Source organism: Rhinopithecus roxellana, chromosome 18, assembly GCF_007565055.1.
Source record: "Rhinopithecus roxellana isolate Shanxi Qingling chromosome 18, ASM756505v1, whole genome shotgun sequence".
In the NCBI taxonomy this organism is placed as follows: domain Eukaryota; kingdom Metazoa; phylum Chordata; class Mammalia; order Primates; family Cercopithecidae; genus Rhinopithecus; species Rhinopithecus roxellana.
This window is the reverse complement of record NC_044566.1, coordinates 59,559,978-59,632,066: the sequence shown is the minus strand read 5'-3', so window position 1 is coordinate 59,632,066 and position 72,089 is coordinate 59,559,978.

Here is a 72,089-nt window from a genome sequence, read left to right as displayed (position 1 = left end):
AGGTAGCACTGGTCCCTGTCACCTCAGTGCCTAGCAGTGGTGGTAGAAGGTGGTACTTAATATGAGGACGTACTTGGCACATAATGAATGAATGAGCAGATGAATGAATGAATAAATGAATGGCCATTCTTGTATTAAGTACCATTCTTGTAGCTTCTCATTTCTTGTTCTTCCAGGAGTCTTCACTCAGCTCCTGGGTACACACCTCTCAGTTTGAACATAGATTTCATTGTCTGTTTTCTCGCTTTTCCTCTGCCTTTGTTCTTAGCACGTGGCTCCTGACAAATGGCATTACTGTGACTCTTGTCATTGCAGCTTCTGTTTGTCTTCCAGGGTTTCTCCACCTCTCACACTCTCTCGCCCCCTCTGAATTGAGGCCTGATTCACACTGCAGTGTTCATTCTAAGGAGCAAGAAGCAGCTGGAAAATCCACACTGTTTTCTATGTTTGCTGTGGGTACTAAGTGGAATAGCACTCCCCCAAAATTCATGCCTAGCCAGGATCTCAGAATGTGACCTGATTTGGGGATTTGAAATCAAAATGTCAAAGAGGACATCTGTGCTCCCATGCTTTTTGCAGCCCTCTTCACAATAGCCAAGACGTGAAATCAATCTAAGTGTCCATCAGTGGATGAATGGATAAAGAAAATATGGTGTGTAGACATAGTAGAATGATAGTCTTAAAGAAGAGGGAAATTCTATCACTTGTCACAACGTAGATAGACTTGGAGGACCTTATGCTAAATGAAATAAGCCAGGTAGAGAACAACAAATGCTGCATGTTCTTACTTATTTATGGAATCTAAAACGGTTGAGCTTATAGAAACAGAGGGTAGAATGGTGGTTCCCAGAGACTGCAGGTTGTTCAGGAGAGTGTGGAGATGCTGGTCAAAGGCTACAAAGTTTCAGCTAGAGAGGAGGAATAAGTTTAAGAGGTCTATTGGCTGGGCGCGGTGGCTCACGCCTGTAATCCCAGTACTTTGGGAGGCCGAGGCGGGTGGATCACGAGGTCAGGAGATTGAGACCATCCTGGCTCACATGGTGAAACCCCGTCTCTACTAAAAATGCAAAAAAAGTAGCCAGGTGTGGCGGCGGGCGCCTGTAGTTGCAGCTACTCGGGAGGCTGAGGCAGGAGAATGGCGTGAACCTGGGAGGTGGAGCTTGCAGTGAGCTGAGATCATGCCACTGCACTCCAGTCTGGGCGACAGGGTGAGACTGAATCTTAAAAAAAAAAAAAAAAAAAAAAAAAAAAAAGAGGTCTATTGCACAGCACAGCATTGTGGCTGTAGTTAATAATAATGTATATTTCAAACTTGATAAAAGTAAATTTCAAATGTTCTCACCACAAAAAATGAATATCTGAGGTGATGAATATGTGAACTGCTTGACTTAATCATTCCACATTGTATACCAGTATTATAACATCATATTGTATTCCATTAGTATATTATAAAATTATAATTTGTCAATTTACAAGGACTAAAAAAGAAATGTGACCTTATTTGGAAATGGGGTCTTTGTAGGTCAGATGTAATTAGTTAAGTTAAGACAAAGTCATACTACAGGAGGATAGACTGTAATTCAATGACTGGTGTCCTTATAGGAAGATAAAACAGGGACACAGACACACAGACACACACACACACCCCCCATCCCATCACCACTAGCAACCATCAGAAGTGGGAAGGGGAATGGAAGCTGTCCTTAGAGCCATTAAGGAGAGCCTGGCCTCTAGAACGTGAGAGGGTACATTTCTATGGTTTTAAGCCACTCAGTTTGTGGTGATTTGTTAAAGCAGGCCCAGGAGGCGAAGCCATGTTGCTCTTGTCTGATTTTGCACTGGTAAATGAAGAAGCAGCTTCTTTTCTCCACCAGTCTTCCCAGTCCCGGTACCTGGGCAGGTGCTCCAGCCTCTGAGCTTTTGCAAACTGAGAGGGCGAGGCAAGTGGCTTTTTGGTAGTCTTCCCAAAGGTTTTCAATCCAAACACCCATTCCCTCCGGGCTCTGCTTCCTCATAATGGCCAAGTTGTCTTCGTGGTGCTCAGGTATGATCAGATGAGAGCTAAAGGAGAGGCAAGGAAGAAATCTCCCTAGGTCTTTTTAGAAGTGGGGGCCAAGAAGGAAGGGTCAAATGGGAACTCTGTCTTCCAGCCTTGCTCTCTGGGACTCTGAGAAGGTGGTTAGTGAAATGGTCAAGGAAGTCATAATAAATGTCCTTGTCCTACAGGTTCTGTCATTCTCACGGCTCAGCTCTCCTTTCCTGTTCTCTACCACCCCCACCCTTCTCCCAGCTACCACAACTCCCCAAATGTAGAATTAGTTCACTCCTATAAACTAATGCCAATGGCTAATAGGTGGATGAGTAGCAGGAGTAATGCCAATAGCTAATACTTATTATGAAGTACTTATTATGTATCATGCAGCCTATTTAGTGATTTACAAAAAGCAACCGCTTTTATCCTCACAACACCTCTATGAGGTAGCTGATATTATTATCTGCACTTTATAGACGAGGAAACCAAGACCCAGAGAAGTCACACAACTTGCCCAAGATCACGCAGCTAGCAAGTGGCAGAGGAAGGAGTTGAACCTGGCTAGTCAGACTACAAAGCCCCTGTAACCTGATGACTACTATTCATTCCAATTCAATAGACCTTCGACTGTGGCCATAAACATTTCTAAGATATGACTATTTTCAATCTACAAAATGGCAATTTCATATAGTTCAAACCACACATACCAAGAATCCTGAGCTAAGTTCTGTACGTAACAAGCACAACAAGATGGCTGGGATAATGTAATTCAGTTTCTTCTTTTTCTTAGCATAGCACCTTCACACGTTAGGTATCATATGATGAGAATTGATTGTGGAGTAGGACAAACTTTGATTCAGATCTGGGCTCTGTTACTTACTGACCATGTGCTTTTATGTACAAGTTATTTCTCTTCTTTAAACTTCAGTTGAACTTCCTCTCTCTTATCTATAAAATATGGGATATTACTTCTTATATCACAAGGTGGCTGTAAGGATAAAATGAAATAATGTGTTCAAAAGTATCTAGAGCACAATACATATTATGGATAGGAAAGGGAGACACACCGCACCCAACATCCAGTAACTTACAGTCAAGAGGAAGGAACAAAGTTATTTGTAAATAATTCTTACACGATGCACAGCTGGCCAACCAGAAGATGGCCCACCAGAAATTAAATTTAGGTTCTTCTCTCACTTGACAGAAGTTACCAGCTGCTTCTGGTGTGTGTGTCAGTGGACAAATGCACGGAAACAGACCTCCCGGGAAGAATTGGTGGAGGTGCTAGTGGAGGGTGAGTGGTCCCCTCATCCCAGGAGAAGTGTGTAAAATAAGCCTTTGTTTCCTGAGTGACTGAGGCAAAACCACCTCAGCTCTAGGTATAACCGGTAGCCTAAGGAGTCCAGGGTTTCCTGGGAGAGAAAAGAAGTGATATTTCAATCAGAGACATTGGTAAACCGAGGGTAGCACTGCAATTCAATTGACATATATCAAGAAAGGCAGAGTCTGCAGGCTAGAGAGGAAAAAGGATGGCAGTCTGGTGGGTCCAAAACATTTCTCCTTCAATTATGCTATAATACTATATAAACAAAAATTGCTACAAGTAAGATTTGCCCTCAAAATTATCCTCAGAAAAGAGTCACTTATAAGAAAAGTTTCTTGTATTTCAGGGCATATACTCAATTACGTAATTGTGAACAACAACCTTTTCTCCTCTGTTGAAAAGAGCATTAACCTGATATAACCTCCATTAATTCTAGTTTTAGGCACATATGAGTCATCTGATGGAATGAGAGCTGGAGAGAGATTAAATAAAATTTACCAATTGATCCTAGGAGGAATGGCTTCATAATAGCATGTCTTTGGTATTGTTTCAAGTAAGCCCTTGAAAGATCACTTAGAGGCCCAGCACAGTGGCTCACGCCTGTAATTTCAGCACTTTGGGAGGCCGAGGCAGGTGGATCACTTGAGGTCACGAGTTCGAGACTAGCCTGGCCAACATGGCGAAACCCCGCCTCTATCAAAAATACAAAAATTAGTTGGGCTTGGTGGTGCACACTTGTAGTCCCAGTTACTTGGGAGGCTGAGGCAGGAGAATTGCTTAAACCTGAGAGGTGGAGGCTGCAGTGAGCCCAGATCACACCACTGCCCTCCAGCCTGGGTGACAGAGCAGGACTTTATCTAAAAAAAAAAAAAAAATTACTTAGTAGAGTGATACAGAATGTGGTTCCACCATGAAAATCAAGAACATCAAGATTATGCAATGTGTTACTCTATGATCAAGATTATGCATTGTGTTACTCTATTTTTATGGTTGCTGTAACAAATTACTTCAAATGCAATGGCTTAAAACAACTCTGACTTATTAGCCCCCCAGTTCTGGAGCTTAGAAGTCCAAAAAGCGTCTCACTGGACTAAAATCAAGGTGTCCAGAGGGCTGTGTTCCCTCTGAAGTTTCTGTGGAAGAATCCATTATCTTGCCTTTTCCAGCTCCTACAGGCTGCACGCTTGACTTACTGCCGTCTCTTCCATCTTGAGAGTAGGTTGGGTCATTCTTGTATTACATTACTGTGACCTACCCTTCTGCAGTCTCTTCCACATTTAAGAACCGCTGTGATTATATTAGATGTTCCTGGATGATCCAGGATAATCTCCATATTTTAGGGTCAGCTGATTAGCAATCTTAATTCCATCTGCCACCTTAATTCCCCTATGCTATGTAACCTAACATATTCACAGGTTCTGGGGATTAGCACGTGGACATCTTTGGGGGGCCATTATTTTTCCTACCACATGCACCTATAAGATTAAAAAAATAAAAATGAAAGGACCTCTCCTAACATAATGAGAATGGCTACTTGAGGCCTGGGATAAATACCCTCTGACAATGCAATGTGTCAAGCAACACATATTACCAGGAAGTTAATCTACTTGGAAAATTCTTAGATGACTCAAAAGTCATTTGTTAGAAATTGACCCTGATGATCAAGAAATATAAAAATTTGGATAAAATTGTTGCATAAATGAGAGACGAGAAAAAGCAATATTTAAAAAACAGTATGAGTAGTTCATTAAATATGTTAAGCAGATATTTGACTATTTTTGCTATACCCCTAAGGGTTATATATTTGAGTAGTCAAAACACTTATTTTTAAGGTATTTTTATTTAAAAGTAGGATCCTCTGGTATTGGGATCACCTTATATTTGAGCATATGATAAACATTTCTTTATTATAAAATTAATATAAGATCTAAATAAAAATTCAAAAGGTCAGGGTGTAGATAGCTCCTTCTTGTCTTTCAGGCATCAGCTCAAAACCTCTTCTTCAGTGAGACTTTTCCTATGCCCATGTACTCTCTATCAAATAATGTCAGCTCAGGCTGCCATAACAAAATACCACAGCCTTATGGTTTACCCAACAGGAACTTATTTTCTAACAGTTCTGGAGGCTGCAAAGTCCAAGATCAAGGTACTGGCTAACTGGGATCCTTGGTGAAAGTTCTCGTCTTGGCTTGCAGATGACTGCCTTTTTGCGGTGTCCTTAAAAGCCAGAGAGAAAGAGAGAAAGAGCAAGCTCTTTTGTGTCTCTTCTTATAAGGGCACTAATCCCATCACAAGGGCCCTCATCTAACTCTGATCACCTCCCAAAGGCCCAGTCTCCAAATATCATCACAGTGGGGGTTAGGGCTTCAACATAGAACCTTGGGGGGCCACAGTTCAGTCTGTTGGGCTTGGTGCACTGTTCCAGTTCTCATAAACTTATTACTTAAACTATTACTAAATATGTAGTATTACATAAACTTATTACTAGTTGAAATTAGCATCTATTTAATTGCTTGTTAATGGCACACATCCCACTGTTAGGACATAAACTCCACCAGAGAAGACCATGTCAGTCTTTCTCAATAGCCCAGTCTTTGAGCCTCTATGAGCTGTCCCAGAATGGCACCAGCCCTTGAAACAAACTAGTGATTGATTTTACTGACCTATTTGCCAAGAAGACTATCTCACAATGTCTTGACTACTTATAGACTTTGCCGTGCTTTCTCCACAACAGAGTAGAAGGAATTATATCAGGATTGATTAGGTATGGAGAGGACCCAATGATGGATACATTCAAGCCCCAGCAGTGCTCTTCAGAGCTCCTTTGCTCAACTTTGCAAAGTGAAGACATTTGTGTGGCTTATGCCTCAAGGCACTGCTCATCTGGCCAGTCAAGTGAAAAATGAATGTTGAGGATGTTTCCCTGGCTGCAAGCCCGTATGTTGATGATGAAACAAAGGCTCCGAGAGGATGAATGACGAGCTTGAGATCTCAGCTCTAGGGACAGAAGGAATTGGGGTTGGAATCCAGGTCCCCTGGCTCCCACTGAAGAGCATCCTCATGACAGCCCCACTGCCTCTTCCCGTTTTAGTTGAAAAGCCATCTAAAGGCAGCCTCTGCTCAGATGCAGGCTCCAGTAGTTTGGTGTCAAAGGCCATCCTTTGCCATTTGACCAGAGGAAAATGGAACAGAAAAAAGTTCCAAATGTGTTCCCTAGTGTGCTGTGTCTACTCATCGCCTGCATGGCTTGGCAGAGGCAGCCTGTGTTTGGGGCTGAGAGGACCTTGTTCCCTTTGGTAGTTGTGAACATGAGGTTATGGCAAGAAAAACCTAACCAAGGAAGGAGAAGAGGAGTGACTAGAACTAGGATCATCCATCCAGCTGGTTCATAGGGTTCATCAGGAATCCACCCTCACTCTGAAAGTCTTCTTCAATCAATTTCCACCATTTCTGTTGAAAACACAGACACACTAATAATATATTCATTAGAGAATACACTTTTTAAAATTGGCAAGTAAGCAAACGGTGAGCAGGGTGCATTCAGTATCAAATTTGTTTTTCAGAGAGTAAAGCAGGCGAAAGACGACTTCCTCATGAGTGATCTTCTCACTTGAAATGCACACTGAGAAAGGAATGAAGCGCGGATTTAATCCAAGGCTTGGGTCATGTGTCGGGGCTTTGGGACGGCAGCACTGCCGAAGTGCCTTCAGATAAACAGAGACTGTGTCTGAAAAGCCTCTGTGGCCATTTGCAGTCAGGCACAGTCATGTAAGATTCCTGAGGCCTCTGGCAGGCTCCATGGTGGAAACACCAGCAGGATTGGCTCAAGCCTGAGTCTGGGAAGAGCCAGGCATTGAGATCACACTCCTCCTACTGTCCCTACACATGTGGGGAGGCAGAGCTCCCCTGCTGGGTGAGAACACTGCTCCTGGCTGCAGGGGCCATGGAGCACCCCACTTAGTGCTGACAGCACCCTACATCCCACATCCACTCACTCTCCACCAAGGACTTCCATGGCCACCCCACTGTGTACAGAGATATAAGAAAAAAATGGTGATACCAGTTGGAATGGTGATCATTAAAAAGTCAGGAAACAGGTTCTGGAGGGGATTTGGAGAAACAGGAACACTTTTACACTGTTGGTGGGACTGTAAACTAGTTCAACCATTGTGGAAGACAGTGTGGCAATTCCTCAAGGATCTAGAACTAGAAATACCATTTGACCCAGCCATCCCATTACTGGGGATATACCCAAAGGATTATAAATCATGCTGCTATAAAGACACATGCACACGTATGTTTATTGGGGCACTATTCACAATAGCAAAGACTTGGAACCAACCCAAATGTCCATCAATGATAGACTGGATTAAGAAAATGTGGCACACATACACCATGGAATACTATGCGGCCATAAAAAAGGATGAGTTCATGTCCTTTGTGGGGACATGGATGAAGCTGGAAACCATCATTCTAAGCAAACTTTCATAAGAACAGAAAACCAAATACCGCATGTTCTTACTCATAGGTGGGAATTGAACAATGAGAACGCTTGGACACAGGGTGAGGAACATCACACACCGTTGCCTGTCATGGGCTGCGGGATTAGGGAAGGGATAGCAGTAGGAGAAATACCTAATGTAAATAATGAGTTAATGGGTGCAGCACACCAACATGGCACATGGATACATATGTAACAAACCTGCACGTTGTACACATGTACTCTAGAACTTAAAGTATAATTTAAAAAAAAAAGAAAAGAAAAAAAGGTGATAGAGGTGGTGGAGGAGAGTAGAGAAGGAAGCAAAAGGAAAGCACAGTGAGTGCGTTTGGGGAGGGAGATTGGGAGTGAATGCAAAAAAGTGGAGCACATGGCATTGGTTGCTTAGTGAGCCAGATTGCATCACTGGCCCCACATCATTACTTTTCTTTTTGTTTTCTCTGAGAGACAGAGACTCACTGTGTCACCCAAGCCAGAGTGTAGAGATGATCATAGCACACTGCAGCCTCCACTTCCTGGGCTCAGGTGATCCTCCCACTTCAGCCTCCTGAGTAGCCTGGACTAGGAGAGCACACCACCACATTCAGATAATTTTCCTATTTTTTGTAGAGACAGGGTTTCACCATGTAGCTCAGGCTAGTCTCAAACTTCTGGGCTCAAGCAATCCTTCTGCCTTGGGCTCCCAAAGTGTTGGGATTACAGGCATGAGCCACTATGCAGGGCCACATTCTCACTTTTCCTTGGACCCACACTCTGTGCCAGGTGACTTTGTAGCTCCTTTCACTAGTAGGTTTCTCCAGCCCTGACTTCAGGTTTGGCCATATGACTAGCTTTGGCTGATAGAATGAGACAGCAGTTGACAGTGTCCTGGTCATCAGTCTAGATGGTAGGAGGCCCTGTGTGATCCTGCTTGCATACCTGTGTCTGGGCCTTTGCTATGAGAAGAGCATTCCTCAGTAGCCTGCTGGTCCAGAAGGAGGAGGGACTCATGGAGCAGAACCTAGCTCCATGTGGGCGTCCTGGTGATCTATAGTTTCTGAACAAACTCAACTGAGAGCAGCAGAACCATCTGATGAGCTCAGTGGGATCAGCTGACCTCCATGTCCCAGAGAAACAATAAATGGGTGCTGTTTTAAACCACTGAATTTTGGAGGAGGTTTGTTGCACGTTGATAGTGTGAGAGTTGCAGATACTAGGATGAAATCACTTTTGTCAGACCCAGGCAAAATAGAGCTGGGAAGGCCAGATGGAGAGGAGGCTCATGCTTATGTGTCTGGGGTAAGAACTACTTCCAGAGACTTTCTAAAAACCTCTGGAGTCCTTCATGCATCTCCTGCTTTGATAAGGTTCATCACCAGACATTCTTTAGAACTGCGCTAATTCACATAACATGTTCTTGAAAGAACAGTTGCCTGGTAATGACATCTCCACCAATGAACTGACAAGAACTCTAAATTCAAACCTCTGGAACCAATGAACTCTGTTTCCAAGCAGCTTGGGTAAATCTGTTTTTTGCTAATAAAAGTCCCCTTACCCTTCCCTCACTGAATGCACTGGTGGCTTGCCATTTCATGCATTCCAGATTATAATCTTATTTCTATTCCTGAGTTAACCCAGCATATTTAGAGATAACTTTTTCTGGTGTCTTTTTTGTGTGGTTAACTGATACACTTGTCTAACAGTCATACACCTTTCGTCCTTGTTACATAATCTTGTTCTTCTAATGATGGCAATGTTACCATTTGCCACATACTTTCTCTTTTAGGCTTTTTTTTTTTTTTTTTTTTTTTTTTTTTAGCTAGGGATGACCACAGGATCTAGTTTTGGCCAAGGAGACATAAAAGGAAATCTTATTTCTGGAAAATATTTTCCTCCCTGATCCAAAAGCAAAGTCCTTTTCTGCCCATCCCTTTATTTTCTGCTTGGGCATTGGTGTGACTACATAATGCCTGGAACTGCAGAAGCCATCCGGTCACCATGAAGTCACAGGTTCAAGGATGAAGGATTTGCACACTGGGTGCCCAGACAGAAGGATGAGAAAAGCCTGGGTTCTTGATCACATCGCTGAGCAGCAGACAAACCCTGGGGCCACCAACATCCAGCCTCTCATGTGGGAAACAGGAATTATCTTTATGGTTTTAACCACTGTCTGTTAGATTTTCTGTTGTGGCAGAAAAATGAATTCTTCAGTGGCAAGGGACATGATGAAGGTGGAGGAGAGAGTATGGGTGGTAAGTTAGGATGTGTGTCATAGGTCAGTGAAATGAATGTTGTACTGAGAATTAAGAGACCTTTTCCTATTTAGTACAGTAACCCTGAGTAATTTGCCCAACTCTCTTGGCTGCAATGTCCTCTTCTGAGAGAAGAAGGCATGTACCTGGATGATCTCTAAGGTTTTTACAGTTCTAACATTGATTCTGAACCTACTACAGCAAGGGCTCTGGGTGCCATAGCTGGGCAAATATTCACAGAGGATTTTGGAGAACTATTAATTATGTTCAAGGAAAAGATTGAGAATTGTGGTTTTATAGCGAATGCTTAGCTCTGGGCTAGCAGATAACGAGTTTCTTTTTCATTTTTGAGTTTGTGCCTCATGTAAGTGTTACCTGCTCTAGGGTACTTCCATGAGAGTGCTCATTAGAGGTTTCATTTACAAAAAACGATTTGCATGCAAGGGGCAAATGCTTCCTCTTCAGCAGCAGGTGTTGTGGGATGGAGAGAAACATGCTGGCTAATGCCTTGTCATCCAAATTCACAGAAATTTCTGGTATCCTGGGCAGGTTGAATACCATTCTAGGGAGAGAACGAAGGGAACACATCTGAATAATTAGTCTATTTAGTTTTTGGTTCTGCAGAATAGAGCCTTGGCAGGATCCCAGAGAAGCATCAGCAGGGGGAAAAATCATGTTATTTTCTGTTCTAGCCAACGGCATTTTCCTGCCCGGACTGTGCAAAATGAACTTGCTTAGCTTTGCAGCCTTCTCCAGCTGCTGTTGTTTCTCTCTGGCCTTCTGGTCACATAAGGCCCTGGCTCAGGTTTATTCCATGCTATCATTTTTCTCCCATACCATTTTTCTTTCATCTCTCTTTGCACTTCACCACAATGATATTCATTAAGCTCTTTTTCTTCCCTTTCCTCCTACCTTCTATTCTCTCTTCTTTATCATCCCTCTCATCTTCTCCATCATCTGCTATGTTGTGAAAGCATTCTTTGACATTTCCACATCAATATTCCTAAAATCTACCAAGAATTCTGGGGAATACAATTGCTCAGAGGGGACCACAATTGTCTAATGTAATCGTACAAAAGTATTTTTTACCAGCTACTATTTGCTGTTCAAAGAGAAGTCCAAAGCTAGGATCCTGGCATGTTGGATAAAAGTGGGATTTGGAAGAAGAGCTAATTCTGCAGTAGAACCAGGGCAGGGCAGTGGAGAACCCTTGAACATGTGAACTGCATTCATTTGTAGACATGTTTTACATTTACCAAAGATGACTGCGAAATTCCCAAACACTGAGCTTAAGACTATAAAGGGAGACAAATCACCAAATGCACACCCTTGTCATAGATGGAGCTTTTTTTTTTTTTTTTTGAGACAAAGTTTCACTCTTGTTGTTCAGGCTGGAGTGCAATGGCATGATCTTGGCTCACTGCAACCTCCGCTTCCTGGGTTCAAGCAATTCTCGTGCCTCAGCCTCCCAAGTAGCTGGGATTACAGGCACGTGCCACCATGCCTGGCTATTTTTGTATTTTCAGTAGAGACAGGGTTTCACCATGTTGGCCAGGCTGGTCTCGAACTCCTGACCTCAAGGGATCCACCTGCCTTGACCTCCCAAAGTGTTGATTACAGGCATGAGCCACTGCACCCGGCCCTAGATGGAGCTTTCATAGAGGAGGACCAGATGGAGTTGTCAAAGCAAAAATGTCCACTTTCAGCCACATTTGCCCTAGGAGATATCAAAATCAACGTTGTGTCTCTGCCTAACAAATTCTAAGCAACTGAAATGGACCCAAACACCAAACCCCTACGGGCCCAACCAAAGACTCTTGCTTGACCAGTGAGTGACTAGATTTGTTTGAGTTAATTGGGTTCAGGCCTATGGATTCACTGGGGCCACCTGCAATGCTGGTGTTCAAACCTTAATCTGTGAGCCCTCACTTTCTAGATTGAAAAATCCCTAACTTTCCCCCTCTCTGCTAACTATTCAGTGTATTTCTTTACTAGTGTGTGCTTCCTTGCCTGCAAAGTTAATAAACTTGGTTTTGTGGTTTTTATTTATTTTATACCTCTGGTGGCCTAAGTTTTATTATTTTTCAGAATGCAGGCTGTCGGGGAGCCAACTATCACTTAATATCTGGCAGTGGCACAGGAAAAATTCTGAGCATTAAGACCAACTGAAAGAAACTCCCAAACCAAACCAAACCAAACCAAGCCAAAGGAAACCAAACCAAACCAAACCAAAAATATAAACCAGTAACAGCAGCAGCAACAACATAATAACAGCAAATCTCACTTATTAGACCACCTTGCTGGGAAATGCTACCCAAAATAATTTCCTGACTCAAGCCATTTAAACTTGGAGTTGATTTCAACTGGACTAAGCCAATTTCAATAGTGGTCTAGATTTGAATACTGCTTCTAGATGTTTGTGTGACCTCCTTGTTTGGTATAGCATTCAAAGTCTAGCAGACTGATAAGGAACCAAGGCCATAGGGCCGGGTGCTGTGGCTCCTGCCTGTAATCCCAGCACTTTGGGAGGCCGAAGCAAGTGGATCACCTGAGGTCAGGAGTTTGTGACCAACCTGCCCAACATGGTGGAACCCCATCTGTACTAAAAATACAAAAAATTAGCCGGGCATGGTGGTGAGTGCCTGTAATCCCAGCTAGTTGGGAGGCTGAGGCAGGAGAACCACTTGAACTTGGGAGGCGGAGGTCGCAATGAGCCGAGATCACGCCACTGTACTCCAGCCTGGGCGACAAGAGCAAAACTATCTCAACAAACAAACCCCCAAGAAAACAAAACAAAAAAAAATAACCAAGGCCATAAGGTTAACAAAAATCACTTGTTTGTTACTTTTGAATTATTCACCATGTGTGCAGCACAATCTGGTGAATTTAGGTGGAAGCTGTGCACGTTTGACTTTTGTTCTATGAAACATGGATTTGCTCAGAAGAATCCTTCCAGAATTTTAGTTTATTTTGTTTTGTGGTATTATTAAAGGAACCCAGGAGATTTTCAGTTCTAACTGGTGCTTCTACAGCACAACTTTCAAATCCTGGGTATTTTCTGAATCCTGTACGTAGTTCCTCACTGAAGGAAGCATCCGGCACTTTCCCCATAAGTGTGCTTTCCTCTTACAACAAGATGCTGTTATGATGTGCTTTCCCCCTCATGGCAAATTACTAATGTACTTCATATTTGAGAAGGGAGTTTGCTGAAAATGTAGCAGAATTTATTTGATGTACATCTTGTGGTAGCCTTAAAATATTACAACCCAATCTTGTTTCTGCCTCTGGCTGTTCCGATCTTTAAAAGATTTTGGTTTTTAAGACCGAGTACATGATGCTTTGCATGTCCTGAATAAGACTGTGATCCAATGTCTTTGATGGTGGCCTTCCCTCTTATTGCTATGTTCAAGTAAAGTTTATTCAGTGCCTACTGTTCGGGGCTTTATCCTGGGAATACACGAAATGATGTTTGAGTATCTTGCCTCTGCCTTCTGGGAGTTCAGCTTAAGCCATCTTCCTTCTTCCCTCCCTCAAACATTTGTTAACAGGCAGAAAAATGAACATAAGAGGAATTCTTCAATAATTTAAGAGACAGGCCAGAACAAAGGCTCCTCCAAAGAATGAATATTTAATGGCATGTTTCCAGAATGTAGGCTGCAGGAGAAAGTGCACCTGGGGTGGGAGTAGATCAAAGGAAGGAGGTTAAATTATGGTTTATTTCTGATCCTTTTGTAGAACTCTTTCTGCAAGACATAGTTTCTTGGAGGATGTATCAGTTATCAATTGCTGTATAACAAGCCACCCTAAAACTGAGTGGCTTAAAAAGCACAATGATTTATTATCTCTAATGATCCTGAGGGCTGGAAATCTGGCTGGTTCTGTTACTTGTCTTGCCTGGACTCACTTACTTGGCTGTCGTCACCTGGGAGTTTGGGGCTGAGGGTCTAAGATGGTATCACTTACTGTCAGCAGATGGTGCTGACTGTGGGATGCGGTGTCTCTGTTCTTTTTTACACGGTCTCTTATCTTCCAACACACCAGAATGGACTTCTTCACAGCATGGTGGTCTCAGGATCCTAGGACCTAGCCTCCAGAACTTGCACGATGCTACTTCTGCTACATTCTATTGGTCCAAGTGAGTTTCAAGGACCTTCCAGATTCAGGAGGTGCAGAAATAGACTCCATCTTTTAATGGAAGAACCAACGGGACATAGACCCAGAAAGCCATGATTCACTGTCATTATTATAACAATCTGTCACAGCGAAACTGGGGTCAGATGAAAGGGGATGAGGAGAGGGCTAGAAGATGAGGGGAGAATAAGAATTGAAGACAAAGACTTCCTTTAGAATCTTTGTTCCTGTCTGCAACTATAGGATTCTCATGTGTCAGCAAAGGGTAGCTTGTCCCCAGTTATTTGTTTCTGGGGAAACAGGCTCAAAGGGATGTATTAGTGAAGGAAAAATAATCAATGCTAGCAATTTTATTAATGTTTGGCACTTAGGGGAAAATATGTAAAATGGAAAAGCAGAACAAATAAGAATACCAAAGAGATATGGGGAGGTTATGTACCCAGATGTAAGTACACTAAAACAGAAGATTTTATTAGGAAATTACATATACATTCTATGCTATACATATGTATTTTAGCACGCACATGAAATTCTTCTGTAAGATAAAGGCAACTTAGGGTTGAAACTTTTAAAGGTGGTTTTCCTTTTTACAGCCCTGCAATTTAGGCAGGCCATCACAGGGCAAAAGACATGCGGGTCCTTTTATTCAAGTCTCTCAGAGTCACAATCATGAATTTCTTATACATAGTCAGGAAACATGTAACTCTTTATTAAAGGAATTTCACCTAAAATCCATTATAAACTCATTTTTTTAAAACGTGAATTTTAGAAAAAATTCTCGTAGCACATTTTATCCCTTTCTCATCAATCTTTAACTTTTCCTTATTCATTTTCTCTGAATCTAAAATCAACAGTTTTTCCAAGTAGTTTCTGTCTTAGCAGTTACCATCATTCGTCTGTCGATGCCACAAGAACACTTCAGATATCCTTCGAGCTTAGTGGACTTAATTAAAGAGACAGCTTTACTTTTCTTTCCAGCATGCCATGTCTCTATTTTCTTTATCATGCAGAAGTGAAAAAATGTCAGATAAAAGTCACAGAGATCATAGTTGTGTCTTTATCCACTGCTAGTTGACCCTTGAATTTATTTTTGCAGAACTTCCTCTTTTCCTCCTTTTAGTTGACTTCTCTAACCAGAGCTAGTCTGAGTCTGAATGAAACACAGGCAGCTTACACTTTCTCCATCCGTCATAATCAATAAACCACTTCCTTATAAGCTGTGGTAACTTCAGGCTTCTATGGCAACTTTCATGGTGGACCTACAAGAATTTTTAACAGTTTGAAAACCAATCTTAAAGGTTTGAAAGGGTGACTCACACCACTTTTATTACATAAATGCCTTCTTTATTCCTTGAGCGAGGACAACTCAAGTAAATAAGGAAATAAACAAGAAAACAAAAATCACTCATTTGGAGATGATTACTCTTAAGTATATGTCTTAACTATGCCCCACGCTGAGACATCTTTTTGAGAAGTGTTCTAGTAAGTTCTAAATGAGCTTACCTAATTCTCTTCCCTCGACAGCCCTCAAATAACACAAACAACGGCCCTCTTCACTCACCAACTCAAGCAGTGGTGCGTCTCCACCTGGTGTTATGGCATGGCGGGTCTATGTGGCAAGGGCTTTGTCTCCGTACTCTCTGTGAAGGTGTTGAAGATGATCCTGAGGTCCCAGTTCTCTGGAAGGAGTCTTGGGGGTAGTTAGCCTCTGCTGAATCTCGGTATAGCAGTGCAAGGTCAAAACCCCAAATGCACTCAATCTTGAGTTATTGAAGTTGGATGAGAAGTGAAGTCATTATTGGGCACGACATCTGGTGTTTCAGTCTCAAGGCCACAAGCAGAATGTCACAACCTCTGACGCTTAATGATTTTGCATTTCATATAGCAGCTTAAGTTTTTCACAGCCTGAACTCAATTAATTTTCACCGCCCACTGTGGAGGTAGAGAGGGAAGTGCCATATATTTTTGTAGTAGATGTGATAGCCTGTCATTGATCACTCATTTGATGAACATCAAAACTTGGCCTGCACTTCAGGAGGACAAAGAAGCCTCCTAAGTGTCTGGTCTGTGGATCAGGTGCCTCAGGTCCTCTGCTCTAGACTATCAATCTTTTCAGCTGGCCATTCGGAAGGCATTACAGGGCAAACCATATGTAGTTGAGACCAATGGCCTGTGCCCATGGGCAGGCCTGTCTGTTGATGGGCAGAAAGGACAGCTCTAGATAACAAGCATGTGAACGACACCCCCTGGTGTTGGTGAGGATGGATCAACCGGCACAGACATAAACTACTGTCAGGGCTGTAACAGGAGCAGGCTTTCCTACCGACAGTGCTCAGGCAACAGAGTATCAGTGTGGTAATATATCATTATTCTAATTGGCTGTTTGGGCTTCATTGTATGGATATGCTATAATTTATTTAATCAACGTTTAAGTTGTTTCCAATTTTTCACCATTACAAAAATGTTTAATGACCATCCTTGTATATCTTTCTTTGTCACCTTGACCCATTATGGCCTTGGGGGAAAAAAAATCCCATGAATGGAATTGTTGATTCAGACTTTAAAATATTAATACATAGGGTCAAGTGACCATCTAAAAAGTTGTGTGCTAAAATTATATATCAATTGCCTATGCTTTATTTTAGTGTTTTAATTAAAATGTACATTTTTATGTCTAGATATTTGCTCCTTCTGAAATTTATTTAGGCATGGAGATTCATCATTTCTATTTTTTCCAAATGACTAGTCAGTTTTTCCAACTCATTTTGTTGATAGTTCACCTTGATCATGTATCAAATTCTCACACACACGAGCCTGTTTCTGAATTCTGGATTCTGTGCTATTGAGCTTTCTATTATTATATAATAATTTCATGTTTATACTTGTATGCTTATAATATTCAATAGGACAAATGCTCTCTCATTATTTTGCCCGGCTATTTATGCATGCTTATTCATTCAGAAGAAATTTGAAATCAATTTTTTTGCCATAACAAAACAAAAGTCTGAAATGATTTTTTACTGGAATTTGCATTAAATTTAGTTTTATTTCAAAAGAATTGTTATTTTTACAATATGTAGTACATGTTAAAAAAGAGGATGCAGTTTTCCCTGTAGTCAACATCTTATGTTTCTCAATAAAATGTTATTGTTTTTTTCACATGTCATGCACATGACTTATTAAACTGTATTCCTAGCAGTTTTATATATATATAATATATATTATATTTATATATGTGTGTTATAAATGTATTCCTAGGGGTTATCTATATATATAAAATAGTTATAGATATAACTCTCTATATAGATAATATATAGATAGATAACATGTATAATAATATACATTATTTATATACATTACATAATACATATACATATGTACATAATTATATACAATATATAATATAATATATAATATATAATAATGTTATTTTTATATATTATAACTGTATTCCCATATATATGTTATAACAACTATAGATATGTTATAACTGCATTGCTGTATATATCTTATAACAACTGTCTATATGTTATCACTGTATTCCTAGGAGTTATATATAATATATAAACTATTATATATAAAGTATATATGTAGCTCTATATATAGTTATATATATAAGTACTATATATAATATTGTTATAACTCCAAGGAATACAGTGATAACATATATATATATATAAATACATGTGTTATACATATATTACCTATAATATGTATTTGGTATAGATGGGGTTGCTCAGGCTGGTCTCAAACTACTGAGCTCAAGCAATTCTCCTACCTTGGCTTCTAAAGTGCTGGGATTACAGGCATAAGGCACCATGCCCGGCCTGGAATTTTATATTTTTTGACTTTATTACTCAAGGGATTTCCCTGCTCCCCGTTATAGTCTCTAGCCTGCTTCACTGGATTGGACTAATCCGCTCGCCCCCTGGTTGTCCAGTCATCCAGGAGCTCCACTCAAGACTTTGAACTGACACCTGCAAGGGTCAGTGAAGAGGCTGGGCCAGACCCCCTGCCTTCTCCTCTTCCTCCTTCAATCCTCATCCACCTCTGGTTCCAGTGTATGGAGCAGGCTCTGTTGTCCTGGTAAATAAAGAAGAATCAACCAGCCTCAGAAAACTCCCCTGAAGGGACCAGCCATAAAAATATGAGCTTATTCCAAGTACCTGGGACCCTGTAATTGGAGTCAACTACCAAAGGCCAGGTCAGATGTCCCATGGCCAAGGGCTTGGGAGATGGGTCTGGTGGCTGGTAGCAGCACTGGCCTCTTACCCTGGCTGTGGCCCTGAGGCCCTGCATGTAGGAAATGTGCCATGTGGGAAGTGTCCATTTTCTTCCTGGGGACACTTTTCTGCCCACGTATGTAAACAGACAGATTTCTAGGGTGAGAAAGGCAGCCCCAGCTTTTAGAGGAGCCAGGAAATCTCCCCAAGGCTCTGACCTGAAGAAATCACAATCTCTAGAGAACAAGGGAGCTCGATCTTTTTTTAGTTCTGATTTCTATCTCAGTCATTAAAAATCAAGCTTTAAAAATAAGACCCTATCCATTATGTCTTAATAATCATCACTGGGACTTAAAGTGACTAATAATAAAAGGTTTTTGTTTAAATATTAAACACTAATGGTTTTGTTCTGCTCTTGAGAACTGGAGGCAGACAGTTGAAAATGGGTTCACAGTGTGGCCCTGGGGTCTGGGCTGATGACTAAGGTGACCCCTGAGAAATGGCACCTGTAATCGGAGGGTGGACTGTCTCCCACTCCACCCTTACCTTGGCCCATGTCACAGTCCCAGGCTGTGTCCTCACTCTGGCAGAAGTGTGGGGCTTCCCAAAAGGCTTTTGCATTTTTGTTTTACCAAATGACCAATGGATCTGTTAGAGAGAAATCTATTGTCAATTGTTTCCTTTTTTTTTTTTTTTTTTTTTTTTTGATGCCACAAGACTACTTTGAGGCTCAGAAAGTCAAATCCTTGATCTTAATAATAGTAGCTATTATCTGGCACTGAGTTGAAGCTTTATATACATTATGCTATTTAAAGTTTACAAGAACCCTGAAGGGTACACAATATTTTTCCTATTTTAAGTATGAGAATTCTGAGGCTTAGAAATTTTAAATAGCTTTCCAAGGACACCAGCTTGTAAGCAGTAGAAGGCAGATTTGGAATCAGTTTTTATCCTATTCCAAATAACATGCTGTTTCCATTGCCCCATCTCACATAACTAGATAATAATTACATAATGGATGTAGCCCTCTTGAGACGTAATTTTACTTTTATTGGACAAACTTTTTTTTGAGTGAATGGTATTTCAAGGATGATTTCAGAGCATGAGCAAGTGGGCATAGTGGCATAAACATAGTAGAAAACACACTAGGCTTCACCATGTGCCAGCCACTGTTCTGAGTACTTTGTAAAGAGTAAATCATTGGATCCTCACAACCATGCCATGATGTAGTATTTCAGCATGTTCACTACTATACCAAAATACCATAGACTGGAGATGGCTTGTAAACAACAGAAACGTATTACTCACAGCTTTGGAGGCTGGGAAGTCCAACATCAAGGTGATGGTGGATTTAGTGTCTGGTGAGGGCCTGCTTTCTGGTTCATAGACGGTGCCTTTACTGCGTCCTCACATGGTAAAAGGGGAAACAAGTTCTCTGGAGTTTCTTTTTTTAAGGACATTAATCCTGGTTATGAGGGCTCTGTCCTCATGACCTAATCATGTTGTAAAGGTCCCATCTCCTAATACCATCCCCTTGGAAGGTGGGATTGCAACAGAGGAAATTTTGGGGGACATAAACATTCAGACCATAGCATACAGGATCCGTTATTATCCCTCCATTCTGCAGTTGAGGCACAGAGATGTTAAGCAAATTGTCTAATGTCTGGCAACCAACAACTGGCTGAACTGGGATTTGAACCCAGACAGGCTAGATCCAGAGCCCTGTGCTCTTACCGGTGTATATAGGGCTTCTCTAACCAAGACAGGGGAAGCTATAGGAGAAGGCTTCATGGTAGGGTGAGGACCAGTGGTTAAGAGTTCTATTTGAGGCCGGGCGCAGTGGCTCAAGCCTGTAATCCCAGCACTTTGGGAGGCTGAGACGGGCGGATCACGAGGTCAGGAGATCGAGACCATCCCGGCTAACACAGTGAAACCCCGTCTCTACTAAAAAATACAAAAAAAAAACTAGCCGGGCGAGGTGGCGGGTGCCTGTAGTCCCAGCTACTTGGGAGGCTGAGGCAGGAGAATGGCGTAAACTCGGGAGTTGGAGCTTGCAGTGAGCTGAGATCCGGCCACTGCACTCCAGCCTGGGTGACAGAGTGAGACTCTGTCTCAAAAAAATAAATAAATAAAAAATATAAAAAGGGTTCTATTTGAGCATATTGTATTTGAGGTGGCCTATTATGTATCCAAATGGAACTATCAAGAAGGCATTCAGATCTCCGTTTGGAACACAGGTAGTACGTAAACCCTGGGATAAGATGGAACCACTTCTAGAGAGTGTGTGAGTGGAGAAGAGGAGAGACCCATGGTCCTTTCCATATCCTAAAGTTGGGCAGAAGAGGGAGGGTTGGCAAAGGACTCAAGTGGTTCCTCCCTTTCTCTCACACCCACATCCCAATCCTCAAGCAAGTCCTGTGGATTCCAACTTGATTCGCCTCACTCCTTATCACTGTCCAGACATCCACATGGCTCTGTCCTACAATCTGCAGAGTCCCCTTGAGTCTGCTCTGATTCCTCTCTGGCTGCCATCATCCTTTCTAAGCTCTTACCACCACTAGCCTTCTTGTTTGGAACATGCAGGCACAGATCTAAGTTATACCAAACTTAGTCAGAGACTCAATCACTTATTTTCCTTAAAAACGCCCCCAGATGCCTAGAGTCTGCAAAATGAACTGTGATGAGAACATGGCATGCAAATCCAGCTCTTCTCTCTTCTACATGCATCATTAGCCCAGTCGCCTTTGACAACTATGAGCAGTGGGACACATTTGGCTTGCTTCCTAGGGATTTCAGGGTAGAGTAAAATTTACTTTTATCGAATAGGTAGAAATCAAGGTCAACCTCTAAAACAGGCTTTTTCTTGGAAAAATGGAAACTAGTAATTTACCCCATGAATCATATTTTTAAAAATTAAATTCTACTTCAATAATAAGAGGTGATAGAAGATGCTATTGTATTTCCTTTTTTGCTTTGTTAAAGAATCAGGATTGAGGCCAGCTGTCTGTGTAGGAGAAAGAGTCAGCAGAATCTCTTTCTATTCCTTCCCTAATCATACCCCTTGAGAAAACTAGTTGCTGTTCCTTTCTTGTTTCTTGATCTTTTCCCAGACCTCTGCAATATTACTTTTTTCTCTCTGGCTTCTTATTGCCTGTCTTCATTCATTCTTACTCCTTGTCTACCACCCATTGCTAGGAGATGGTCCTGTGTCCCAAGAGCCTACCCTGGTTCCCAATGTTTAGTAGCCCTCCCCACACAACATAGCCCAGTGGCCCGAGCTCTCACACACTGCTCTATCTTTGCTTAGGTTGTTCTCATTACCTGGCATGTATTTCCCTCATTTTTCTACGTAAAAAACTCACTGCCCATGACTGACTCAACTGTCCCTTCCATATATATACATATATTCCTATATATGCAATATATATATTCCATATATATATTCCTATATATGCAATATATATATTCCATATATATATTCCTATATATGCAATATTCTATTGACCACTCTCTGCCTCCCCCAGGAAGAACTGAATCTTCCCAAGGCTGTTCCCATAATACTACGAGCAGACTGCAGTGCAGGGGATCAGAATATGCCAGTCTTGAAGATGCCACTTTGGCTTAAGAATTATTTTGAGCTGAAGGCAATTGAGAAGCAGCAAATGGAGGAACAGCTTTCTATCCTCCCTTTTTCTATCTGAAGGCAGAATATAAATTTCCCTTGCTGGTGTTGTTCCCCTTTCCTTTTCCCATATCCAGAGCTGAAAAATAACAATTATCACCAGAGACAAAAAGGGCACCAGGTTGAGTCTGCACAAACAAATGTTAATAAAATAACTCTTATCATTCATTAATTTTCCCCATATATTTATCGTTCCACAATTTACCACCCCTTGAAGTCCCAATCCCTTTTTGCTTGCTTTGTCATTTCTCCACAAATTTATTGCCTTTTGTTAAGATGGTATATAAACTCCACATTCTAACAGTCCATTGAGTTACTCATTGCTGTTCTCCAATGAGTACATCTATTGCATATATAGATAAATTCTGTTTTTTCCTCATGTTAATCTTTTATCAGCTTGATGTGTGAGTCCCAGCCACTCAATCAAAGAGGATAGATCGGGAGCTTCTTTCCTCCCTTATAGCAGGTACTGAGCTTACCTCAAAGTCATTGTGACTTCATGTCTCTTTCTTTTATTAGACTATGCACTTTTGCATTTTTAGTATTTAATGCAGTACTTGGTGCAGAGTAGATGCCCAGCCCATGGTTGCTGAATAAATGAATGAATGATTCACAGTGAGGCAAAATTCATAATTTTGCCAGAAGTTTGTCATCCTGACTATAAAGAGTCACATGCATGTCACCTCCCCACCCATTTACCACTCTGACTATCCTTCCAAGTCTACATAGAAGATGGCTCCAGAATTTTAAAACTGACAAAATTCCTGTTTCTGATTCTGTTTCTGACTCACTCTATCCCTTTAAATTATTCACTTCCTGTCTACAGTGGTGTTTGTTGGCTTCCAAAGCAAGGTGACCCTTGAGGGACGATAACAACTAAGGGCTTACAAATGATTTCAGAATACCATGAACTGTGAAAATGTGAATGCTGATATGAATCAGTAAAGTGGGTGAGGGAATCGAAACTGCTCAGCTCTCTCTTGAATTGCTAACTGCTTTATCTGTCAAATTAAAAAAGTACTAAAACCATCCCAAGGGGAGAGTCTTGGTATTCACTCTTCCTCATGAGTAATTTTTTAGTAAGAATAACAAATAATACAAGAAGCCAGAATTCCAGACAAGCGGGTTGGGTGGGGGTGTGGGGGTGGGAGGTTAGGGGGCTTGGGGCTGTCTCTCTTGCTGTAATTCCCACTTTTGGTGTGTTTATTTAAGCATGTGTTTGCAAAGAGAATGATGCATAAATTATTAGTACCCAAAGGCAGTTCCTGTGAAGGGAAGAGACTTTATAAATGTTGCAGCAACTTTTTTCCATGGGGTGCTGAGGGGTCCTGAAGGGATCAAGAGCTGTTGTGGATGTTTCTCCGTTTATGTCCCCTGCTGTGAGAAGAGGTTTCCTGGATATGCCCTAAGGGTTTGGGAGGCTCTCTCGTTTTCTCCTCTAGTCAAGCCAGGGTGGACATCAGGTGCTGCTTGACCCCTGGCCTACCACAATGGGTAGCTTATGATGGGAAATAATTAGCTGATTCAGTCCATGGCTGGAGGAGGGAGGCCATGCTCAACACGAGCTAGTCTGGTGTGAGAACACGTGGCTTCCCAGCAGTCAGGCCTCAGTTAATACCAGGACTAAACAAGGACAAGCAGTCTCTCAGCGAATGAAGGTCTCCTTTTAGAGGATGATTGGCTTTAGGACTAAAAGTGAAGACCCTGGTGTGCTGGCTTGTCTCACGTGCTTTGTAACCACGGCCTGCATGCCACCCTATATTATCGAATGCAGACGGTGGGCTGTGAACTCCACTTCCCCACTTCCTTTTGAGGTGCCAGGGGTCCTCTTTTGACTTAGGAGTGTCCTGAGGGCCCTGTGGGGATGAGGAAGGGCCCATGGGGGTGGCAGGCACAGTGGTGCTCAGGGGCCTGGCGCTCATTTTGCAGACGTCGCTGGGAGAGGGAAGAACAATTCCACCTGTGTGAAGACTGAGTGGCTGCAGGTTTCAGACTCTGGTCATGCACAGTTTTCAAGGAAGAGGTTTGCATCCCACCCTGGGGAGGGCCAGCCTTACCCTCAGGCTGAGCCCAATGCCCCTTTCCAATGCCAAAAAGAAGACCAAAAAGCTGTGCTCTGACATTTTTAAAAAGCTCAAATATTCATATATAGCCACATGCATATATAAAATATGAAAACATAGTGTATAATTATTTACAATAATCATGGGTGTGTCAGTGTGTATTTTGTATGCATATGTATAATATGTGTGTGTGTACATTCTCATATTCTGAAGATAATACATACAACCCCTTCTCTAATCACATTTTTTCCTGGAAAACTTGGGAATCACTCCCTTTGTTTCTAGTTTAAAAGACTCAAATAGGAGGGAAGAAATTCTTTTCAAGTTTTATAAAGCAACACATATGAAGTTAAAACTGGAAAAGGCCCATTGAGATTTTTATTCAATTTGTGCCTCATTTTAAAAACATGAGAAGTATCTTGGAAAGCACTTAGAATCTACTGAGTCGGGAGACCATGAGTGGGCACTGGCTTGTCTGTTTGGGACGTGTTTACTGATGTATGAAGTGGATTGGGGGTTAGGGACAATCAGATCCTAATGGACTCCAGGAGGCTCCCTGACCCTTTTGTATCCATTCCAGGGTCAAAGGCTGATATATTTGTAGATTTCATTTTTGTGACTAGATCCCGGAACATACTGTTGAGTTAAACCACCCTGCCCTGGAAAGGTATTACACACTTAGAGAAACAGCAACCGCAATAACAAACTGAAGCTTGATGAAGCACTACAGAAAGACTGAAATCAATCCCTTTCAGAACATCGAGGGACCTCTGTGATTGGCAGCCTGGCCACACTGCCAGTTTGTTTACTACTTTGTGTTCTATGGGCATGACCGCGGAAGGTGGACCCAAAATGTAATCTGTTCTCCTATTTTAGAGGGCAACTCTTTGCTATGACAAAATAAGGATGGGCCTCTTAGCTTCTCGGATATTCCATCCAAGATGACAATGGTTTCCTTATTGATAAACCTTAAGCCTGAGCTCCCCAGGTAAGTATTTCACAGGACAAGTATGATGGTTGGCCATGGCTATTTTTTCATAAACACATCACATTTTGAATAACCTTGTGAACAAATATGTTAGGAGTTGCATACAATTATGGTGGTTGTGGACTCTGTCTTAGAGTCAGTGGACAGTGATCAGCTACAGACTGGGCTGAGGATCACAATAGAGGCCCCTGGAAATGGATATTTCTATAGAACTTTTTCGTAAGTACTGATGGGTTAGCTGGATCATCTTCTGATAAGTCAGATTAAAAAAATTATTTTTTAAGAGACAGGATCTTTCTCTGTTGCCCAGGCTGCAGTGCAGTGTTGCTATCACGGCTCACTGCAGCCTCGGCCTCCTGGGCTGAAGCGATTCGCCCTCCTCAGCTTCTTGGGTAGCTAAGACTACAGGTGAATGCCACCACACTTGGCTAATTTTTAATTTGTTTTGTAGAGATGGGATCTTACTATGTTGCTCAGGCTGTTCTTGAACTACTGGCCTCAATCAATCCTCCAGTCTCAGCCTTCCAAAGTGCTGGGATTACAGGTCTGAGCCACTGCGCCCAGCCTCAGGTAACAAGTTTTAGTGAGGTAAGATGGATGTATTCTCATGTCTCTCTTTTAAAGTTCATAGTTTAATGATTTAGAAAGACACATACACTTGCACAAGTGTATCAGGGATGACAAATAGGTGTCTCTTTCATGGAAATGCCAGTTGATTGCTGAATACCACCCTGAGTTCTGTATTGAGAAGAATTATGAACCTGTGGGAAGGCCCTATGGGAAAAAATGGTAACAGTTGATTAGAGACATCCTCTAAGGGAATGGACATTCTTTGGGGTTGAGGGCAATTTTCTCTACAAATATGAGGGCTTTTCTTATAGGGGATGCTGAAGTAGTGTGGAAGAATGAAATGTCACATTGACGTGGGTTTCCAACCTGTCAGGTGCATTCTTATTTGATTCCAGCTTGCTAAAATAACTGCAGGGCTCATTCAATACATAGTAACAGCTTCCTCAAAACATAAAAAGTTCAACTAGAATTTGTGTAGTAAGTACAAAACAAACAACTCAACTGAAGACAGGAAAAGAGAAAGAAAAATAGTGAGTTCATTTTAAGCTAGTTATATAAACAACAATTAACATTAAGTTAAATTCCTGTTATCCCTAAACATCCGCCATGTTTCCTGATTTCCCACTATTAACCCAAACATTGTTTCACAAACTTTGACCTCCATAAACACAGGAAGCATACATTTTAATAGGGTAAAGATGGGCTTTGTAGTAAAATAATTTTGTAAAACGGCCCTTATCTCTTTGCATTTGATAGCAGGGAAGGAACCTGTGACTTATGAAGGAGGAAAGAGAAGAGTCAAGTTTATGTGACTTGAGCCCTTTGCCTCAATCTGATTAGTTAGCAAATCGTTTTTTCAAATTGTTTAGTTCACTAAGCCATTAATTCAGCTTCCTTATCAGCACAGAGCAAGGCATTTTATAGCATAGCACTGGAATAAACAAAAGCACTTTAGCTCCAAGTGATTTGCTTCATCGTTTCACTAAAGCTGACTCTGTTTAAATTGTGTCTGATTTCATATTTTCCTCTCTTAAAGAAGGGCTTATGTTATTTTATTGGCCCATAGGTTAAAAAAGAAAAACAAAAATGATGTTTTCAGACACTGATTGCATCTTTTAGATATTGCATTCAGCTACTAGTCACAGATACCCAACGAGAGTCGCTTAAGCAAATTAGAAGCATATTTTTTCTGCCGTATGAGAAGGATGGATGATAGCATGAGCCCAGTGGCGCTGTGCAGTGCCAAGGACCCAGGCTTCTTGAGACTTCTTGCTCTTCATCTTTGGTCACTGGCTTTCATCCTCAAACTCACCTCATGGTGCAAGATGGAAGGAGCTTCAGCAGCCAGCATGTCTCCATTCCAGGGAGAAAGCAGGAGGAAGAGGGGCTGGTCTTCTTTTAAAAAAACTTGCCATAAGTTACACCCCACCACTGGCCATGTTCCAGACAACTCTCACTGGCCTCTTGTTGAACTCACCCACCTCTGTAGCCCTTGGCCACTCAGTCACTCCTGCATGGACTCTGATCTGGCCCGACAGCACCTTGCCTCCTGCCTGCATCCTGCATATCTTGTTCCAAGGCTTCCCCATTGCTGCTGAGACCTGAGGAGCCACAGAGTCCACGTGATACCCATGCAAGCATGATCCAGAAATGCAGATGAGTTATTGCTTCACAGGCAGAGCTTTGGCCAAGGGGAGTTGAGAGCGGTCAGCGTGAATCAGATAAGCTCTTCTCCCCTCCAGTCCCCACTTCCAGTAGTTCATTTGCCTTTTGGGACAGGGCCCTGTGAAATTAAGTAGTCAGTTGCACTGTCTCTCTTGGTTACATATCCTCATATAGGCTCTCTCTCCTCCCCTGCCTTACTTCCCCTGTCCCTCATCTCTGCTTTCCTGGGATTGCATTCCCTAACAAATTAGTAGCACATACAGTTTTATGTCAGGTTCTATTTTCTTGGGAACCCAGGCTGAGGCAGGGCAGAGCTTGGTGAGATGGCCATATTCCATTGCTAAGGGGGCCGAACAATGTAGTATTTTAGCTGGTAATATTGACATCTCTAATAAGATCAGATTTATGTTGCTAAGGAAGGGTGGTAGAAGCCTCTGCTATGTTGACACACGGTATACAGAAAAGTAAATCCAGTGATGGCAGACAGTAAGCAGGAGCAGGGCTACATCAAGGACTGTGTCTACAACTGGCTCAGTCTCAACTGCAGTCCAAGTCGACATTGAAAAATTCCATCGGCTGCATTTTTGCTAAGCTGGAGATGCTGGTGCCTTTGGGAATGCAACACAGGGACAAAATCAGAGTGAGACAAATTGCACCAGCTGAGATTGTTTTTTCCTCTTGAGTCTAGAAGAGTCCCACTATCTAGATGCAGCCTGCAGCTACAGTCCCCAGTGGCATGGTATAATTCCAGCTAAGCTGCTTCTAGAGAAGATGGTCTTAGGAGATCTTGGCTTCTGTGCCAATAAAGTGACTCAAGAGGCTGCTCAGCTGCCCCCAGAGGTCTATTATTTTTTATCAGGACTGTGGAAAGTGGGAGTTAGTAGGTGCCAGTGGAAGTGAAGTAAGGTGGGGAGACTAGATGAAAATAGAAGTTCAAGATTTAAAAAGATTTAAGAAGCCTTACTCTCATGGGGCAGGGCCATTGGCACCAAGAAAGCAGCTGGTTAAGATGCAAGTGAGTTGGGCATGGTGGCTCACGCCGTAATCCCAGCACTTTGAGGGGCCGAGGCAGGAGGATGACTTGAGTCCAGGAATTCAACACCAGCCAGGCCAGGATAGCAAGACCAAGTCTCCAAAATAATAAAAATTTTTTAAAAATTAGCTGGGCATGATGGTATGTACCTGTAGTCCCACCTATTTGGGAGGCTGAGGCAGGAAGATCGCTTGAACCCAGGAGTTCAAGGCTGTACTGAGCTATCATGGTACCACTGCACTCCAGCTTGGGTGACAGGAGTGAGACCCTATCTCTAAAAGAAAAAAAATTAAAAAGAAGAAACCAAAATAGTTGAAGTTGGAGAAACAAAATGAGGTTACTCAGAGACCTTTAAGGATGGAAGATGAGAACAAGGCCTAAGGAGTTTGATCTGTGTGGACGTTTTTCTTGGTTGCGCATACAGGGGCTGGCACCTTAGGCTTGATTCTTTTCGGTTCAGTTCTTTTTTTCTTTCTAATTTTGGACATTACTTGCAAAATACAAAATATCTGGAAAGCTTCACACCTAAAACATATTATTGATCAGTGAATACCTAAATAGGGATTAGTTGATAAATCCTGACAGCATAGGACCCTTGGTTGTGGGGTGTGGGGATGTGGGGCTGGAATGTGGAAATGTGGAAGAGAGCACCTGGGGCCTGAAGCAGACAAAAGGACAGAGTCACCAGTAAAGAGCTGGCTGAAGTCCATAGCATTTGATTCCCTTCTGTAAGCAGCTCATCAAAGCTCCAGAATGTTAGAAACACCAGGAAGAGTACAAAGAGTGCCAATGATATCACAAAATCGCAGTGCAACCCAGATTGTCTTAATAAATGACCAAAGCTAGGACAAACTTCACATCCTAATTTTATGAGGTGTTTCTCAAAGTGCAGAGAGAAAGGACGAAACCAGATAGGATGCTTTAGGCTGCAAGTAACAGAAAATCCAGACACAGTGCTCTTAAATAATACAGCCAGTTGCAGAGCTGGTTATTCAGAAGTTCAGCAGCATCTTCAGACACCCAGCATTTTCTTTCTCTCCTTCTGTGTGGTTCTGCCATCCTCAGCATGCCAGCTGGGATCGCCTCTTGGTCCCAAGGTGGCTGCCATGGACCCAGACATGGAGCAGGAATGCACAAATATTTGGTTCTCCAAGTATTTCTTCTCAAGTTCTGATTGCATCAGCAAGAAAAACTTCTCCAGAATCCCTTCAGCCAACTTCCTGTCATGTCTCATTGGCCAGAACTGCCCCTGCCCAAGCCTTTCCCTGGAAGGGAAAAGGAGCTACCACAATTGGCTTAAACTTATCTTGATACACTGCTTAGGGCTGGAGCTGGGGCCCATTTTTCCCTAAAGCACTTAGCCATGTGGAGGAGGCTGTACACCTGGTAGAAATCTTAATCTTTCTGAGACTCAGTTCATCTGTAAGACTGAACTAATAGTTGTGTGTACTTCACAGACTGGTTGTGTTGAATAAATAAGATAATGGGTGCGAAGTGTGAACCACACAGCAAATGCTCAGCTAGTGGTTGCTATGATTACAGGAGTTTCAGCTCTAGAATGTGAATCACTCCTGTCACAGAAAAAAGATCACAGCAAGGGGAGAATCACAGTTGCAGTGCCTGTGGCACTTAGAGAAAACGTTCTTTCTGTTTGATGCTGACGCACTAGTCCTCACTCTTGTGTCTTAACGGTAGTCTTTCTATCTCCCCACAAGAATTCAGGGACATTTCATGATGCTGGCATTACAATTGTCTTGTCAGCTTTTGCTGTGACAGACGAGACACAGGCTGCAGAATTTGGACAGTAAGTTAATGGAAGATTAAGCACATACATTCTCTGTGTACTGCTCAAGGGAAAACAAATATTCTTTGAGGTTTCCATCTCTGGGGTCTCAATAAGCTGCCTGGCAGATAAGGACTGCATTCCTTACGTTCTGACTGCATTCAAGGCAGGCCCTCAGGCTATAGGCCTGAGGCTCCCCAAGGCCTGTCCTGTTGCCACTCTGGCTTCCCCAAACCGGGGGACAGACAGTGAAACAGGCATATGCATCAGACACACCAACCTGCATTTGAACACTGGCTCAGCCACCTACCAGCTGTGTGATTGTATGCAAGTCACTGAACATCTCTGCAGCTCAGCTTATTATATTTCATTTTTTCATCTGGAAAGTAGGTTTAATACCTATCTTGTAAAGCTGTGAGGTTACAGATAATGCATGTGAAGTAGCTATCATCTAACATACATTCAATAAGTGATAGCCACTATTATTACTAATTGGGTACATTTTTGTGAATATGCATATATTTTATTTATTTTTAACACCTTATTATATTTGTTATGTTCTATGAGGTATAATTTACATACAGTAAAATTTGTTCATTTTAAGTGTACGGTCTAAGAAGCTTTGGCTAATGTATATCCATGTAACCACCATCATAATCGACATATGGAACATTTCTATTACCCTAAAATTGTAGGCAACCCTGACCTCCCTCTCTGGCCTCAGACAATCACTGATTTGCTTTCTGTCATAGGTTTTTTGCCTGTTATTGAGTTACGTAAAAATAGACTCATATAGTGTACAGCCTTTTGTGTCTGGCTTATTTCCCTTTGCATAATGTTTTTGAGATTTATTTAGTATCATATGTATATTAGTAGTTTGTTCCTTTATATTTCTGAATAGAATTTCATTTGCCAGTTGATAGACATTTGAACTGTTTTCAGCTTGGAGCTATAATTAATAGTGATGTTATAAACATTCACGTACAGTGTGTGCACATATGCTTTTATTTCTCTTGGGTAAATACCTTGAAATAGAATTTCTAGGTCATACGGTATGTTTAATTTTATAGGAAGCTATCAGCTGTCTGCCAAAGTGGCTGTGGCATTTTGCTCTTCCACCAACAGTGCATGAAATTTGCAGTTGCTTTAAATCCTCCCCAGTACTTGATATTGCCATTTATTTTAATTTCAGCTATTCTAATGTGTGACTGGAGGTGTCTCGTGGTTTAAATTTTCACATCTGATAGCTAGTGATGCTGAGTATCTTTTCATGTACTCATTGGACATTAGTCTGACTTGTTTTTGTGAAGTCTCTGTTCAATCTTTAGTTCAATTTTTAATTGAGTTGTTCATCTACTTGTTGTCATGTTGTAGAATTCTTGAGATATTCCGACTTCGGATGCTTTACTGATATGTTTCACAAAAAATGTCCTCCCATTTTGTGACTTGCTTTTTCTTTTTCTTAATGATACCATTTAATAAGCCCAAGTGTTTTATTTTGGTGAAGTCCAGAATATTCCATTTTTCTTCTATGGTTTGTATTTTTGTGTGCATGTTATATCTAAGTAATCATTGCCCACCTTAAGGTAACAAAGCTTGTCTGGGCCGAATGTGGTGGCTCATGCCTATAATTCCAGCACTTTGGGAGGCTGAGGTGGAAGGATCACTTGAGGCCAGGAGTTCAAGATAAACCTGGACAACATAGCATGCCTCTGTCTCTAGAAAAAGTAAAAATATTTGCTGATGTGGTGGCATGCACCTGTAGTCCTACTTTGGAGTATGAGGCAGGAGGATTGCTTGACCCTAGGAGTTTGAGGCTAGAGTGACATATTGCACTATTGCATTTCATCCAGGGCAACAGAGTGAGTCCCTGTCTCTAAAATAAACAAATTAAAAATTAATAACAGCAACAAAACAAAAACAAAGATTATATCCTACTTTAGCTTTTACGTTTAGGTTTACAATCCAGTTCAAATTAATTTTTATGCATGGTGTGAGGTAAGAGTCAAGGTGCATTTTTTCCCCTAATGGATATCCAATTTTTTGGCATCACATGTTAAAAAGACTACCCTTTCCCTATTGAGTTACCCTAGCATCTTTGTAAAGAAATTGATCATGTAAGTGTGGATCTATTTCTGGACTCTATTTTTGTCCCATTGATTCATATGTCTACCTTTATGCCAATATCACATTGTCCTGATTAAAGTAGCTTTATAGAAAGTTTGAGATCAGTACTTTCCTTTGTTCCTTTTCAAAATATTCTGGTTATTCTAGGTCTTTTGCATTCTCAAATACATTTTAGAATCAACTTGTGACTTTCTATAAATAAGTCTGCTGGGATTTTGATTAGGGTTGCATTGAATCTATAGGTCAATTTGAGGAGAAATGGCTTCTTAACAAGACTGAATTTTCTAGACCACAGATATGGTGTATTTATCCATTTATTTATGTCTTCTTTAATTTGTCTCAGTAATATTTCATAGTTATTAATGTAAAGATATTGCATATGTTTGATCCAATTCATTCCTAAGAACTTTTTTTGTTACTATAAATGAATCTTAAAAAATGTTTTTCTAGTTGTTTCTGGTATATAGAAATGTAATTGATTTTTTTTTCTTTGAGACAGAGTCTCACTCTGTTACCCAGGCTGGAGTGCAGTGGCATCATCTTGGCTCACTGTAGCCTTAATCTCTCAGGCTCAAGCTATCCTCTCACCTCAGCCCCTCAGGTTGCTATGACTACAGGTGTGTGCTACCACGCCCGGCTAATTTTTGTATTTTTTGTAGAGACAGAGTTTTACCAGGTTGCTCAGGCTGGTCTTGAACTCCTGAGCTCAAGGGATCCATCCGTCTCCCAAAGTACTGGGATTCCAGGTGTGAGCCTCAGTGTCTGACCAGAAATGTAATTGATTTTTGCATAGTCACCTGATCCCTGTGACCTTACTAAATTCACTTATTAGTTCTGGTAGCATTTTTTATGTTCTTTGGGATCTTATACATACATATTAATAATAGGTTATTTAAGAATATAGACAGATGAATTTCTTCCTTTCCAAACTACATGCTTTTATTTCCCTTTCTTGCCGATTGCATTGACTAGGCCTTTGAGTAAAATGCGGCATAGAAGCAGGGGGAGCAAAAATCCTTGCCTGGTTACTGATCTTAAGTAGAAAACATACAGTGTTTCACCATTAAGTATGATATCAGTTGTAGGATCTTCACAAATTCTGTTTATCAAATTAGAGAACTTTCCCTCTTTTTCTATTTTGATTAGAATTTTTTATCATGAATGACTGTTCAATTTTGTTAAATACAATTTTTTGCATCTATTGAGATGATCGTAGCTTTTCCTACTTTACTGTATTAGTATGATGAATTACATTGATTTTCAGATGTTAAATCAACCATTCCTGACATAAAACTTACTCAAATTTAATGTATTATTCTTTGCATATGTTGCAGAATTTGATTTGCTAATATATTTTAAGAATTTTTGTATCAATATTTATGAATGATATTGTTTTCTTTTGATATTTTTGAATGTTTTTGGTATTGGAACACTGGGTTTATAAAATAAGTTGGCAAGTGTGGTGAGCTAAATAATAGCCCCAAAGATTTGTCAATGCCCCAAGTCCCCCTAGTCTCTAAATATTACTTTTATTGATAAAAAATTGTGCAGATATGATTAAGTTAATGTTCTTGATATAAGATTATCTTGAATTATCAAGGTTGTCTGTAAACACAATCACAAGTGTCTTTGTAAATTGGAGGCAGAGGGAGATTTCACACAGACAGAAGAGGAGAAGGCACACAGAAGAGAAGGCAATGTGATCAAGGAGGCATAGTTTGTATTAATGAGACCAGAAGCAGAGGAATGCCAGCAACCACCAGCAGCTGGAAGAGGCAAGAGAAGGCTTCTTCCCCAGACTTGTTAGAGGGAACGTGGCTCTGCCCACATCTTGATTTTGGCCCAGTGATGTTGATTTTGGACTTCAGAACTCCAGAACTGTGAGGGAATACATTTCCATTTTTTTAAGCCACCCAGTTTGTGGTATTTTATTACAGCAGCCTCAGAAAACTGATGGACAAAGTATTCCTTTCTCTTGTATAGTCTGAAAGGGTTTGTGTAAAATTGGCATTATTTCTTTTTTAAAATATTTCTTAGAATTCATTTGTGAGGCTCTCTGGACATGCATTTTTTAATGCAAAAATTTCAGAATGACAATTTCAAGTTTTAAAAATTAATATAGGGCTAGTCAGGTTTTCTATTTTGTCCTGAGTCAGTTTTGGTTATTTGTGTCTTCCAAAGACTTTGTCCATTTCATTGATATAGTTGTGTTTATTGGCATAAAGTAGTTCATGATAATTTGCCTGTTCTCTTTTTAATGTCCATAGGATCTGTGGTAATGTCCTCTCCTTCATTCCTGATGATGGTTATTTGGTTCATTTGTGTGTTTTCTCTTTTGTTCTTAAACAATATAGCTAGATATGTATCACTTTTTTTGATCTTTTTAAAGAGCTACTTTTAGTTTCATTAATTTTCTCTATCATTTGTCTAATTTTTATTTTACTTATTTTTGATCCTTTTGCTTTTACTTATTTTGAACTTAATTGGTTCCTTTTGTAGCTTCTTGAAGGAAAATCATAATTGATTTCAAGCCTTTTTTCATTTCTAATATAAGCATTTGAAACTATGTATTTTCCTCTCACCATTGCTTTAGCTAATTAACATAAATTTTAATTTCTAGCATTTTCATTGTCATTTAGTTAGAAATACCTTCTGAGTTGTTTTGTCATTTCTTTCTCTGACCCATGGGTTATTTTAAAATGTAATAATTTCCAAATATCTGGGAATTTAAAAATTTTCTGTTATTGCACTCTAGTTTTATTCTGTTGTGGGTCAATAAACATGTGCTGTATGAATTCATTTTTAAAGATTTTATTGTGATTTATTTTTTGGCTTGATATATAGTTTATCCTGATGAAAGCTGCATGTGCACTTGACAATCCTACTGTTGTTAGGTAGAATGTCAATACATGCCAATTTGATCAAGTTGGTTAGTAGTTTTATTCAAGTTTTCTATAGTTTTACTGATTTTCTGTCTACTTGTTCTATCTATTACTGAAAGAGGACCCTGAGACTCTTAAACTGTTGTCTATTTTAGTTTCATTAGCTTTTGCTTTATATATTGTGGAGTTCTGCTATTAGGTGTATATAAAGTTATAATTGTTATATCTTAAAATTTTCCTGTGTCTGGAAAGCTTTCTTGTGTTAAAGTCTATTTTGTCTGATAATAATAGAGCCTCTTCATCTTTCTTATTCTTACTGTTTACATGCTATGTCTTTTTCATTATTTTACTTACTTTCTTATTTTTTCTTTTATACTTTAAGTTCTGTGATACATGTGCAGAATGTGGAGGTTTGTTATATAGGTACACAAGTGCCATGGTGGTTTGCTCCACTCATCAACCCGTCATCTACATTAGGTATTTCTCCTAATGTTATTTCTCCCGTAGCCCCCTACCCCCCAGCAGGCCTCAGTGTGTGATGTTCCCTTCCCTATGACCGTGTGTTCTCATTGTTCAGCTCCCACTTATGAATGAGAACATGTGGTGTTAGGCTTTTTGTTCCTGTGTTAGTTTGCTGAGAATGATAGTTTCCAGCTTAATCCATGTCCTTGCAAAGTATATAAGCTCATCCTTTTTTATGGCTGCATAGTATTTCATGGTGTATATGTGCCACACTTTCCTTATCCAGTCTATCATTGATGGGTTTTTGGGTTGTTTCCAAGTCTTTGCTATAGTGAACAGTGCCACAATCAACATCTGTGTGCATGTGTCTTTATAGTAGAAGTACTTACAATTCTTTGGGTATATACCCAGTAATTGGATTGCTGGGTCAAATGGTATTTCTGGTTCTGGATCCTGGAGGAATCGCCACACTGTCTTCCACAATGGTTGAACTAATTTACCTCTCATCAATGGTGTAAAAGCATTCCTATTTGTCCACATCCTCTCCAGCATCTGTTGTTTTCTGACTTTTTAATGATCACCATTCTAACTGGCATGAGATGGTATCTCACTGTGGTTTTGATTTGCATTCCTCTAATGACCAGTGGTGATGAGCTTTTTGAAATATATTTGTTGACTGCATAAATGTCTTCTTTTGAGAAGTGTCTGTTCATATCCCTTGCCCACTTTTTGATGGGGTTGCTTGTTTTTTTTCTTGTAAATTTGTTTAAGTTCCTTGTAGATTCTGGATATTAGCACTTTGTCAGATGGATAGATTGCAAAATTTTTCTCCCATTCTGTAGGTGGCCTGTCACTCTGATGATAGTTTCTTTTGCTGTGCAGAAGCTCTTTAGTTTAATTAGATCCCATTTGTCAATTTTGGCTTTTGTTGCCATTGTTTTTGGTGTTTTAGTCATGAAGTCTTTGCCCATCCCTATGTCCTGAATGGTATTGCCTGTGTTTTCTTCCAGGGTTTTTATGGTTTTAGGTCTTACATTTAAGTCTTTAATCCATCTTGAGTTAATTTTTGTATAAGGTGTAAGGAAGGGGTCCAGTTTCAGTTTTTTGTGTATGTGTAGCCAGTTTTCCCAACACCATTTATTACATAGGGAATCCTTTCTCCATTGCTTGTTTTTGTCAGGTTTGTCAAATATCAGATGGTTGTAGATGTGTGGCATTATTTCTGAGGCCTCTGTTCTGTTCATTGGTCTACATATCTGTTTTGGTACCAGTACCATGCAGTTTTGGTTACTGTAGCCTTGTGGTATAGTTTGAAGTCAGATAGCATGATGACTCCAGCTTGGTCTTTTTGCTTAGGATTGTCTTGGCTATACAGTCTCTTTTTTGGTTCCATATGAAATTTAAAGTAGTTTTTTTTCTAATTCTGTGAAGAAAGTCAATGATAGCTTGATGGGGATAACATTGGCTCTATAAATTACTTTGGGCAGTATGGCCATTTTCACAATATTGATTCTTCCTATCCATGAGTATGGAATGTTTTTCTAGTTGTTTGTGTCCTCTCTTATTTCCTTATATGTAAACTTACTGTTAAAAGCTGAGGTATTTGCCGAGAGAAAATTTGAGAAAGTAATTAGAACAAGGGGGGGGGCATGTGATAGGACATCATGCATGCAGACTTACAAAAGGCAGAGGAGGTTCAGAGAGGTGGTGGCTATTGGAGAATGAGAGAGAGGAATGTTGTCACTGAAAGTATGACAGATCCAAGGTTCAACTCATGAGTTGTAGCTCATAAAAGACATAATGGCTTTTGAAAGATAAAGAGAATTGGGGGTAGGAGGGTGGGTAAGATTAGGAAACTTAGTTGAGGCACTTTTTAACAAAAAAATCTGCAAAAATTGTGCTAATATGAAAAATGTATATTTTACGGCAACTTTGACTATTTTATACCTAAGGGTAAGCTGAGTTAGAGAAAATCTAACAATGAAAATGTTTAGAGACATTTATAGAAAGAAATAGAATGAAATGAAATAAATATCCAAAAAAGAATGACTGGAACTGGAATGTTGCCATGACTAAGAAACTATTAACCCCACTTTATAGATGAGGAAAGGACTTTACATTTTTGCATAATCTGTAAGTTTAGGGTGAATCAACACATTCTTGTTGTGTAATAAAAGATTTTTTTTTCTCCCTGTAAGACAGTAGCAAGTGAAATGTGCTCTGGGTTTATTATGTTTGTTCATAAGGAAACTCTTAAGTATTGCACTCATTCTGCTACTCAAAAAGCACCTTTAATTACCTGGCAGATGTGTCAGTGGCAAAGGAAAATGTGAAGTCCTGAACAGCTCATTAGATGAACCCTAAGATAGAATTGGTTACATTTAATTTCAAAGTTCTCTCACATTTCTCTGTAAAGGGCTTGTTGCAATACAGAATTATGAACCGGGAGGTTGTCTTATCTTGGGAAAATCTAATATTTCATCCTGTCCTTTAATGTGCTTGCCAAGGTATTTAAAGAGCTGAGTAAAAATTAGGATGACTGGGATTAGAATGATGAAAAATGGTTTAAGCACTGTAAACCACTGGGTGTAAATTCAGGAAGATAAGGTTAAGAAGCCCAGGTGTGCTGCCACATGGTAATGTCAAGGTTGAAATGTACATGGTGACATTCCACAGTGCAATGACTGACAACTGAGTGCAATTAGCTACCTCATGTAGCCAGATCTCGCAAGACTCATCAGTGGCACTGTTGGCGGCCATATCAACACCGATAGATCAGCTCATGCCCTCACCTACTGACAGCACCTCCTGCCTTGGCAAAGTTCTCTTAAGGCTGGTTTCAGTGTTCCTAGGGTTTCATGTGTGTATTCCTGAGTGATAACTCCCCTAATAGCTTTGCCATGTCTCCCTTCTCTTCCATGTTGGAGCCTGAGGAAGAGGTGTGGGGAAGGGTGAAAATATCTCCATCTAGTTCGTCTTACACTCTGTGAGCCATGGGGAACGCAGGCTGCTTGTGCTCTCAATGATAGAGGCTGCAAGGAAGCCTCTCTCTTATGCTCCTTGTAGCCTTGCTGTTCCTGGGATGCAGTTCATGAAGATGGACATGGAATAGTCCATAGAACAAACACTGCCAGACTCAAAATAGCTGTTCTCCTCTGGTTCTGAGATCTGATTACCTGGCCAAGTGGATGATTCTGTTGTCTTGGTTCCTTAAGGGGGATTTTCTACAGTTAAGCTTTCTGTTCTGTGAAGGTAGAGGTCATACTTGTCTTGTTTAGCTCTATATCACTGCAGAGTGTGCAAACAATAAACACTTATTATCTCTCTGCCTGGGACTCTCAAGTATTTTGGAAAATAGGTTCTTCTGAGGCTGGGCCCACAAGTTTGCTGGGATTGGCTATGTTCCATCTTGGGCTCAAGCTGGAACCCTCACTGAATTTAAAATGTCTCACAATGTGTCTTCTGGTAGTTACTTTATGCTTAATTGTTTTATTGCTAGAGAGCTGCGAAATTGTGATAACCTTTATTGCCCAGGCTGTTATCATTTCAAATCATGTTTTTCCTGACCTCCACTGGTTAGTTTTTTGTTTAAATGTAGACTAACATGAGCAGGTCAACATTTTCATCATGATGAAATAATTGCCCCTTGCCTTGCCACTAACAAATCATATGACCTTGGGCTAGGGTTGCTAGAGAAAACACTGACCACCCATTCAGTGTGAATTTCTGGTAAGTAATGAATAATTTTTGGTATAATTATGTCCCATGCATTTTGGTGGTGGAGCGTAGTGCCAGACTTATGCTAAAAATTCTTTTTGGTCTGAAATTCAAATTCAGTGGGTTTTCCTGTTTTTCTTTTTCTTTTTTTTGTTTCTGGACAAATCATTTTTCTTTTCTGTGTTTCTGCTTCTTCATCTACAAAATGAAGTATCAACCTTGTGTACCTTGTTAATCTAAAGCTCAAATGACATCAAGTACATTAATATTTGTTCATAAGAATTTCCAATAAAAATGTGAGACATTGTTAGTCATACAATAATGTTTTTTGGGTATCTGTACTTGCTCTGGCCGATGTTAGCCACATTTGCTCTAGTGAATTAAAAACAAGTAGAAGACAGGTTTTGCTTTTAGGAGCTTTGTAGATAGCTAAGAAGATAAGCTCTATGGACTTTCAGATGCTACAGAAGATAAGCAAACACAATGTAAGGTAGTAAGAACTGTAGTGTAATGCTAGGTGAGACTGGACAGGCAACACTCCAGGAGAATGCTGAGGACTGAGTCCTGAGTTGGACCTGAAGGACTTAATGGATCCTGGACTCCTTGCTGGGAATCCTCAGCAATCCTGTGTGTGCACCTCTGTAGAATGACAGAAACAGGGAACATTATGAAGTCTAGAAGCAAGGCTGCAAAACAATGAGGAAATTTGCCTCTGGAGCATAATTTCACATCCATCTTCCAAGTTCCAAAGTGAGTTAATTTGTTCCCATTTTTATTTTCAGCTTGGAAAACAAGCTAACATAATGTTCTTTACAAATGAGAAAATCCTCCAGTCCCCCGTATGATCCATCTCTTAAGTAAGGACTCAGAATGGAAGATTATGCTGTTTTTTTAATTCATTAATTGATTCTTCGTTTAATAAATGTGTATTGAGCACCCACTATGTACCACACAGGTGCTAGGTCTATAGGGTTTTTAAAATTATTATTTCAATAGGTTTTGGGGGAATGGGTGGTGTTTGGTTAGATGAATAAGTTCTTCAGTGATGATTTCTGAGATTTTTGTGCACCCATCACCAAAGCAGAACCCAATGTGCAGTCTTTTATCCCTCTTCCCCTCCCGTCTTTTCTCCCAAGTCCTCAAAGTCCATTTTATCACTCTTATGCCTTTACATCCTCATAGCTTAGCTCCCACTTATGAGTGAGAACATACGGTGTTTGGTTTTCCATTCCTGAGTTACTTCATTTAGAATAATGGTCTCCAATTCCATCAAGGTTGCTGCAATGCTATTATTTCATTCCTTTTTTATGGCTAAGTAGTATTCCATAATATATATATATATATGTATATGTATGTATATACATATGTATATATGTATATATGTATCTTTTTCATATATATGTATCTTTTTCATATAATGACTTCAAATATAATCAAGTGATAGTTGTACTTTTAGTTCTTTAGGGAATCTCCACACTGTTTTCCACAGAGGTTATACTAGTTTACATTTCCACCAGCAGTGTAAAAGTGTTCTGTATAGGGTATTTAAAGATAAAAATGGGACAACTTCATTGAGGACCTCACTTCATAAGCATCTATAAATGGATCTTGAGGTCTTGTGTAGAGATGATTCTAGTAGGACAGCTAAGCTTTGAGTGTGCCCTTGGCCTGGGACCCCTCTTTCTTTCTCTGGGAGGAATTATCTTTCCCAGTGAACTTGATATTTGGGTAGGATCACATGATCTAACCAGCTGATCAACTCTGGCCTTTAAGAAAGTGCAGTTCACTCCAGCCTGGGCAACAGATGGAGACCCCGTCTCTTAAAAAAAAAAAAAAAAAAAAAAAAAAAGGTGACTGATGTTATAGTCAGATAAGCACCATTTTTGAGAAACAAAACAAAGTCTGATGCAGAAGACAGGCATGTCATGAACATAGCTAATACTGTAGGATAAAGGGATTGTGCAGATGCGACAGAAGCAGAGGAGAGAGTGCTGTGAGGGATTTCGGGTTGGCTTCTCAGAGTAGGTGGCCCTGGGCTTTAAAAGAGCAGGGAGCTCACTAGGGTGTGAACGTGGGAAAACATTCCTGGCAGGATGAACATCTTGTGCCTCTGAATAGCATTTCTCGTATTCTGCCTCATGGCTTCCTGCCTTCTTTCCACAGTTCCACCACCAAACTGTGGGCTCTTCCAGGCCCAACAGTGCTATGTCTTGATTGTTTTTGCATCCTCATCATCTAGCATAGTGTCATCAAGTTGCAATTTTCACTCAATGGACTAAAATTGCATTGATAACCTTTTTGAATAGAATTCATAGTGGCAAGGTGGTATATGCAGAATATGTTCTACTTGTTATTAACAGGCACTGTGAAATCAAAGACTTTGGTTCAGACATTGGCTGGCCACTCACTGGGTTGTACAGCCTTCAGCAAGATACACTCCCTGAAACTTTTCCTTAGAAGAAAAATGAGAAAAATAATACCTACTTTGTATGTTGAAGACTGAATGAAATTGTGTGTAAAATGTGACTGGCATAATTGCTGGCATCTTATTTAATATTAATTCCCCATACCCTCCCATAATATACTCCTTAAGCTGACTTAGAATTTAGTTGTTACATTTATTGATGGAAAAACTTAAGGACCTGAAATATAGCCCACTACAGAATAAAAATTCTGCTCGTGGGAAATGTAACTATGTTTACAGCTTCTTACACATTGTTATGTACCCACATATTGCAAATAAATCATGTTTAGACGATTCCCCTGGCGGGGATGCTTTGGTTGGTGGATGGTTATGCATGCATCCCAGATGTGTTCTGCTGAGGCTGCATCTGGAAATCAGGAGGACATTTGCAAGACATCATGAACATTTGAAATGTCAAATTTAAAAAGTATTGAATATATATTTTGATGCAGAATCATTATAGATAAAGAATAATAACTCATGAGAAGTGTTTAAGAAAATAATTTTGGGGAAAGAAAACTATTCCCTCCACAAACCTCTGTGAATCAGGAAGAGCTGGTCATTATTTGATTTAGGGACATGGGCAGGGATTAGAGCTGTCTCAGGGCACCTACATTCCTCAGCAGCAGGGTTTGAGTCTCTGCTTTGTTAGATGAAGCAGTTCCAGTGGAAACTGGTTTCTAAACATTTTCAGCAGTTCGAAACTGGTGTGCTTCCAAATATAGACCCCGCCTTGAGAAAGGTGGGCTATTTTGGGGAATGGTCAATTTCTGGAAGACTGACTGAAGACTTAGTTTAAGCATTTGGATAATATTAGAGGATGTAAAAGGCCCAATTCCCCTTGCCTATCTACCAAATCCAGTATCACTTTTGAGAAGGGGAATCATTCTATATCCAGGTTCCCAATCTTCTATGTTCTCCAGTTGCCTGTTCTCTACCAAGGATGAAGAGAGGAAGCTGAGATTCAGGAGGGCTGTGTTTGATGGACAGTGTTGTCTACTTTCTATCCTGGTTCAGCAGGATGCAAGAGTAAACCTCAGACTGGGTTGAAAGATAGGGGAATGTCTTTATTGTCTCTCATGAGTGCAATGCCCAGGGTTTAAGTGGCTTGATCTGCGTGAGACAGTTAACATTCCTGGGAAACACCTTCTAAGTAAGGAGGCGGTTAGGGGTGGAGGTCCTATGAAACTGAAGACAGCCTTGCCCCTCTGAAGAATATCACAGCCTAACTCCCAACTTCTCCAGCTTCATGTCCTAGCACATCCTCTGTCTCCCAACACATCCAATATGCCAGCCGCATTGAGCTGATAACGATGGTATCATGACTCCAGGACGATTTCACAGAGCTGCAGAAGGGAAGGATGCTTCAAACACTGTTTGTCCCTGCACATGCTATTCATTTTGCTTGGAATAAACTTCACCCCATTATTGACTGGAAGGCTCCTATTCATCCTTCAAGACCTTCAGCAAATGTCACCTCTTCTGTAAAATTTCCTTCAGCACCCCAAGGCAGTTAGTCAATTCTTTAGGCTCTTATGGCACATCTGCTATCTCAATTATAGCACCTTTTGCACTATTTTGCAAGTCACCTGCTTATGTATCTGCTTCCTGCTGCATACATTGTTAGCTGCCTATTAAAAACCTTTCCCTTTCTCCACCCCCTTTTTCTTTTTCTTTCAGATCGGACAGAGATTTTATTAGATTCTTTGAAACCAGTAAGTTTCTAGCAGCTGTTGAGGGGCTCTCTGTGCATGTTAGGGCAGGCTTTTATTGCTCAGGTAGGCAGTTTATACTTCTGTCTTAGATTTCACTTCCTGGTTATGCAAAACCTCAGAGTCAAACAGAAGTGTGAGAGCTTAGGTCCTTCTTAGGTCTCAGAACACAGCCCTTGGCATATGCACAGCATTACACATGCACATGACCTTCCAGGAATCTATCAGAGGTTTTTAAAGCCTCCTGTGGACATCTAATTCTCCAGTTTTTCCTGTTAAGCTTTTTGCTTAGCCTGCTGGTTGCTCTCCTAAGATCCATTGCCTCAAGAAGCCAAGATATTTAACAGTTTCCTCTAATTGTTTTAAACAACTTCCCAGGGAAAACGCTATTCTGTGCTAGGTGAGCTCTGAGTGAGATCAAAAAAGACAGCCTTAGGCATGGTCTTCCAGGGAACCACCGGACAGATCAAACAATGATAGTTTTCTGGCAATGATGGTTTGAAGTAGTTCCATCCAACCCCGTTTTGTCCCCTCCCTTGGCTGCCAGGCTGCTGCTTTTCAAGACTAATGCACTTTCTTTCTTACCGATAGAATCTTGATGTTGTTCAGGTAACCAGCTTCAAGGAAGGCTGGGCTTTCATTTCAGCTCCTGGAGGATATATCTTGATGAGCCCAAGCCAGTCATGGCAATTCTGGTTTGCCTCCTGGTAACTGATTTCAGGTTGAGAGTGTGAGGCATTTCTGGCTGATGATGAGTCGCCTGGGAATCTGGGACAAGGCAGATTGCGATTGTGTAAGTCTAGGGTGGGCCTGAGTGTCTGGATGTCTCTCCAGGGGAGGCAGAACCAGATGCTGCCCATGTGAAGTCCACACTTTCAGAAAGCTAGATGATTTCTAGGTTAAGTCTCCCCTTCCTTTTTTTAAAAAAAAGATACAAGAGGCCGGGCATGGTGGCTCACACCTGTAATCCCAGCACTTTGGGAGGCTGAGGTGGGCGGATCACAAGGTCAGGAAATTGAGACCATCCTGAGCAACATAGTGAAACCCTGTCTCTACCAAAAATACAAAAAATTAGCCAGGTGTGGTGGTGCACACATGTAATCCCAGCTACTCAGAAGGCTGAGGCAGGAGAATCACTTGAACCCAGGAGACGGAAGTTGCAGTGAGCTGTTGCACTCTAGCCCAGGAGACAGTGCAAGACTCCATCTCAAAAAAAAAAAAAAAAGAAAAGAAAAAAAGGTATCAAGAGAAGAACAGGTCCTTTAAATGTCTCTGATGTTGGCTCTGTGAAGTGTGTTATCTGGATTTGCAGCATCTTGTGGCTGCTTAGGAAGTAGCCAACATCCTGGGATGGCAGAATGGAAGGATGCGGAGAGCCCCGGCCAAGAGCTGATGCTGTTAAATTGTTGAATGCAGCAACCCTGGAACTGCCAATCTTCAGTACATTTTACTGTGTGAGGTGATTAATGTCCTTATGATTTCAATCATTTTGATGTGAGTCTTCTGTTGCTTGCAGCCAGAAGTATCTGAAGCATCCCTTGTGGAATGTGGGCTCCTTAAACTCAGGCATCCTGTATTGCTAATCTTGGAGTTCCCAGCACCAAGTACAGAGAACCTGGCACACAGTAGATGCTCCATACATGTTTACTGAATGAATGAATGATTAGAGGCCTCGTGGGGTCAAGGAGCTTGTCATTAATAGCTTGGTCCACAGGCCCTGAATTAATAGAGTAAGTCCTGAGATTTACATATCTGGATTTGAGGACTGTTGAATGTTGAATCCCACTTCTACAACATATTCCATGTGAGATTTGGATGATATTGATTAGCCTAAGTCCTGTGAAATGTTAAATGTTTGTATTCCATCTCCCAGAAAGCCCGACACCTCCTTCAGGTGGATTTAGGTTAGTGTTTTTCAAACTGTGGATTGTAACCCCGTGGTGCCTTGTGAAACTAATTTAATGGGTTGCAACCAGCGTTTTAAATCAGCAGAATAGACCAGGAAAGAAAGTATCAGAGTACATCCTATGTATTAAGGATAAGGCATTGTTTTATGAAATGTTTCTTTCCGTTAGGTATGTGTATTTATCTACTGAGTCACGATGTCAAGTATATTTCTTACTCTGGGTTATGGTCATAAATGTTGGAAAAACGCCAGCCTAGACTAAAGGGCCAGTGTCCCTCTGAGGAATTATGCAAGTGCCACAATCCCACAGGGGGACTCATAGCCACTCCTCCCATTCCTTCCCTCTGCAGTCTCTAAGCCCCATGCTGAGTTGCTTGGCCGAGGAACTGTCCCTTTTTTGAACTTTGCTGACTCTCTGAGGAAACAGCACTTTGCGGTCTCTTCTTTCACTCTTCATTCAACTGTTTCCTATATTTGGCACTGAGGCTTTTGAGAGGCTCTCTGTATCCCCGTGAGTAGATCAGCCTCTTGCCGGCTGGCTGGCTCCAGGCCAGACCACACAGATCACAACCAGGGACTGCTTGGTCCCTGGGCCCAGCTGTCTGTGCTCTGCCACATCAGAGACCTTGGCCAGAGCCAGCATTTGGCGATCTAGGGGCTTTAACTAGTTAGTGGCCTGCAATTTGGAGGCACATCTTGCTTTGCCTGCTTCTGGTTTGGGGCTAGATCTTGCTTTGCTTGCTTCTAGTTTTAGGCTAGATCTTGCTTTGCCTGCTTCTGGTAGTCCTGAGGAAGAGACACATTTAAGGACATTTAAGGTCCAGAGTTTGAGACATCACTCTGTAGACTGTTGTGGAGACCCAACAGCCATGCTTACCCTTTAGGGAAAGGATGTAGAAACCCACCCCCCATCTCTTTCCTTCCCTATATATCCCAGGTCTTACTTATAATCCTAGTCTCCCCTGGGTCTGCAAATCAGCAGATGTCAGAGGTGCTGGGGAGGGGCATTCATACCTCTCCTTCTTCCTATACAGTTTCCGTCTGCATACAAACCATGTTTCAGCCAAAGCCAATCTTCTGCAATTTCCCACCTCTGGGCACTTTCTCAGGCTGTGTTCTTCATCTGAAATTGCTGCTCCTTATCCAGCTTCTACATGTGGAAATCCCATCCATTTGCCAAGGTAGAGCTCCCATGCCACCATGCTTCGAAAACTCCTCACATCTTCCTTGCTGGGTTTAACTGTGCTTCTCTCTGGCTCCCCAAGGGTTTTGTTTGTGCTCATATCACATTCTGCCTCACACTGTGGTTATTCAGGTTCCTGTCTGGGCTCCTCTGTGTGATTCTGAGCTCCTTGCAACTGTATTTTCTTCATCTTTTCTTAGCAAACTGCTAGGAACATAGCAGGTACTATACACATTGTAGGAGTGATGTACTGCTATTTCAGGGTTAAATATGGTCAGTGACATATACGATCCGTTAATTTTCAAAAAGCGTGCTAAGACCATTCAATGAGGGAAAAGATGATCTTTTCAGCAAATGGTGTTGGGAAAATGAATCTCCACATGCAAAATAATGAAGCTGGATCCTTACATTACAACATGTATAAAATTACCTCAAAATAAATCCAAGGTCTAAACATAAGAGCTGAAACCGTAGAAAATGTAGGAAGGAGAAAGCTTCATGACATTGGATTTGGTGATGGTTTTTGCATATGACACCAAAGACACAGGCAGGAAAAGAGAAAACAGATAAATTGAACTTCACCAAAATCAAAACCTTTGTACATCAAAGAACACTACCAAGAGAGTAAAACGACAACGCACAGAAGAGGTGGAAATATTTCCAAATCATGTATCTGATAAGGAGTCAATATGTGGGATAAGGAACTCCTACAACTCAAACAAAAATACAAACAACCCACTTCAAAAATGGGGAAAGGACTTGAATAGACGTTTCTCCAAAGAAGATAAACAAATGGCCAAGTAATCACATCTGTTCACAATCTGTTCAAAATCACTAATCAGGCCGGACGCGGTCGCTCACGCCTGTAATCTCAGCACTTTGGGAGGCTGAGGCGGGTGGATCACCCGAGGTCAGGAGTTCAAGACCAGCCTGGCCAACGTGGTGAAACCCTGTTTCTACTGAAAACACAAAAATTAGCATGGTGGCAGGTGCCTGTAGTTCCAGCTACTTGGGAGGCTGAGGCTGGAGAATCGCTTGAACCCTGGAGGTGGAGGTTGCAGTGAGCCGAGATCGTACCACTGCACTCCAGCGTGGGCGACAAGAGCAAAACTCCATCTTGGAAAAAAAAAAAGTCACTAATCATCAGGGAAATTCAAATCAAAACCTCAGTGTGATGCCACCTCATACCCATTAGGATGGCTGGTATATTAAAAACCCAGAAATAACAAGTATTGTTGGGAATATGGAGAAATTAGAACCCTTGTGCACTGTTGCTGATAATGTAAAATGGTACAGCTGCTATTTTTAATTTTTCAAAGAAGCTCTATACTGTTTTCCATAGAAAAATTAAAAATAAAATTCTCATATGATCCAGCAATTCCACTTTTGGGTATAAAAAGAATTGAGCACAGGATCTCAAGGAGTTATTTGTACACCTATATTCATAGCAGCATTATTCACAGGAGCCAAAAAAAAAAAAAAAAAAAAAAGCAATTCAAGTGTCCATCAACAGATGAATGGATAAACAAATTATGGTCTATCCATGCAACAGAATATTATTTGGTCTTAAAAAGAATACAATTCTGACACATGATGAACCTTGAAGACATTGTGCTAAGTGACATTAGCTGGACAAAAGGACAAATACTGTCTGATCCCACTGATATGAAATACTTAGAACAGGCAAATCTATAGGGACAGAAAGTAGAACAGAAGTCAGCAGAGGCTAGGGGAGGGGAGAATGGGCAGTTACTTAATGGGTTCAGAGTTTCAGTTCCACATGATGAAAAAGCTCTGGAAATGGATACTAGTGATGGGTACACAACAATGTGAATGTGCTTAATGCCACTGAATTGTATTCTTAAAAAGGATTAAAATGGTAAATTTATGTTATGTATGTTTCACTACCATAAAACAAAGCAAAACAAAAAGCTCAGTGAGTTGCTAGCCTAGATGAGTAGGGAGGATGGTCTCTCTTCTCCCGAATGGAGAGTGATCAAGGCATTCCCAAGAGCTCAGGACCCTGGGCAACCGTGAGATGCCTAAAACCTGCCCCACTTCAATCTCCACCCTCAGAGTCTCCAGCATCTCTACAGAGGTGCAGGAGGTTGCTAAGTCCCCTAGTTGTTCTCTAAGCTTGTGGTTCTAGAGGGTCCTGGGGCTCCCAAACTTCTCAGTTATCACAGTCAAGGGAGAGACCAGTGCTCCGTAATGTCTGCTTTTGGTAGACATTGATAGCCAGTCAAAGGAGGAGTCTGGAACCTCTGTTAGTTTGAACATGAGATTGTGGGCTACTTGGGCCGACGTGAGGAGCTCTGGGGTATACAGTATTGGAGGAGACAGGGCGTCAGGGCAAGAGCTTCCCACAGGGTGTCTGCTGTTCCCTGAGGCCTGTGTCCCAGGAAGAGTAGTCTTATGGGGACACCCTGAGAAATGGTGGAAGGGCCAGCTCTCCTGAGAGCAGCCCGGAGCCCATGGTCTGTGAGCTGCTGGCCCTTCTTGAGCAAAGACCTGGCTCTGGATCCCAGTCCTGGAACCAGTTAGAGGATCTCAAGTATTGAGAAAACAACTACCTTTCCCTTTGAAATAGGAATTTAGTTGAGCCTAAATGCAATGAGTTTCTGGTTGCTGTTCTTGTTTTTAGCCCATGGCTTCTTGTTGAGCAGTGGTTTCCTACATTGCCTTCACCTAGCTCTCTTATTCTTAACTTGGGCTCCCCTCTTCACCCCTGTCCTGGGCACAATGCAACTTCATACAGATTCCTTTATCTTTCAAAAGTCCTTCCAGGATCTCAAGACCCTCTTCCATGGGTTGTGGCCTAATGTGATGGCTGTCACACACCTACAGTGTCAGGCTGACCATTTGGGAGTGTGTTAAAACCAGAGATTTTGGGAGGCCAAGGCAGGTGGATCACCTGAGGTCAAGAGTTTGAGACCAGCCTGGCCAACACAGTGAAACCCAGTCTCTACTAAAAATACAAAAATTAGCTGGGCTTGTGGCAGGCATCTGTAGACCAGCTACTCGAGAGGCTGAGGCAGGAGAATTGCTTGAACCCGGAAGGTAGACATTGCAGTGAGGAGAGATAATGCCATTGCACTCCAGCCTGGGTGACAGAGCATGACTCCATCTCAACAACAACAACAACAACAACAACAAAAATAACAGAGATTTCTAGGCCCCATCACCCCTCATCCTGGGGTAGGATCCAGAGTACTCTCTCTATATATATAAACAGCCCTATTGAAGTAAAAGTCACATGGGAGCTCTCTTTTTAATAGCATCTCTGGCGATTCTGATGAGAAACCAGGTTTGGGGGCCACTGGCTTAAGGGGGAAGTCAACCAGACCAGGCATAGTTTCAGGGGATATGGAGGGAACAAGTTCAACCACAAAACAACCCCACTCTCATTAGGTCTACATTCTATTCAGGGATATGATAGTCTATAAGTAGATAAATAAGCTCATTTCAGGTGCTGAAAGGTGCTATAGATAAAACAGGGCCATGTGAAGTTGACTGACTAGGGAGAATGCTTTAGCTGGAATCCAGGAAGATTCTCTGAGCAAGTAGAGAGCTGAATGATCAGAAGAGACAGCCATGGGAGGGGACAGGAAGAGGGTTCCAGGCAGAGGGAATTTCCGATGCTAAGGCCCTGGAAGAGAGTGAAGCTGGCAGGTTCAATGAATGAAAGCTGGCCAGGTGGCTGGAGCTTAGTGTGTGGGTGGGAGCTGGAGGCAGGTGAATTACAGAGGAGGCAGCAGGCTGGTTATGCAGGCCCTCTAGGTCTAGGTTGGGGTAAGACAGTTTGAATTTTATGATAACTGTAATTATCATGTTAAGCAGAGAAGTGACATGGTCTTATTTATAAAGATCATGTGGCTGCTATGTGAAGATAGAATAGGGGCACGTGGAGCCAGGGGTTGTTGTGGAAATCCAGTTGCAAGATAATGAAAATTGGGTTAGCGTCATGCCCTTGGAGATGGGGAGAAATGGCATCTCTTACCAGTTTTGGGATCTACTTTACAGATAGAGCTGATGAGCCTATTAATGGATCGGATATTGAGCATGAGGAAAAGAGAGGAATCAGGGATGATGCCTAGGTTTTTGGACTGATCAGCTACAGAGTGATGCCATTTCTCAAGACAGATAAGGCTTGGGGTGGGGAGAGATGGCAGATGTAGGGGAGAAAATGAATACCTTTTAGTCGTATTCATTTTGAGATGCTTATTGCACTTCCTAAGACAATATGTTAAGTAGGCAGTTGGGTGTAAAGTCTGGATCTGATGGAGGAGTTCAGGGCTGGAGACACATACTTAGGAGTCAACAGAGTGTATGATCAGCTGAGGGAAGAATATGGATTGAGATGAAGACCAAGACCAGAAAGCTGGGGTCAGTGGGACATTTAGAGGTTTGGCGTAGGAGGTGTAATAACACAGGAGATGGAGAAGGATATGTGGGAGCTGGGAGAGAAGCAGATGAATGTGCGGCCTAGAGAAGGTGGCGTTCAAGAAAGAGACAGTGGTTGACCTTGCTGAATGCCACTGAGAGAGCAAGTAAGAATGGACAGTGAATTGAATGATGGCTTTAGCAAGATGTAGGCCTTAATGGGCCTTAATAAGAGTTGTTTTAGTGGTAAGGACAAAAGCGTAACAGGAATAGAATGAAAGGAGAGTCCTTGTTCTAGTTCTTGGAGGACAGCTCCTCTTCCCCACTCCAAGAGCTTGACTTGCAAAACTGAAACTGTGTACCCGTTAAACAACAATTCTCCATTCCCTCCTCCCCTAGCCCTTGGCAACCACCATCCTACTTTCTGTTTCTATGAATTTGTCTACTCCAGATACCTCATATCAGGGGAATCATATGGTATTTATGTTTTCGTGGTTGGCTTATTTCACTTAGCATAGTATCCTCAAAGTTCATCCATGTTGTAGCATGTGTCAGGATTTGCTTCCTTTATAAGGCTGAATATATTTATTAGACTTTGAATGTATGCTTTATGTTCTGTTTCCCTCTCTACTACCCCACAGTTTTAAACAGATAGTTGTACCTTTCGTTATTTATCCTTATCTCAGGGATTTCTGCAGGACTAAAAAGAAGAACCAGTTGAAAATAATTGCTTCTGCCTTTTTTAAAAAAAATCTAAGCCACTGAAGACATAACTCAAGATTGATGGGGGGAAGGCATAGTGGGGACAGAAAGGATAGATGACACCTCCAGGACAGGAGGGGACACATGAGAGGGTGGAGGAGTGGCATGGTCCTCAGAGGAAATGGCTTGTGGGTGCTCAAGGCTTTATGGGCTCCATGACACAGATTCTCTCCCTCTCCTGTTGCATGAAAAAGCATGAGCTTCAAGGGATCACATGAGCTGAGATCAGAGAATACAGTAGCAGCACTATGGACTGGAGGTAAAGGGCCCTTTCTCCATTTCACAGGCATTTCCTAAGCCTCTTGCATCTAGGATGGTCATGAGTGATACTGAATTTTCTTCCAAACCATTGGGATGAGGCCTCAATTCAGAATTAAGCTGCTCTAAATAGAGTACTATGTCCTTTACACCTGAGTTTGTGGAGTAAAATTCATTCCCACTATGCTCTGCAGTTTCCTTCTAAAGTATTGTAATCAACTTCCATGCATCATAGCATAGAGGTTTATAGAACAGTAGGATAATGGATGTGGAAATACTTCGAAAGGTTATAAACACCAAATAAATGGAAGGGGAGAAATAGCAATGCCGCATTCAGAGTGAAAATCACCATCCCATTAACCCAGAAAGCTCCAATAAACCAGAGACTTGGCTAAACTGGAGAAAGTCACTCCTTTTAATAGTGTATGATCAACAATATTAGCTTGAATATGTTAACATCTTTTGTCCTCAGAAGTTCCAGGAGAGTCAGAACCAGTATGAGATGAGCCCAGCTAAATATTAAATATTATTAGTAGATTGCTACTTTTCTGTTACAGTTTATGTTAAACAGAGAGGAAATGAGGAAAGAAAGGAGAAGAAACATTTTTTTTCTCTACCTCCTTCCTGAAATTCTACCTTGCATCCTAATAACGTAAATACTGCTGGAAAGGGTAGGCTAGGGTAAGAGTAAGCTATTATCAGTCATTCGTATTTACACTTGGCTCTTTCATAGGAGCTGAGCAGATTTGCTGGAAAGTGTGGTAAACCTGTGAGCAGTTAGAGAAAGCTCCCTGCTAGGGAAAAACACTTTCCCTCTCCCTCAAATTATTTAGGGTGATAAGAATAAACTTGAGTGACTTTGACATTTGGTCCAGGGCACTCCAATCAGTACCAGACCAATCCGCCTTTGACGCAGATGGTAATTTGATAATTTCTACAAGAAATGGTTCAGATTCCTGCCCTACACTCCGCAGTTCAGACTTCAATCTCAATGTAGTTTAATCTTTAAAGGATCATTTGTTTTTTGCCGCAAGGCATTCTTTAAGTAGACAGCCAGGCTCACTTGGGCACAGGCAAACCTGCACGTCCCAGCACCCAATCCAAATGGAAAAAAAAAGTCCAGAGGAAACATTAATCAGGTGTGAATCTTACAGATGAGAAAATTGTGAGGGGCAGCAGGATAGCAGAGGAAAAGCATCTGTCTGGTGTTTGTTGGATCACCAAGCCCAGGAGGATGGGTTGCCTAGCAACTTCCAGTCACTTCAGACCAGTGCTAGGCAACAAGATGCAATCTGTCAGCCACATCTGATCGGTGTTTTCTCCTGGTTTTTAGAAGACATGTAGGTATTTCAGAAGCATCTAATTATCTTGATTTCATTCACTTCACTGTCTGCATCGGGTATCTAGTCTCCCCCCATCCCTCCCTCCCTGTAATGTTCAAATGCTCTTTTCACACAGGAAGGAACCTAAACCTTGGAGGGAAATTTCATCCATTTCAGGGAAGAGGAATATGAAAATGTGTCATTTTTGTTACATGAGGCATTTCCCACTTTTCATTAAGTCCGCTCTCTATGATCATTTTCAGGGTTCCTTACAGACAGACAAATTGTTAGAGGCGCAAAGAGAAATCACCTGACAAATGCCTAGGAGACCAGGACCTATATTTCATGCTGATGGTGGTCCTTCTACTGCCTTCTTGCCTCCCCATGGGAGGAGAGATGAGCACATGGTGAAAAGGGCTCGTTTCATTTCTGTGGTCCAGCAATCAATGGTGTTTATTGAGCCCATTGAGCACTTTCTGTGCATTCACTGTTTTTTTTTTTTTTTTAATTCTCACAGTAACCCTATTGCTAGTTCAATTTCACAGTTGAGGAAAACGTCTCAGGAAGCCCAAGCCTCTAAGACACATAGTTCATTAATGGCTCCAGGTGTCCTTTGGTGTCTTTCCAAAGGTATATGTGACATGGTCTGTGCTCATGGTCTGTGCTAGTTGGGAAACTGGTAACGATTTTGAATTGGATTTTTTAGAAATTCAAGACAATATGGAATTGAGGGGGATTCAGAATAGGGGAAGTCTATAGTTGTCATCTTGCAGGGAATGAGCCTGGAACAAGGCTTAAAGAAATTGAGGAGAGGATTCCATGCTCCCTTGAATATTCTTTCAGTAAAACCACTAAGAAGCAGTGGCATCTTTTGGGTCTTCAGGCCAGTCTTTAACATCCAGAGGGCAGTGCAAAAAGTGGAAACAGAAGTGAACCTAGACTGTACTCTGCCCCTGGTTTTGGTTGAACTTCAGACTCACAGTTTTACAAACCCCTATGCGCACGGGACTCCAGGCACCCCACCACTTCATATGGGTCCTGGCTGCCATGTAAACATCCACCTATTCAGAGACTGGGTTGAAAATGAGATAAATATTAATCTTTCTTGGCATGGCAGTGCCTAATTTTCCAAGTAGGAACTAGAAAACAAATGGAAAGTCAAGTTGCCCAGAGAACAGAAAAGGGCGGGGGTGGGGGGAACGAATCAAGAGGATTGGTTCAAGGTCAAAGTGAGGAAGGCAATAACTTACCAGCATGTGAGCTATCTCTTTATTTTTAGAATAGCTCTTTCTAAGGTTTATCGCTTTTGGAAAGAAGTTTTAGGATATTATTGTATTTGAATGTTTTAATGCCTGGGTATCATCCCCCCCCCCCAACACACACACACACCATGGCTTTGTTAAGCTATTGAGTCTCAGATCACCTGTAAAGGGTTTTAAGTAGGGCAATGATTCTTAAACTTTAATGAACATATAAATCATCGTGCCAGAAAGCAGATCCTCAGGTGAGGTGAGGCTCAAGATTCTGTCTTCCTAACAGACTTCTGATTCAGAAATCATATTTTGAGCAGCAAGGCTTTAGAGGCTTACTGATTAGAATCAGAAATTGGGTTAGAGGACCCCAAAGGTCCTTCCACTTTTTAAGATATTATTCATGATTAGAGTGTTGTTTAAACTCATACCATCAAAAGTAGCAAAAATTGGCAGACTCACTGAATCTCAGCATTGGAGATCACTCTGTTCTCTGGAAAACTCCCTGCTGATGGAACCTATTCTTTTTCCCCAGCAGCAGTGAGGTTTGAAGTGATGCTTGACACCATGGTATAGAACCTCTTGGAATCCTTGCCACAATTCTTGGAAGTAACTGTTATTACTTTTATTTTCAAAGTGAGAAAATGGATAGGAATGGCCATGAAGTATGAGCATGAACTGAAGAGAGGTAAACAATGATTAACAGCAATGTCTGCTGGGCTGCTCCAGGGATCTTTGTTGCATTTTATCTAACAGCCTCATTAATGGTCTAGAAGAGGTAGACGCTAACAGAACTTTAATTAAATTCATGGTGGATATTAAATTGGAAGTGATTGTGAGTCTCAGAAAAGGCAGAAAGGCAACTTCAGAGTACATGATGAGTAGAAGATAAAATGAAATCCAGCATTAATAGGTGAAGAGAAATGCCTTCTGCACATGGCTTGCATGGAAATGATAAGCGTTTCAGAGATTGGCTTACTGTGTGCCAGACATTGTCCTGGGTGCTTTGGAGACATTAACTCTTTTGTTCTTTCCAATAACATGATGGGGTGGACGCTATTGTAATTCTAACTTTAGGCACATAAGGAGATTGAAGCTGGGAGAGGTGAAGGGGCTGACAAGGTACCCTGGTGGCAAGTGGTCTAGACATTTAACAAAATAAATCCTCCCGTGTCTTTTGGGCTTACAGTTATTTTCCCATACAGTTACAAAAGAGTCATAAAACTATGCTTTAAAAATGTTTCTGGTTATTTAGCTTAAGTGGAAATGAGTATTCTTTGTGTATTAGCCTCAGGACAACCTATTTCAAGAAATGCTTTTTGAAAAAGATGTTTATAGCATCCATTTCATGACCGCCGTGACTTGGGCACCCAGAAAGGGGCCCTGGCTGTCAGAAAGCAGCACACACTGTGGGGGTAGAGACTTGATCTGTTGGTTTACTCTACATCTCCAGTTTCTAGAAGAGTGCCCCGCACACGATAGACATTCAAGAAAGAATTATTAAATGTGCGTCAATTAGTCCACGTTGGTTTAGCATCAATAGCTTTAACTTGGTAGTGGGTTTAATGGCATTAGGTAGTGGGTTTAAAGGCTGTGGGTGTTGGGTGGTGACACATTCTGCTCCAGGGACTTAGAAGTTTGACCTTGGCCCTACTGCTGTTTCTAATGTGTAGCCTGGGCAAGGAATTCATCAAGGTTTTCTTGCCCCTAAGGAGAGATCATGGTTGTGCCCTTCCTTGCCTTCACAGGTTGGGAGAATCAAGTAAGAAGAAGGTTGAGAAGGCATGCTGTCAACTGAAAGCCACAATAATAATGTTTGTTATTATCATACAGTTAGAACCTTGCACTGTGTTTATCAAATTTGATATCCCTAGGCTAATATTTAGGAAACAATTAAGCTAGTTTAACCAGTTGAATAAATTCACTGTAACACTAACCCAGTCCGAGAGGGTATGGCTCATCACTTCAGAGCAGATGGCAACAGACTACATTTTCTTTGCTGGGTGAACTTCAGAATCTTTGGAGACCAGGCCCATGAATGTTGCTATGAAAAACGCCTCCATATGATTGTGATGCCAGGTTTGAGAATAATGACAAGGTGAAGAGAAAACTTGCTTCCTAAGGAGAAAGGGGAGGGCTGGGAGAACAAATGGCTGGAAGGCAAGTAAGTGGTCAAAGGATGTCAGAAGGTGGGGAGTGCTGGACAACCTTGACTTTGGACAGGAAAGAGGTAATAGGAAACAGTTTCAAAGTCAATATCGCAGGCTGTGCCTCGCGTGGGTAATGCAGGGGCTCCCATCACCCAGCTCAGGGTGGAGTGCTCAGTGTCTGTAGCAGGAGAGGAAGCAGAGTCAGTATTTGCTAGTTCTGGTAATTGACAATCATTTTGCAAACAGATATTTCTAATGTTGGCTTTCATGCCAATGACTGAGCTCCCTTCTTCACGTAGAGTTGCAGTAGTTTCCCCTTTCTTTGTACCTTTTGACCCATGTATTTTGTCATGTCCAGCAGTGGGGTGTAAATTGCAGTCATTCATTGATTCAACAGTTATTGGTTGAATGCTCGCTCTTTTCTGGCCCCTATGAGAGGCCCTGAGAACTCTATTCCCAGGAAACAAAACGGACAAGTCCATGCCCTCTTAGAGACCATGATGAAATGGGGAGACAGACATGAATGAAATAAATAAATGCACACAAAAATTTAAAAAACCCCAAAACTCTGTGCATACCATGAAGGAAATGTGCGGGGCTGATGAGAGCTTACAGTAGAAAGGTGTGCTGCAGTGAAGGTGTCCAGAATGGCGTTCCTGAAGGAGTGGTGGTTATGCTGGTACCCAAGGGTGGTGGAATCTGACTAGGTGAGGGGAGTGGAGGAAGGAGTAATTCACAGTGCTCGGGGGTGACGGATCTGTCATAGGAAGACAGGCGTGGCTGGAGGACAGAGATGGTGGCCTGACAGGTGTCTGGGTTGGGGCCTCTGTCTTAAGGGAAATGGGAGATCTGGAATTTTCTAAGGAAGAGTCATAGTGAGCATAGGAGGTATATAAGGAAGAAAGAGAGAGAGAAAGCGAGATATATATATATATATATATATATATATATATAGAGAGAGAGAGAGAGAGAGAGAGAGAGAGAGAGAGAGAAATAGAGTATAAGAGGAAGAAAGAGACAGAAAGACAGTGAGAGAGAGAGAGAAAGAGAGAGAGAGGAGAGAGGCTGTACTAGTTTGCTCCGGCTGCCATAATAAAATACTATAGACTGAGTGGCTTAAAAGTGAGGAGCCTGGAAGTCCAAGATCCAGGTGTTGGCAGTGTGGACTCTCCCAAGGCCTCTCTCCTTGACTGTTTTCTCTCTGCCTGGCGCTCTCTCGATGTGGTTCCTGTGTGCATGCACCCCCCCACCCGAGCGTCTCTTTCTCTTTTTGTAAGACATCTATCAGACTGGATTAAGGCCCACCCTAATGCCCTTATTTTAACTTAACCACCTCTTACAAGGCCTTATTTTCAAATGCACTCATATTCTGAGGTACTAGACTACAACATACACATTTTTCTTTTTTTGCTGGGGTTGGGGGTGGGGGGGACACGGTTTGGCCCAGATTAGGGTTGTAGGCAGATTTATGTTTTTGTTTTTGTTTTTCTTTTTTAAAAATTTGTTATTTGCATAGGTTATTGGGGAACAGGTGGTGTTTGGTTACATGAATAAGTTCTTTAGTGGAGATTTGTGAGATTTTGGTGCACCCATCACATGAGCAGTATACACTACATCCAGTTTGTAGTCTTTTATCCATCACTCCCTTCCTACCCTTTACCCCTGAGTCCCCAAAGTCTGGCTTCTCTGGCCCCAAGTGGAGAACGAATGGAAGCAAGCAGCTAGCTGAAGCTCCCACAGTGGCCTGGGCTCAGTTCATGCCACGTGCTCTGGAATGTGCTCTATTCAGACAGTGTTTCAACCCTACATCCTGTCTCCTACGATAACTATTCCCTTTACGTGCAGAACATTCTAGTGCTGTGAAAATCTGGACGCTGCCTTACAAGCTATGCTTTATTTATTTATTTATTTATTTTCACTTTCAGTTGGAGGTTTTTTTTTATTATTATACTTTAAGTTCTAGGGTACATGTGCACAACGTGCAGGTTTGTTACATATGTGTACATGTGCCATGTTGGTGTGCTGTACCCATTAACTCATCATTTACATTAGATGTATCTCCTAATGCTATCCCTCCCTCCTCACCCCATCCCAAGACAGGCCTTGGTGTGTAACGTTCCCCTTCCTGTGTCCAAGTGATCTCATTGTTCATTTCTCACCTATGAGTGAGAACACGTGGTGTTTGGTTTTCTGTTCTTGTAATAGTTTGCTCAGAATGATGGTTTCCAGCTGCATCCATGTCCCTACAAAGGACATGAATTCATCCTTTTTTATGGCTGCTTAGTATTCCATGGTGTATATGTGCCACATTTTCTTAATCCAGTCTGTTATTGATGGACATTTGTATTGGTTCCAAGTCTTTGCTATTGTGAATAGTGCCGCAATAAACATATGTGTGCATGTGTCTTTATAGCAGCATAATTTATAATCCTTTGGGTATATACCCAATAAGGGTATATGGGATGGCTGGGTCAAATGTATTTCTAGTTATAGATCCTTGAGGAATCGCCACCCTGTCTTCCATAATGGTTGAACTAGTTTACAGTCCCACCAACAGTGTACAAGTGTTCCTATTTCTCCACATCCTCTCCAGCACCTGTTATTTCCTGATTTTTTAATGATTGCCATTCTAACTGGTGTGAGATGGTATCTCATTGTGGTTTTGATTTGCATTTCTCTGATGGTCAGTGATGATGAGCATTTTTTCATGTGTCTGTTGGCTGCATAAATGTCTTCTTTTGAGAAGTGTCTGTTCATATCCTTTGCCCACTTTTTGATGGGGTTGTTTGCTTTTTTCTTGTAAATTTGAGTTCTTTGTAGGTTCTGGATATTAGCCCTTTGTCAGATGAGTAGATTGCAAAAATTTTCTCCCATTCTGCAGGTTGCCTGTTCACTTGGATGGTAGTTTCTTTTGCTGTGCAGAAACTCTTTAGTTTAATTAGATCCCATTTGTCAATTTTGGCTTTTGTTGCCATTGCTTTTGGTGTTTTAGACATGAAGTCCTTGCCCATGCCTATGTCCTGAATGGTATTGCCTAGGTTTTATTCTAAGGCTTTTATGGTATTACGTCTAACATTTAAGTCTCTAATCCATCTTGAATTAATTTTTGTATCAGGTGTAAGGAAGGGATCCAGTTTCAGCTTTCTACATATGGCTAGCCAGTTTTCCCAGCACCTTTTATTAAATAGGGAATCCTTTCTCCATTTCTTGTTTTTGTCAGGTTTGTCAAAGATCAGATGGTTGTAGATGTGTGATATTATTTCTAAGGGCTCTGTTCTGTTCCATTGGTCTATATCTCTGTTTTGGTACCAATACCACACTGTTTTGGTTACTGTAGCCTTGTAGTGTAGTTTGAAGTCAGGTAGCATGATGCCTCCAGCTTTGTTCTTTTGGCTTAGGACTGTCTTGGCAATGCGGGCTCTTTTTTGGTTCCATATGAACTTTAAAGCAGTTTTTTCCAATTCTGTGAAGAAAGTCATTGGTAGCTTAGTAGGGATGGCATTGAATCTATAAATTACCTTGGGCAGTATGGCCATTTTCATGATATTGATTCTTCCTATCCATGACTATGGAATATTCTTCCATTTGTTTGTGTTCTCTTTTATTTCATTGAGCAGTGGTTTGTAGTTCTCCTTAAAGAAGTCCTTCACATCCCTTGCAAGTTGAATTCCTACGTATTTTATTCTATTTGAAGCAATTGTGAATGGGGGTTCACTCATGGTTTGGCTCTCTGTTTGTCTGTTATTGGTGTATAGGAATGCTTGTGATTTTTGCACATTGATTTTGTATCCTGAGATTTTGCTGAAGTTGCTTATCAGCTTAAGGAGATTTTGGGCTATGATGATGGGGTTTTCTAAATAAACAATCATGTCATCTGCAAACAGGGACAATTTGACTTCCTCTTTTCCTAATTGAATACCCTTTATTTCTTTCTCCTGCCTGATTGCCCTGGCCAGAACTTCCAACACTATGTTGAATAGGAGTGGTGAGAGAAGGCATCCCTGTCTTGTGCCAGTTTTCAAAGGGATTGTTTCCAGTTTTTGCCCATTCAGTATGATATTGGCTGTGGATTTGTCATAAATAGCTCTTATTATTTTGAGATATGTTCCATCAATACTGAATTTATTGAGAGTTTTTAGCATGAAGGGCTGTTGAATTTTGTCAAATGCCTTTTCTGCATCTATTGAGATAATCATGTGGTTTTTGTCTTTGGTTCTGTTTATATGCTGGATTATGTTTATTGATTTGCGTATGTTGAACCAGCCTTGCATCCCAGGGATGAAGCCCACTTGATCATGGTGGATAAGCTTTTTGATGTGCTGCTGGATTCGGTTTGCCAGTATTTTATTGGGGATTTTTGCATCAATGTTCATCAGGGTTATTGGTCTAAAATTCTCTTTTTTTTTGTTGTGTCTCTGCCAGGCTTTGGTATCAGGATGATGCTGGCTTCATAAAATGAGTTAGTTCCTTCTTTTTCTATTGATTGGAATAATTTTAGAAGGAATGGGCAGCTACTCCTTGTACCTCTGGTAGAAGTCGGCTGTGAATCCGTCTGGTCCTGGATGTTTTTGGCTGGTAGGCTATTAATTATTGCCTCAATTTCAGAGCCTGTTATTGGTCTATTCAGGGATTCTTCCTGGTTTAGTCTTGGGAGAGTGTATGTGTCCAGGAATTTATCCATTTCTTCTAGGTTTTCTAGTTTATTTGCGTGGAGGTGTTTATGGTATTCTCTGATGGTAGTTTGTATTTCTGTGGGCTTGGTGGTGATATCTCCTTTATCATTTTTTACTGCTTCTATTTGATTCTTCTCTCTTTTCTTCTTTGTTAGTCTTGCTAGCAGTCTGTCAATTTTGTTGATCTTTTCAAAAAACCAACTCCTGGATTCACTGATTTTTTGAAGGGTTTTCTGTGTCTCTATCTCCTTCAGTTCTGCTCTGATCTTAGTTATTTCTTGCCTTCTGCTAGCTTTTGATTGTGTTTGCTCTTGCTTCTCTAGTTCTTTTAATTGTGATGTTAGAGTGTCAATTTTAGATCTTTCCAGCTTTCTCTTGTGGGCATTTAGTGCTATAAATTTCCCTCTACACACTGCTTTAAATGTGAACCAAAGATTCTGGTATGTTGTATCTTTGCTTTCACTGGTTCCAAAGAACATCTTTATTTCTGCCTTAACTTCGTTATGTACCCAGTGGTCATTCAGGAGCAGGTTGTTCAATTTCCACGTAGTTGAGTGGTTTTGAGTGAGTTTCTTAATACTGAGTTCTAATTTGATTGCACTGTGGTCTGAGAGACAGTTTGTTATAATTTTTGTTCTTTTACATTTGCTGAGAAGTGCTTTACTTCCAACTATGTGGTCAATTTTGGAATAAGTGCAGTGTGGTGCTGAGAAGAATGTATATTCTGCTGATTTGGGATGGAGAGTTCTGTAGATGTCTATTAGGTCCGCTTGGTGCAGAGCTGAGTTCAATTCCTGGATTTCCTTGTTAACTTTCTGTCTCGTTGATCTGTCTAATGTTGACAGTGGGGTGTTAAAGTCTCCCATTATTATTGCATGGGAATCTAAGTCTCTTTGTAAGTCTATAAGGACTTGCTTTATGAATCTGGGTGCTCCTGTATTGGGTACATATATATTTAGGATAGTTAGTTCTTATTGAATTGATCCCTTTACCATTATGTAATGGCCTTCTTTGTCTCTTTTGATCTTTGTTGGTTTAAAGTCTGTTTTATCAGAGATTAGGATCGCAACCCCTGCCTTTTTTGTTTTCCATTTACTTCATAGATCTTCTTGCATCCCTTTATTTTGAGGCTATGTGTGTCTCTGCACATGAGATGGGTTTCCTGAATATAGCACACTGATGGGTCTTGACTCTTTATCCAATTTGCCAGTCTTTGTCTTTTAATTGGAGCTTTTAGCCCATTTACATTTAAGGTTAATATTGTTATGTGTGAATTTGATCCTGTCATTATGATGTTAGCTGATTATTTTGCTCATTAGTTGATGCAGTTTCTTCGTAGCATCCATGGTCTTTACATTTTGGCATGGCTTTCCAGTGGCTGATACCATTTGTTCCTTTCCATGTTTGGTGCTTCCTTCAGGAGCTCTTATAGGGCAGGCCTGGTGGTGGCAAAATCTCTCAGCATTTGCTTGTCTGTAAAGGATTTTATTTCTGCTTCACTTATGAAACTTAATTTGGCTGGATATGAAATTCTGGGTTAAAAATTATTTTCTTTAAGAATGTTGAATATTGGTCCCCACTCTCTTCTGGCTTGTAGAGTTTCTGCTGAGAGATCCACTGTTAGTCTGATGGGCTTCCCTTTGTGGGTAACCCAACCTTTGTCTCTGGCTGCCCTTAACATTTTTTCCTTCATTTCAACTTTGGTGAATCTGACAATTATGTGTCTTGGAGTTGCTCTTCTTGAGGAGTACTTTCTGGTGTTCTCTGTACTTCCTGCATTTGAATGTTGGCCTGCGTTGCTAGGTTGGGAAAGTTCTCCTGGATAATATCCTGCAGAGTGTTTTCCAACTTAGTTCCATTCTCCCTGTCACTTTCAGGTACACCAGTCAGATGTAGATTTGGTCTTTTCACATAGTCTCATGTTTCTTGGAGGCTTTGTTCGTTTCTTTTTACTCCTTTTTCTCTAAACTTCTCTTCTTGCTTTATTTCACTCATTTGATCTTCAATCACTGATACCCTTTCTTCCAGTTGATCGAATCAGTTACTGAAGCTTGTGCATTTGTCATGTAGTTCTCGTGCCATGGTTTTCAGCTCTATGAGGTCATTTAAGGACTTCTCTGCATTGGTTATTCTAGTTAGCCATTCATCTAATCTTTTTCCAAGGTTTTTAGCTTCTTTGAGATGGGTTTGAACTTCCTCCTTTAGCTGGGAGAAGTTTGATCATCTGAAGCCTTCTTCTGTCAACTCGTCAAAGTCATTCTCCATCCAGCTTTGTTCTGTTGCTGGCGAGGAGCTGCATTCCTTTGGAGGGGGAGAGGCACTCAGATTTTTAGAATTTTCAGCTTTTCTGCTCTGTTTTTCTCCCCATCTTTGTGGTTTTATCTACCTTTGGTCTTTGATGATGGTGATGTACAGATGGGATTTTGGCGTGGATGTCCTTTCTGTTTGTTAGTTTTCCTTCTAACAGTCAGGACCCTCTGCTGCAGGTCTGTTGGAGTTTGCTGGAGGTTCACTCCAGACCCTGTTTGCCTGGGTATCAGCAGTGGAGGCTGCAGAACAGTGAATATTGCTGAACAGCAAATGTTCCTGCCTGATCGTTCCTCTGGAAGCTTCGTCTCAGAGGGGTACCCAGCTGTGTGAGGTGTCAGTCTGCCCCTACTGGGGGGTGCCTCCCAGTTAGGCTACTCGGGGGTCAGGGACCCACTTGAGGAGGCCGTCTGTTCGTTCTCAGATCTCAAACTCCATGCTGGGAGAACCACTACTCTCTTCAAAGCTGTCAGACAGGGACATTTAAATCTGCAGAGGCTTCTGCTGCCTTTTGTTTGTCTATGTCCTGTCCCCAGAGGTGCAGTCTAGAGAGGCAGGCAGGCCCCTTGAGCTGCAGTGGGCTCCCCCCAGTTCAAGCTTCCAGGCCGCTTTGTTTACCTACTCAAGCTCAGCAATAGTGGGCACCCCTCCCCTAGCCTCGCTGCCACCTTGCAATTAGATCTCAGACTGCCATGCTAACAGTGAGGGAGACTCTGTGGGCATGGGACCCTCTTGAGCCAGGCACGGGATATAATCTCCTGGTGTGCCATTTGCTGAGACCCTTGGTAAAGCACAGTATTAGGGTGAGGGTGACCCGATTTTCCAGATGCTGTGTGTCACAGTTTCCCTTGGCTAGGAAAGGGAATTCCCTTATCCCTTGCAGCTTCCCAGGTGAGGCGATGCCTCGCCCTGCTTTGGCTGTCGTTCAGTGGGCTGCCCCCACTATCCTGCACCCACTGTCCTACACGCCCCAGTGAGATGAACCTGGTAGCTCAGTTGGAAATGCAGAAATCACCCGTCTTCTGTGTCGCTAACGCTGGGAGCTGAAGCCTGGAGCTGTTCCTGTTTGGCCACCTTGGAACCACCCTCTGGAGGTCATTTTTGATATTTAAGTACAAAAAGTGAGCACTGGCTTTATTATTATCATTATTATTATTTACACACACAGGTCTAATACACAAAATGTGCAGAGGAAATGAGCTCCTGTTCCTATCCTTCACAGTCCTCACACTGCGGCTAAAGCTGCAGCCAGCCTCCCTCCTGTCCAACATACATAAGGACTCACAGTGGTTGCTTTAAGCTACTATTATAATGCATTTTGTGTGTTTCATAGTGTATACATGCTCTCTTCTCTCTCTCTCTCTTTAAAGCAGTTGTTAATGGTCAGGGGTACCACCATTCCAAGAGCATCAGTTGCTACCTCACCATCAGAGAGTGAGGAAGTCTTCCAGTTAGGCGCAATTGATTGAAAGGAGTTGGGGGGTGGGGAGGTGGTGGCAAGGGCTGGAAGAACCACTGCATGGCTGCACTCTGGCATCAGAATAAGGACAGAAGTAAGTCAGGAGAACGTGGAGGGCACAGCTGCGAGTTAAGGTCTCTTTGTGAGACAATGTGAGGAGAATTCTCTCCACCAGGTTTAGATAAATCCATGCACCAAAGTTAAAATAAATCAAAATCATCAGGAATTGAAACACTATTGAATTTAAAATTCTCCCACCAAGACAGCTCAAATATAGCAGTCACCATCTAGATCTTTCCAGGAAGTGAACAAGGGCCCCTGGCATTCCTCTGGGTGGCTGTGTAGACCCGGAGACATATCCGCTGCCGCTGCTGCTGCTGCTGCGGTTGCCCCATTTGCAACTTCTGTGTCTCAAAGATGACAGCAAGAACCAGAATCATGAAGAAAGCGGTTCCAATCCACAAGACTGCCCTGGAAAACGAGTACATTTTTTGAGCCATGAAGAGGGGAGAAATGGAAAGTGGCTCTGCCCTCGGACTGGACTGGCCCCTCTCCAGAACATCTCCCTCAGGCCCCATAGCCTCTCCAACAGGGTCTCATCTGGCTCCTTGTGGTCACCCTCATCCAACTCCTCCTCAGTCTTTTGGGAGCAATTTATCCACAGACAGGGGTTCCCCAGCGCTGGTGTGGGCTGTGACAAGCTAGACTTTAAAATATAAGCAAATTGGCTGGGCGCTGTGGCTCACGCCTGTAATCCCAACACTTTGGGAGGCTGAGGTGGGCGGATCACCTGAGGTCAGGAGTTTGAGACCAGCCTCTCCAACACCACAAAACCCCGTCTCTACTAAAAATACAAAAATAAGCTACTTGGGAGGCTGAGGCAGGAGAATCTCTTGAACTCGGGAGGCAGAGGTTGCAGTGAGCCAAGATCATGCCACTGCACTCCAGCCTGGGTGACAAGAGCAAAATTCCATCTCAAAAATAAATAAATAAATAAATAAATAAATAAATAAATAAGCAAATTTGGTGCTAGGAAATTTTGCATTGGAACAGTACTTCCAAATTTGAGTTTTCAAACAAACAACAAAAGAACCCAAAACAAACAAAAAGCCAGTCACCTAAAGGCAACAGGGAACCATTTTCATAACTTAATTTTGAAAACACCTGATAAATAAAATAATTTTATTTTATTACATTTTTCTTTTGCCGAAGCACTACTTAAAATAAAATAAGCGAACACCTATTAGCTGTCCTTTAAAATGTGCTTCTCTGACTTGTCAGTATGTTTTAGAGAATGAAAAATGAGAGAAAGTTATATTACTTAGCCATTGAAAGTTCATTTTATATTTCTAGTTCTTGACAGTATAAGAAAAATGAGAAGAGCAAATCAGAGTAAATAAAAATCATCTACCCATTCAAATATTCAGCACGATCAACAATTCATTGTAAGGAAATTCTTTTTGTTGTTGTTTTTTGAGATGGAGTTTTGCTCTGTCTCCCAGGCTGGAGTGCAGTGGCGCAATCTCAGCTCACTGCAAGCTCCGCCTCCCGAGTTCGCGCCATTCTCCTCCCTCGACCTCCTGAGCAGCCAGGACTACAGGCGCCTGCCACCACGCCCGCTGATTTTTGTAGTTTTAGTAGAGACGGGGTTTCATCGTGTTAGCCAGGATAGTCTCGATCTCCTGACCTCGTGATCCGCCTGCCTCGGCCTCCCAAAGTGCTGGGATTACAGGCGTGAGTCACCGCACCCGGCCAGGAAATGCTTTCTAAAGCTTTAACAGATGGCACTGTTGAAGATCCTCATTCAGACAATAAGCCGTGGCCTACAATGGGAGGAATGAGGGGTATCGGAATCATTGGCAGTCAGTCATTCAGTGTGTATTTTGTACCCACTGTGCACAATAGCATTTCTCAAATATGGTTGGTGGACCATCTTGCATTCGAATCACTTGGGAAATGTGTTACACATGCACATTCTAGGGCCCGATTCTAGACCAAATCCAAATGCCTGGGCAAGTGATCCAGAAATCAGCAGCTATAACCCATCTCAGATCACGGCAGGTGATTTTTAAATCCAGCTATGTTTGAGGACCACTGTCATTGACAAATGTGTTCTGTTACGTGAGGGGAAAAGGAAAATCACTTCCATGTGTCTGCCCTGAAGGATTTATGATTGGCTTAGGAAGCTTACATGGAAATATGAAACCATAAGGAAACACATCACAGCCTAGAATTGCTGACTTCAAGAGACCACCGTGGTGATTTAGCTTAATCCTTTCATTTTAAAAGTGAGCAACGTACACCAAGAAGGCTGACTCAGGTAACACACTTAGGGTGAGCACTGGGGTTTGAATCCAGCCTCTAGTTCAGCATTTGGTCTCCTCTATGGTGACACATAAGGCACTACCCTTGCATTACTTCAAATCCATCGAGATGCAGTTCATAGTTCTTACAGTGAGGACCAGTCCAGCTTTCTACTGAAGAAGCTTGATTTTTGTTTTTAAGAGATCACATAGGCCCGGTGCAGTGGCTCAAGCCTGTAATCCCAGCACTTTGGGAGGCCGAGACGGGCGGATCACGGGGTCAGGAGATGGAGACCATCCTGGCTAACATGGTGAAATCCCATCTCTACTAAAAAATACAAAAAACTAGCCGGGCGAGGTGGGGGGCGCCTGTAGTCCCAGCTACTCCAGAGGCTGAGGCAGGAGAATGGCGTAAACCCGGGAGGCGGAGCTTGCAGTGAGCTGAGATCCGGCCACTGCACTCCAGCCCAGGCAACAGAGCGAGACTCTGTCTAAAAAAAAAAAAAAAAGAGAGATCACATAATCTTCTCTCTTTTTCAAGTTTGAAATAAAACCGTGCAAGCATTCTGCAAACCATGGACCTGGGAAAAGCTCATCATCTGTGGTGTTTGTTGACTGGAACATCAACTAGGAAAAAAAAAAAAAAAACAACTAAGGTCATCCAGTTTAGGCATGTGACCTGTTGAGCTTCACTGGTTCCTGGAATTCTAAAGTAGTCTCCTGTAATTAATTTTTAACTTATCTAGGTCTGTTTGTTAAAATAAAATTTTCTTCTTGAGGAGGAAAAAAAATGAAGGGATAGGAGATTATTTTATCCTGAAAGGTTGAGGGAGTTTAATGTCATTAGGAATGCAAAGTATTTTATGTAACTTAGAGCCAGAGAAGAAACAAGTTCACATGAGGGATTTGGGCTCTAAAGAATGAAACTTCCAGAAGCTGAGGGTTGTGACACATCAGAAACTGCTGCCAAGAGAAGAGCATTGCCATCTCCTCATCCAGGGGATTTTGGAAGACAAATGGGCTATCGACTGTCTTGCAATTCTCTTGGGTTTTCTCTTCCAGGACTATGGTTTCCACCATCCCCTATGTTAGAAAGTCCTTCAGATCCTAATCCTCAGTCTTTACCACGCTGATGATCCTACTCTTGCCTCCTGGTCTCTTGGCATAAGGAGTCCCAAGTGCCTGGGTGGCAGCTGTCAGAGGAAGTTCAGTGGGAGTCTTCCTGTGAGTAGCAGTAGAAGTATCCCCCTTTGAGAGTCAGAACCTGTGACCCTACAGAGCTCAGAAGTACAGGGCCTGGAGGCAAACTACCACGCAATGTTTTTAAATTTCCAGTTGCCTTGTAGATATCTTCACTTGGATATCCCCCATCATTTCATCCTCAGCTGGTCCAAAATCCAAAATCAAGCCCATCTTTTCTCCCAATCCACTTTTCTCCTTTTAATTGGACCATCATGGTTAAAAGCATTGCTCACCCATGACACCACCAACACTGGAAGTTCCTGAATCATCTTCCACAATGTCCTCTCTGCTCACAGAGAGGACATTGTTATTTGTTAACAATCCTTTTAAACTTATCAATATGAATATCTTTCAAAGAGAGTGTCCAGTGGATGTTAGTGTTAGTTAAAGTCTTCTGGAGTTAGTATCACAGGCGCCTGAATGCTGCCTTTACTTGTCTGGGCTAGGCTGAAGTGTGCAGAGTAGTGCAGGTTGGCTCAATTTGCAGCTGGCCCACCTGGGGCTGGGGGTACCATTGCAGGTTGGGTTCCCCCTGGGAAGCAGATCCTGAAATGGAGATTTGTGTGCAGGAAAAGGATTAGGGAGCATTCTTAGGATGGATGTCTGTGGGGAAAGGCAAGGAAGCAGGATCGGGAAGAGGGAGAATTGGGGCAGCAATGAAGTCACAACAAGATCTCAGCCCACCTCACAGGGAGCATTAAAGTTGGGATGGCCTTTCTGAGTTGTGACCCAGGTGGATGTGTCGTTGGACGCAGGCTTCCCTGGGTGTGATCTTGGGTGAGGCAGCTCTCTTTAGCCAAAGTCATTCTTGAAGATGGTGACAGCTAGGAGCTATTATCAGACAATCTTCCTAACAGCTGGGTGAATGAATCCTTCATCCTCAGGCAGGGGCCCTTGGTAGGCAGCACAGTCTCCACGACAGCTCACACTTTGCCCCTCTTGGAGCCTTTTCCTCCATCTGGGTTCTGGGAAGAGGTCCTTCAGCTCTCTGGTGCATCTCTTCTCCTGGGGAAAACTTAGAAGGAATGTTGGTGGAGGGAGCCACAGTCGCCACTGCTGTAGTTTGACTTGAGGCTGCAACTGCCTCATCATCTCCCTCCTCTATTTCTCATTCTGGATTCCCCTCTACTTGTGCTTACTTGGTGGAGAGACCCAGACACTCATCCCTGAGCTATGCAAGCACTTGTTTGCATTCACTTCTAAGGCCATGGGTGTTGCACTTGTCCATGTACTGTACAATTGACCAGGATTGGGGAGGCCCAGTAGATTCACCTGGGTACCAAACATATTTCTTCTTGCTCCTATTTGTAACAGCAACTTGACTTCCTCCTGATGATCAAAGTCTATGGTCTCTGTCAGAATGGAGATCTTCTTGTCTCCTGGTCCCTTGGCATAAGGAGCCTGAGTGCCCAGTGGCAGCCACAGCTGAAAGTTCAGTGGGCTTCTTGCTGTGTCCATCAGTAGTTGTGTCCCCCTTTGAGAGCCAGAAACTGTTAACTATGGAGCTTAGAGGTGCAGGGACCAGAGGCAAAACTTTTCTGCAAGATGATAAGTTGGGCCATTCCTGCTCCCACCTGTTGTTTCCTGGACCCATGTGCTATATGCTGCTCATTGGCTTAGCATGCAAACTGTGTGTTGCAGGATGCACCCCATCTGTGCAGGGCATCACATCCTCATTGCCTCCTCATTTGTGCTTTGGAAGATATTTCTGTCCATCTGTTAAGCCAGCAGCTTCAGGGCTGGAGGGATGTGAGATACCAGTGGGTCTCATGGTCATGGGGCTGCTGTGTCACCTCCTGTGCTGTAAAGTAAGGCTCTTGATGCTATGTGGGTGCAATGTTACATGGGATGTAAGAATGTGCATCAAACACTCTGGAGTCTTCAGGTAGTAGTGCTGGCTAGGGCGCTGCAGGCAAGAAAGGCAAACCCATATCAGAATGTCGTCAGTTCTGCTGAAATGAATTGCCGCCACTTCCAGCATAAAAGGGGCCCCACATGGCCATTTTGCTACCAAGCGGCTCATTGGTTTCCTTGAGGGAAGTTGCCGTATTGGAGCCTGGTGTTGATTTGTGTTGATTTGGGTTTCCTTCAGCACGGGCAGTAGCCACATCCGTCTTGGTGAGAGGGAGGCCGTGCTGTTGGGGCCGTGCCTGACCTCCATCCCTGCCCTTTGGCTACCTCATTCATGTGACTATTGGGTTAGCACAATAAATAAATACTTACAAGTTTCTTCAGTTTAAATTTCAAATATGGTAAATATTTGTAAATATAATTCACATGGTCAAAAACTCTTGAGTCCACAATCTTTTGTTTTTTTTTAAGAATAAAAAGGGGTCCTGAGGCTAAAATATTTGAGAAGCACTGTCCTAGGCCAGTCACTGTGCTTCTGGTTGGTCAGAACTACTGGGCGTTGTGTCCATCCCTCACCGTGGGCTGGGGATGGGGAAAGGGCAGGCCTCTTTGAAATTCTATAGCCTATGAACAGGGGACAACTGGCTCACAAAAGAAAACCCGGGAGCTACTGTCAGCAAAGCGGGGATCCATACTACAACAAAAAGACAAAACAAAAAATCAAACAACAGGTGTCTACCACATTAAGGGGCTTAGTTTCATTGTTTCTTGAACCCCCAGGGCTTGGTATCATGTAGAATAAATACTATTTGTTTAATAACTGAATGAATGAATGAATGAATGAATGAACGCATAAACAAAGGCTGGGAGATGACTCAGATAACTGCTTGAGTTCCTTCTAACCCCATATTTTGAAGGGCGTGCATGCATGTGTGTGTGTGTGTGTGTGTGTGTGTGTGTGTGTACATTAAATAGGTAGGTGATCATGACTACAGAGCTGGCATTTTTGAAGCCCCCACAGCCAAAGGGTCAGACCAGAGCCCAACCAGGAACCTAGAACAAGCTGGCCAGCGGAGGTGGCAGGAGTGGCCACAGTTCACACCCCTCTGCCCTGGGAGGACACTGGGAAACCAGGTGGAGCTCTGAAGAGGAGACCCACAAGTTCAGCGATGAGAGGCAATTGATTATGCTATTTAGAAATGACATGGCAAGTTCACGGACAGTGAGCTCCCAGTATGCATGTTTGGGAGCAGTTGTCATTTGGAAGTGACCAGGTATGCTGTCTGTGTATCTGAATATGAGAGATACCCATTTAAGGATGAATTTAGAGGGACTCAGAAAAGAGTGCAACTAATAGAGCTATGCAGGTCTGGGTGGATGCCAAACAGCTATGGGGGACTGGGGGAGTGACAGAAGTACTTTTAACAAATAATTATGGCTGGGTGCAGGG